The sequence below is a fragment of the Chenopodium album genome, chromosome 26 (genome assembly GCF_948465745.1).
Source record: "Chenopodium album chromosome 26, dcCheAlbu1.1, whole genome shotgun sequence".
Classification (NCBI taxonomy): Eukaryota; Viridiplantae; Streptophyta; class Magnoliopsida; order Caryophyllales; family Amaranthaceae; genus Chenopodium; species Chenopodium album.
This window is the reverse complement of record NC_137859.1, coordinates 12,875,583-12,931,855: the sequence shown is the minus strand read 5'-3', so window position 1 is coordinate 12,931,855 and position 56,273 is coordinate 12,875,583. Positions and strand designations below refer to the sequence as shown.

The 56,273-nt window shown below is 34.9% G+C and overlaps 6 protein-coding genes and 1 non-coding gene across 7 annotated transcripts; 2 read left to right on the top strand and 5 right to left on the bottom strand.

Annotated features, from left to right (window-relative positions):
• Positions 1–15,377: 15,377 nt before the first annotated feature.
• Positions 15,378–15,451, bottom strand: TRNAV-AAC (transfer RNA valine (anticodon AAC)). The gene has a single exon. It is a non-coding gene; the product is annotated as a tRNA-Val (tRNA).
• Positions 15,452–17,946: 2,495 nt separating this feature from the next.
• On the top strand, positions 17,947–18,894 carry LOC145618485 (uncharacterized). The gene has a single exon (XM_081673255.1). The coding sequence runs from the start codon at positions 17,977–17,979 to the stop codon at positions 18,847–18,849; it is 873 nt and encodes a 290-aa protein (XP_081529381.1). The 5' UTR covers positions 17,947–17,976; the 3' UTR covers positions 18,850–18,894.
• A 1,738-nt stretch (positions 18,895–20,632) lies between these two features.
• LOC145618387 (pectinesterase inhibitor 6-like) lies at positions 20,633–21,610 on the bottom strand. The gene has a single exon (XM_081673160.1). It carries the CDS (start codon positions 21,501–21,503, stop codon positions 20,883–20,885), a length of 621 nt encoding a protein of 206 aa, XP_081529286.1. The 5' UTR covers positions 21,504–21,610; the 3' UTR covers positions 20,633–20,882.
• Positions 21,611–23,767: 2,157 nt separating this feature from the next.
• LOC145618268 (mitochondrial zinc maintenance protein 1, mitochondrial-like) lies at positions 23,768–26,837 on the top strand. The gene is made up of 2 exons (XM_081673044.1): positions 23,768–24,123; positions 26,532–26,837. Exons 1-2 carry the CDS (start codon positions 23,883–23,885, stop codon positions 26,606–26,608), a joined length of 318 nt encoding a protein of 105 aa, XP_081529170.1. The 5' UTR covers positions 23,768–23,882; the 3' UTR covers positions 26,609–26,837.
• A 565-nt stretch (positions 26,838–27,402) lies between these two features.
• LOC145617704 (peter Pan-like protein) lies at positions 27,403–33,205 on the bottom strand. The gene is made up of 8 exons (XM_081672445.1): positions 33,090–33,205; positions 32,956–33,009; positions 32,675–32,860; positions 31,701–31,931; positions 29,841–29,933; positions 29,574–29,761; positions 28,741–28,934; positions 27,403–27,918 (listed from the first exon to the last, which is right to left on the bottom strand). The coding sequence occupies exons 2-8, from the start codon at positions 32,971–32,973 to the stop codon at positions 27,698–27,700; spliced, it is 1,131 nt and encodes a 376-aa protein (XP_081528571.1). The 5' UTR covers positions 32,974–33,009; positions 33,090–33,205; the 3' UTR covers positions 27,403–27,697.
• A 3,651-nt stretch (positions 33,206–36,856) lies between these two features.
• Positions 36,857–41,644, bottom strand: LOC145617705 (ubiquitin-conjugating enzyme E2 10-like). Its single transcript, XM_081672446.1, has 5 exons — positions 41,475–41,644; positions 41,018–41,141; positions 39,236–39,363; positions 37,697–37,801; positions 36,857–37,249 (listed from the first exon to the last, which is right to left on the bottom strand). Exons 2-5 carry the CDS (start codon positions 41,085–41,087, stop codon positions 37,106–37,108), a joined length of 447 nt encoding a protein of 148 aa, XP_081528572.1. The 5' UTR covers positions 41,088–41,141; positions 41,475–41,644; the 3' UTR covers positions 36,857–37,105.
• Positions 41,645–49,054: 7,410 nt separating this feature from the next.
• LOC145616555 (26S proteasome regulatory subunit 6B homolog) lies at positions 49,055–55,862 on the bottom strand. Its single transcript, XM_081671302.1, has 6 exons — positions 55,280–55,862; positions 53,537–53,767; positions 52,745–52,903; positions 52,472–52,624; positions 52,153–52,236; positions 49,055–49,407 (listed from the first exon to the last, which is right to left on the bottom strand). The coding sequence occupies exons 1-6, from the start codon at positions 55,769–55,771 to the stop codon at positions 49,273–49,275; spliced, it is 1,254 nt and encodes a 417-aa protein (XP_081527428.1). The 5' UTR covers positions 55,772–55,862; the 3' UTR covers positions 49,055–49,272.
• Between the last annotated feature and the right edge of the window lie 411 nt (positions 55,863–56,273).

Here is a 56,273-nt window from a genome sequence, read left to right as displayed (position 1 = left end):
GGCCTAATGAGTCCATATGTTCATCGTATGTTGTGTTGTGGTTTATGTGTCTATACGACTGATTTCACGTAATTTTTCATGCTTTGATGTGATCGACCATGTTGTACTTTTTAAATGAACTCTTGGGATGAAAGCTAACTTCTTTCAAAAGGAGTGTCATATTTTGGGTGTTTTTGTGAATGATTTCATGATAATCGATGCAAAAGAGATGTCCAAGATTAAATTTACAAATATTGGTCTTGTATCGAAATTCAAGAATTTGCCTTTGATGTGTTCATTTTATATATATATTTATCCCCGTCCCTTGGTCGTAATTAGTAGTATTTTTGGCTCCTACGAGCCACTTTTATTACTAATTTGTGTTTTCCAGTGCTTTGATAGTTTTGCTTGAGTTTTGTAGGAATTTGCGTACTTGGAGCATTTTCCCGGGTTTTTGAGGAGCATCTACAAGTGTTGGAAGACCGCGACCTAGTTCGATAGCCCAAGGCCGATTGGAGGGATCAAATCGGTGATTAAGGGCTCGGTATTGGAAATCCCGAGGCATATGGACCGCGTTCAAGGACCCAAGGAGGAAATCCGATTGGGCCGAAGAATAAAAGCCCAATCGAAGTCCAATTGATTGCCCCAAAGAGAAGAGGCCCGGACCATTGGCCCCGCCCGAAGGCGCGCCCGGCCGGGCGGGGCGAAGCAAGGCTTTGAAGAGCAGCCGCGCCCGGAGACGCGCCCGGCCGGGCGCGAGAAGGTGTTTGAGACGAGGAAGGCGGGCCCGGTCGGGCGAGCCACTGCCCGGCCGGGCGCGAGTGATGCTTAGGGAGATTAGCTTTCCGATTTGTTTTGTTTAGCGGAGATTCTCTTGCTTGGTATTAATGTGTTATTATTAGGCAATATTAGACACTTCTTCTCTACCTCTATTATTCTAAATTTTTATTTCCCTTCTCTCTACTTAGACTTTCTCTCTCTAGATTTTTATTCTCTCTTGTTCCTAAAACTCAATTGTAATTCCGCCGTCTTGGTACGATTTCTCTCTTAATTAATCTCAGTATTTTATTCATTCAATTTCTTCATGTCTTGTTTAATTATTATGTTTTGCTTAGTTTTAATTATGTATGAGTAGTTTTCCTTCTAGGGTTTATGGGGAATCTAATAAATAATATGAAGAGGTAATTTTATGAAGGGGTAATTTTATGATTGTTGATTATTAATGCTTAATTGATTTCCTATTGATTGTTTAAATGCTATGCAATTAGATTTGGCCAGGTTTAATTGTATGAGTTTAGCAATATTGATTCGAGATTCGAAAGATGAGAATTGATGTTTAGGCTTAGTTTCAATAGGCAGATTAATTTATAAATGGTTAGGTCGAGATTCGAGAGATGAGATTTAATACCGGTAAATTAATTCTGTGATTGTAATACGTAGCGAAAGCCTTTTATGATCTGATTAATTAATGCATTGATGATTGATTATTGTGTTTTGCCCTGGAATATTGTTTAATTAGTGAACCTATGCCCTAGGCCTTTTAATATTTGATTTCTTCCTTAATTATTCTCCTTACTCATAATCTTCGTAGTATAGTTTATAATCACAACAAATATTGGTTACTTCAATAATTTAGACTATATTAATTAATTAGGAGTAGAAAGACTTGTTTCCCTGTGGATTCGACCCTACTTCCCTATCTGCATAAGCTAGTGGACTTAGGTAATTATTTTTGATTAGGTGATACGATTTTAGCCTGTCAGCCTTCAATGGCTAAGTACCGATCGCGATTAGTCTGTGAAATGTAGTATACAAAATTATTCCAAAGATGTTGCCGAAATGCCCCTATAAAAAGAAAATTACTCCATAGATTATAAAACTCTCTTGATTTTATCCACTCTCCAACCTTAGTTTCTTCCTCAACCCTATAGCTCATTCTTTCTCATCGATCATCTCTCTCGCTCATTTCAATCCATGTTAGTATACTTACAGACTTACTAAATTAAATCTCATCTCTCACATGATTATAAATTAAATCTCAGAATTTCTAGATTTATTTACTTATTTAGTGATGTATACTAATAAATTGCTTTGAAATTTCGATCATTTACTATAAATCATGCATTGTCGATGAAGCACTAAAAGTAGGTAGTAGTCTACAAGTCTAAAGGAGATCTCAATTACTTCAACAAAGGAAGTTAAAAAAACAGTGTTGCATGATAAACATATGTTAATTATTTATCTTTTATTTAATTCTTGCAAAAAAAAAAAAAAAAAAAAACAAAGTCATAATTATTTATATCAAAGTTACAATGTAAAACTTTAGCTTGCTATATTTGATTCTGTAGCCTATTTACAAAATAGAAAAAAAAAATAGAAAAAATAATTATTTTGTTTTTGGATCGAATCTAATTTTTTTTTTTTTTTTTTTTTCTCTTTTGAAATGTCAAATTAGATTGGATTGATACAATTCGAAATCAATTTAAATTTTATTGAAAAGTTAAAACCCAAAAATTTCATTTTTAATTTGGTTGGGCCATAATCTATCAAAACCAACTCCCAAACTTTCATCTCACCCATACGGCCACACTGGTTATATATATATTAAATTATTTGAGTATCTTTATCCTTGGGCAATATATTACTATTGATAGTTATATTGTTGTTTTAATTCTATTAGTTGTATATATAATTCTTGTTTGGGGAGAAAGAGATTTTAGGCATTGAAGTTGGATATGATGAAGGCAATTGATCAAGTAAAGCGGGTTGTAATTTCTTAGAAGGATTGATAAATAAAATGGGTTTTGATGAAGAAATGCAATTGATGTTTCCATGAGGGGTGATGAATGGAGAAACATTCAGATTTTTTTTGATGACATGGAAGTCCTCTTATAAGTTGATGTCTAAGCAACATGTACACATAACATGCATATTTGATGAACTTGTTTAGATTAACATTAGATTTAGAATAACATAAGGTTTGTGCTATGCATAATTGACATACAATGAAGGAATGTATTGTGGCTCTTTTTGGTGTGGGGGATCGGGTACAAGTGGAAGATGAGTATAAGATTCACTAGAAAGCTTAAGGGCCTGTTCTCTTCAGATACTTTTCAGTTCACTTCAGTTTAATTCCAATAAGTTCATTTCAGTTCTTAATTTCTTCGCCTCTCATAAAATATTCAATTCAGTTAAATTCAACTCCAATAAGTTCAGTTCAGTCAATCAGAACAGGCCCTAATTGGGACAAACTTTACAAGTCCAATGAGGATGGATGGGGTCAAGGCCATATATAAGAGGATTGTTGATTTCGACAAAAGGAATGCTAGCTAGCTAACTTAGCTAGGGTTACGTTGACAATTACCTAAACTCCGGAAATTGATTTTGGCACACCCCTATGCGAGAATAACATCGAAAACTGTGCTTACATATGAGGGTGTGCCAAAATTATATCCCCTAAACTCCTATAGAATACATCAATTGGGGCAGATGAAAATCAAATAACTATGAAGAGCTTCTAACTTCAAAATGCTCCAAAATTATCAGCATCGCTCATACGATCAGATCATTTAAAATGTCAAACGGACGTGTATGATTAATTCACGCTGAGTCTTTTAGTCGATAATCCAAAGGCTACGATTGAATATTTAATTGATTGTTGTAAATGATGATAAATTTATAGAAAAGTGTGTCAACTATATTTTTTTTGAAAACCAAGTGTGTCAACTATATAGGAATGAAGGAAATATGTTCATTTTAAAGAACATGTTTAATGTATTTGTGAAGCTTATGTATGTTTATTATTGACAGATTTTTCTAGGTTAGATTTTATACTCCATCTATATGACTATATCTTAGTATGTTTATTTGCTCCTTAAGAAAGAAAGTCTACCTTAGACTAACGGTGTGTTTAGATTGAAGGAAATGGAGGGAAAAGAAGGGAAGGGAGGGAAAATGGAGAAATTGGATATCTCTCATTTTGATAACAAATGAGGAAGTAAGGGAATTGGAGGGGAGAGAAATGGAGGGATTAAAATGTAGAAAATTAATTCCACCAATAATGGAGAGATTTGGAAGGAAAACTCACCATTCTTCCCTCCCTTTCCTTTCCCTCCCCTCCTCTTCTCCTCCATCCTCTTCTTTTTCTTCCTCTATCTTAATCCAAACACACCTTAAATGTTTGGTTCATCTTAATATGTTTGAAAGTATTTTATATGAACTTATTTTATTTTGTATGAACTTATATATATTTATATGATTATTTTATCTAAACATATTTTATTTTATGTGAGCATGTTTTAATTTATCAGGGATTATCCAAACCTATTTTTTTTTTTTTCTAAACTTTTTTTCTTTGAATTTTAAGAATCATTTGTCTATAAACTATTTTTTTGAACTTTTGACATTTTTTTTCTTTATCTTTATAATATCTAAATTTATGTTTTTGATATAAGATAAAATAAGCTAAAATATGATGAACAAATGGGTCGTTATTAATTGTATTTACTACCCAAATCAGTAACGAATTGTGACAACAAATGGATCCTTCAAAGCAATAATTAGAAATAATACAATTGTGACAACAATCACTCCAAACTCGAAATAAGACTCACCAATCTGAACTCGAAAGGTGTTATAAAAACGACTATTTTCATTAAACAGTTGATAACTTTCGTAAAAGAGAATAAACAATCCTAATTTCCAATACCCGTACAAATAATTTAAATTCATGATTGCACATTTTGCACTACCCTCATAAATCTTACGGAATAATACAATCATACCTTAAAAACTTGGACAAAAGATATTTTCTTTTTGAAATTGAAATTTCAAGCCCTTGGACAATTCAAAGCATTAATTTTCACCGTACTAGAAACGAAAAGCTTTAAAGAGAAGAGTCCAAAAGGGTAAAATTGTAATTTAACCCCCAAAATTTTGGGTATGTTTTCCATGCCTAAAGAAAAGGCCATTTTGGTGGGAAGAAAATAAAAAGGAAAGGAAAGCCCAAATTCCACTTAAAGGCACACAAATTTGGTGGGAAGAATTTTATGGAGTGATATCGACGCTCCATCATTTTCGTTGACTAATCAAAATTTAAATCTGTCATTATTTTATTTTATTTTATTTATTGACGCTTTTATAAGTGTATTTTCTTGATTAACAAGTGTTAAGTAAGTACGAGTAGTCTTCTATCATGGGCTGTTTGTTACCAATCTAATTCCAACGCTTTGAATTTGGTCTTATTTTTGTGATTTTCTTATTCGTTTCATACCACTTCGCCCGCACTATCTTATGTTTGTCCAAACAATTTTGGAGTTATTTAATGTTTAGTCGATTGCTACATACATACATTTTTTTAAATTTTTTTTTTTAAATTTGAGTATTTGCGCGTTAAACGTAACTTCTTTTTACTAAATGCAACTTCATCACCGTCATTAAATAGTACATCGACGTCCCAAAGGGCTTAATTGTATAAAACGTCATTTTGAGCTATAATAACGGATTTGTTTGAATATTTAGTAAAACACCGTCATTAAATAAAATAAAAAATAAATTCTATATTAATGTTGTGTTTACTTTTTGAGAATTGACTTTGGTTAGATAAATTTATTTTGTCCTTACATTTGATTCATATAATAAGGATTAATAAAATCAAGTGAGTGAAGGATTGATTTAGATTTTAACACTCCCTTAGTGTTATTGAAATCATTTATTATGTTGGATATGATTTGATATTTAGTTGATTATTTGAAACATGTAATTACATACTCTTTGTTTATATGGACCAAATTTGCTAGGTCTGCTGTATTACTTGTATATATATCAAAAATATTCTTCTATTGAAACAAATGATTTGATGACACTTAAGACGTGCTTAGATTGAGAGAAATATATTACATTTGAATTCAAGTCCAAAAAATTGAATGTAAATTTATGACAGTGATGGTATGAAGAGAAAAGAATGAGATGGGAAGAATGGAAGATTACTATCTCATAATAGTATAATAATAGTTATCCATCACTATACTAGAATACCAATTACAATCAAAATAAGGGCAATATTTTCCCTCCTTTATCATTACGCTATCACAATCTAATTTTTTTGGCAACTATCTAAATTTTAAATCCACCATTTTGTTAATCTATCTTTTTTTTACTCCTTAATACACTGTCCCCATTCCAAGCATGAGCTTAATAATACTAAACTTTAAATTGGTGTAATTTGCTTTGAAAATGATGAAAATAGTGAGCTCATTTGCTCACACTTAATTTTCATGGTTGGAATGACTAGCACGTGAATTTTGTTTGTGCCTTGTGTCAACAAGCAACATCGATCGATCACCTTTACTTAATTAGTTTCTGATTCTATTTTTATTTTAAAAATAAATATCAAAAAAAAAAAAAAAAAAAAAAACCTTCTCTAACTAATAAATAATAAGTTAGTTATAATGAAAGTAACAAAATTACTCCAATGTTTTAGCCTTTCCGCCCTTTAATAGGGTACTATTGTAGTTGTTACATGATTATTAGTTTTCCATCATTTAGGGTAGGAGGACAAAATGCTTGACAATTACCTAAAACTTGTGATTGACACAACCGAACTAACTAGCAGATGGTGCATCACTGTTTATTAATTTATTTTGTTTTATTAATATTATTATTTTTATAATTTTGTTACTATAAAATAGATTTCATAAGTTAGAAAACTTTAGATTGTACGTGTCGGCATCTTGTAATCTCATTTTAAACAGATTTATGATTAATATAATAATGTAATTAGGTTAAGACTTAAGCACACATGATTAGCGTTTTTGAGGGCGAAATATTGGTCGAAGGTATTATTGTCTAATTAACTAATTAAAGGAACCTTTCCATTAATCTCAAGTATTGTTAGTTAGTTTTACATTTTTCCTTACAATTGTTGTATTACTCTTTCCACTTTACTAAAGTTGTAATTATCTTTTTAAAGAGGTAATCACGAGTCTTCATCCTTAATCTTTCATTTTTAGAGGCCAATTTTACTCACATATCAATTTTTATATAAACTTATCTAAATTTACCTTAGGGCATGTTATCTTCAGCTTATTTTCAGTTCAGTTTAGTTCCTACTTTTCTCCTCTCATAAAATATTCAATTTAGTTCAGTTCAATTTAGCTCAATTTAATTCAATAATTCAGAACATGCCCTTAATCCATGTAATTGAGAATAGATACCATTGGAACTTATATTTCTTTAGCACATTTTCTATGATTTCATTAATCATTGTTTGAAATTTTCAAAATAAGAAGTGAACAAAACAATGCTTATGGAAGAGGAAACTGAAGTCCATATATAAGCCACCCCTAGGTGGCTATTGCTAGGCGTAACTCCAAATATATTTTTTTTTTTTTTTGGTAAATAAGGAAATTTATTACCAAAGAGAAACAGTTACAACTTACAAAGGCTAAGCTATAACTGGAAACAAACACCACTTGACCTAAAACAGGCCAAACACCACCAAATAGCCCGGTTCTAGCCACCTATTAGGAAGGATTCTAGGAAGACCCAAAGGCAACTACTAGACTCAAGTTCGCAGCCACCTTCTAGGAAGGATTCTAGAAACCAGGACTAGACAAAGCACCTAAAGCAAAAGAAGCAGAAACAGATAGGCCTGTAATCTGCTAAAACAGGCTTATTGCAGCCAAAGCAGCCAAACAGCCAAAAATACAAAAATTACAGAATCAGCAGATGCCTGTCATAAACAGGTAATCTACAAGCTACTGAAAACAGGAAATCTCTGAGAACAGTATCAGCAAACTTGCAGCTTCCTGTAAATATCACAGAATTCCTCTGTAACCAAATATGGTAAACAAATTCAGCAAAACACATTCCCAACAGTCTATACTTGGGTCTATACTTTCGGCAGATCTTGGAAACCCAGTTCATTTCAGCTTCAAACTGTATGATAGGTCTCTTATAATCAAGCACCTTAAGCACCTGCATCCACACCTTTTTACTAAAAGAGCTGTCAAAAAATAAGTGTTGCACAGTTTCAAAGCTCTGATTACAAAGAAAATAGACAGGATCACAGTTTATGTTCCAACTTAGCAGCCTGTCCTTAGTCATCAATCTGTTTCTGACAGCAGCCATGTGATAAATGAACTCTTTGGAGAAGTAAAGTTATTGAATAAAATCCTTCTCTAGCCAACTTTAGGAGCCTGCATAATGATGCAATGATAGATCTTCTTGATTTTGATTTTGCCACCTTGCATCACAAAATCCTAATTGCCAATAGTATCAATGATAGTTCTACATTTGATTCTCTTAAGCACCCAAGAGCATTTCTTAGGAGCAGCCACACCCCATCAGGGTTTCTCCTTAAAATAATAAGTGTGGACCCATTAAACCCAAAGACTGTCAGCTTTGTGGGCTAAATCCCAGAGAAGCTTAGTGATAGCAGCAAGATTCAAGAAACTAAGGATTTCTTTGAGGGATTAGCTTTCCCAGTCCAAATAAAGACCCTAAATCTTGATTCAATTTCTCTTAGAATCTTCTTGGGAAGGAAAAAAATTTGTGCCCAATAGGTTTGAACACCAAAAAGGACACTCTTTACTAATTGCAACCTACCAGCATAAGACAGAAGCCTAGCAGCCCACCCATTGATTTTAACAGTCACTTTGTCAACCAAAGGTTTACACTGACCAATAGTGAGTTTCTTTGAAGATATGGGAACTCCAAGGTATCTAAAAGGGATAGACCCAAGAGCAACACTAATTAAAGATCTGAGATTAGCTTGCCCATCTTATGACATACCACCAAAATAGACCTCACTCTTGTCCAGATTTGCAAAAAGACCTGAAGCTTCAGAGAACTTAGTGAAAGCTTGGAAAAGAAGATAAACAGAACCAGAATCTGCCCTAGAAAACATCAGTAGATCATCAGCAAACATGAGATGAGTCAGATTCATTTTTTCACACCTAGGGTGGTAGTTGAAATTAAGATTCTGGTGCAGCTCAAAGAGACATCTAGACAAATACCCCATTCCAATTGCAAATAGGAAGGACATAGGATCACTTTGTCTAAGTCCCTTTCTAGCTGGAAAAGGCTTGGCAGGGGCACTATTGATCAAGATTAAGAAAGTAACAGTAGAAAGACAACCCCTAATCCAACTGATAAACTGAGCAGGGAAGCTAAGCTCAGCCATAACAGTCTCCAAAAAACTCCACTCAACTGAATCATAAGCTTTTTTGAGATCAATCTTAAGCATACACCTTGGAGTGATATACTTATGAATATAACCTTTAATTAATTTAGTTGCAAGCAAGATATTGTCTCCTATATGCTTGCCAGGAATAAACCCAGCCTGAGCACTATTAATAATCTCATGAAGAACAGAAGCAAGTCATGAAGTCAAAATTTTAGAAATCAGCATATACAGGACTGTACAACAAGCAATTGGCCTGTAATCTTTAGCATAAGAAGAATTCTGCACCTTAGGGACTAAGGTTACAGTAGTGCAATTACAATGCCTCAACATTTTGCCAGTATTAAAGAACTCCATAACACTTGCATAAACATCAGATTTCATAATGTTCCAAGTTTTATTGAAGAAAAGAGCATTGAAACCATCAATACTAGGGCCTTGGTGTTGTCAATACCCTTAAGTGCTAAATCAATCTCTTCAATAGTAATAGGGGAAATGAGAGAGCTCTGAGCAGCCCTAGACAACTGTCTTCCCTTTCTCATAGTTTTCAAATCAACCCTAAGAAGGGAAGTGGCCCTAGAATCCAGCAGATTCTTATAGATTCCAGTAAACTCAGCTTCAATGGTAGCAGGAGTCTTCAGCAATTCACCTTGATCAGTGTAAATAGAATAAATTATGTTCCTGCTTTGTCTTTGCTTCATAACAGAAAAGAAGTAATGATTATTCCCATCACCAAGCTGCATCCAATCCACCCTAGATTTCTGTCTATAGACACTCTCTTGGATGCTTAACCAATGTTTCATATTTGCAATAGCTTCTAGCTCCTGAGTATATAGATATGTATTGGTAACATCACTAGAGATTTATTGCTGAATCTCATTAAGACGATTTTGAGCAGAATCAAGCTTTGCATTGATATCACCAAACTTCTCAATGTTCAAAGTCTTTAAAGCAGTCTTCACATGCTTGAGCTTACACCAAACATCATTCCTAGCATTTCTAGAACCAGTGCTTTGCCAAGTAGTTTCCATAATAGATAAGAAACTATCATGATCAGCTAGATAGTTAAGGAACCTGAAAGGTCTCCCTTTCCCAGGATGGGCATGAAAAATTTCATATACAAGAGGATTATGATCAGATAAAGAAGGAGGCAAGTATATAGCTTCAACATGACCATAACAACTGATCCAAACCTGGTTTAAAAAACCTCTATCAATCCTAGAAAAGGTTCTAGGACCAACATGAGCTTTATTACACCAAGAGTAAAAGGACCCCTTGCTTTAATTTTTATTTCAACAAGAGTCAAATCATCAATACATTGTTGAAAGTCCTTGGTCTCATACTCAGAGACAAAAGCTCCATTCAAGTTATCATCAGCAGACAAGATAGAATTAATGTCTCTAGTACATAGCTAAGGAAAGAGAGTACTAGGTAGCCCCTTAAGACTAGCCCATAGATGCATCCTGTCTTGAATAATATGAAGACTATACACAAAAGTAACCATAATCTGAGTCTGTAGATCTTTTGTACTGAGTAAACAGTGAACAAACTGCTCAGTAGACACAAGAATATCCATAGTGAGACACTCAACTTTCCACCCCACCCAAATTCTACCTTTAGGAGATTTGGAATAGTTACAATGCCAAGAACAAGGGATAACAAACTTCCTCTGAACATTTACACTATTTTTTTTGTTTAACTTTACTTTCCACAAGGAACATAACATCTATTTTTAGCTCTGAAAGAAGCTTCTTAACAGAAGCAAGCTATCTTCCCAAGGTCATTAAGACCCCTTATATTCCATGATAAGACTAACATTTCCCCAAAGAGGGATTACCATCACCCCTAATAGGTTCTTCAGCCTCATCCATAATATTAACAACATCATTATCATGATTAACCAAAGGTATATATGTATTTGAGCTAGGAACAGGAAAAGTGATATGTCTGTTAATTTTCTTCTTTGATTTCTTACTAGGAACCTACCATTCATCAGGTTTCTGAACCTGAGGAGTTGGAGTAACTTCCTTAACAGGCTCAGCAGGTTTATCACCGGCAGTAGGATTGGTTTTCTTAGGAACCCATACTTTCTTAACCCCAACTTGATTTTTTAGTGCCACCAGACTATTTCTTTCCTTGAGCAGGCTTTTGAGGAGCAGCACAATCATGCCCACCTTGATGTACACTCATAAGCACAAACTGGATTACCAATTAAACTACCAATTCTACTCAGAGTATAAGCACCCCAACAGTTCAAAGGTAAATTAGGCAGTTTAATCCACAAAGGAATAGTTCTTAAGATTTCAGCATGAAAATCAAATTTGTCAGACCAAGCTTTGACTATGGCAGGTTTACCAAAGAACATATGAGGACTATAACATAGAATAGCATTTTTATCATCTGCAGACTTCAGATTGATTATAAGATATCCCTCATCATGTCAAAATATGTCTGGTTTACTCCAGTTATCAGCAATATACTTATGAACAACAGAAATAATTGGGGAATAACCAACAACATAGAAGATAAGAGCATTACCCCATTTCTTGTTGCCTTCCTGAATTTCTACTGAGCTGAGTTTAGCAATCGACTCCCATCCCTAATTACAGGAGCAATAAAGGACAGAGAAGCCCCTTTTGCATTTAGCTTCCCCTTGAACAAATCCTTCCATTCTTCAGTGGGGACTTCAGGGACTTGATTCGAAGCTTCACGACCCTTAGAAGTATCAGTATTACCAACAGAAGGAATTACAGAGCTCTGATTTTGCCCAGAAATCAATGAAACAGTAACCGTAGAAACCCTAGTTATTGTTCCATTGGATTCACTGATTCAGCTTGATTTTGGGCAATCGAACTTCTTTGAAAGATTTCAAGCATCCTCAAATCACCTCTGGATATCATTCCAGCAGTTGGATGCACCAGGTGAGGAGGAGGAGTCACCAGTTCATCTTCTTCAGTAATCGGGTTAGTTGAAGAGATCCTAAATTTTCTCAGATTATCCAAGATCTTATCAATAGGAGCATGATTAGTGTTTTGCGGGAGTGGAGTTGATGTTTTCTTCTTGCGTGGCATGGTGAAGAAGAAGCTAGATGAAGATCCCGACCTAGCAGCTCAAATCGCCATGAAAATCACCTTAAGAGAAAAATCTACGGTAAGTCAACGCGATTCAAAAAGCTTTTTGAATGCATTTAACTCCAAATATTCTTCATTTGAATGTTTTTCTTTCATTAAAACATTTTTTTAGGTAAAGAAAAAATGTCATATTGGATTGATTTTTATCACATGTCAACTTAATCTTGTTAAGCAGGCAACACTTGCTATTTGTAGACACCCATTTGTGTCTCCCCAAAACCAAACCCAGTGATGAATATCTTTCACGTCGAACCATAATCGAATGAGGTGAAAGTGTTTGAAAGTCAAGAGTTGCGGTTTAGTTTTATTTAAAAATTCTCTTCTCTCTGTTTTCGAAAATAACTTTGTTTATTTAAAACTAGCCAAACCAGTTTAGTTTGGTCCATAATTAAGGTCCAATAATAGTGTAGTTGGATGGGGCTCGAAGAAGAGACCTTTCCAACGATATATTATAAGCCCAATTCCGATGAAAATTGAGGAAGTTATGGCCAAAATACTAAACTGGGCCCGGTTAATTATTTACATACGGCCCAATGATCTAGAGGAGGACCCAATGTTAATTATTATTCCTAAAATTATTAGGATTAATTATAGCTTTCTAGAAGTTTCTAGAAGGTTCCTTTTAATTCTAATATTATTAGATTTAATAATTATTTATTTTAAAGTGGACTTTTATTTGGAATAATAAAATATTATTATTATTATTATTTTAATATCATTATTATTATTATTATCTTTGAAAAATACGTTTCTTTATCTTCTGTACGGATTCTGTAGATCAAGTTGATTAAAGATCGGATTTCGCGTGGAAAAACGCGCTTAAACCAGGTTGTCGCCAAACGACAAGGCTGTCGCCTCGCGACAGAGTGGATTCCTGGCGACAGCGTGTAGTTTTATTCCTTATCAAATTCTATGATTTTCCGGACTATTTCCTTATAAATAGGGTCTCAAACCTCCGTTTTTATTCATTAACTCTCATCAAGAATTACTTAATTCTTAATTTCTCTCTCTCTCTTTCTAAACCAACCTTTTTACAAAATACAATATTCCGCATTCACTAGACTTAGAATCTCTTAGCCAAGTTCGAAGTTGCCTTCGCCCTAGACGTGCAAGAAAGAGGTACGAGGCTTCAAAGTAAGTAGGTTAGCTTACTCTCTATTTCTTTCACAATGTAGAAAGCATGATTATTATTGTTTAAAATTCCTAGTACCATATTAGGATGTTTTTAATGCTTTCTAGTATCATGTTAGGATGTTATTTTATGCTTTCTAGTATCATGTTTTGGATGCCTTTACTCTTTTCTAATATCATGATATCATGTTAGTGCCATGTTAGGTTTAAAGCTTTGATCTTTATTGCTTAGTGACATGCTAGGGTTTGTTATTAATCTTGTTAATATCATGCCTAGGATCTTGCTATTATTATTAAGCTTTATTATGCCTTATCAAGATTATGATTATATTATGATTATTATTATGATTTTGATTATTATTATTTATGTTGCTTTATATATTATTGTTATTGCTTGATCACACCTTTTATGCATGTTTAAAGGGAATTTGTACTTGAAATCACGCTTAATAAGATAATTAATAATTTGGTTTAGGCTAATGTGATTTTAACTCAAGTGATCGCCAATAATAGTTTTATTTGTGCATTAATATTCAACCAACATAAATAAACAGGTTAGGTTCAATATAATGTTTGTATGTTATTTGAAAAGCGCACATGAATACGAGCAGAACAAAGTAGAGGCCTATTTTATAGGGCGGGTCCTTTCTTTTGTAGATTGGATTCGTACCCTCATCCTCGAACCCTGTTTGGTTCAAGACCTTATGGAGTTGATGGTCCTTTTGGATTGTCTTTTGGGTTTACAAGTTCCTAAAACTTGTTGGCGACTCTTTTGCTCTCTTTTCTTTCCCTTTGGAACGCCACCATACTTTAGTGTATGATCACAGTGGGGTTCAAGTTTGGGGTCATAATGCTTGAAATATTCCCTACACTATTGAAAGTTTTAGGGAGGGGGGGGGGGGGAGGGAGAAGATGTTGGCCGTAAGGGAATCCTCAACCCCAACTTACCTCTAGCAGGAATACTTGTGGAATAGATAAGTACTAAAGTATATACAATGTAAACTACAAAATACGAATGTCATCTACAAAAATATATAGGTGTACTCTTGTACATAATACATGACTCTATGTCTCTATCAGACTATCAGTGTCTATGAATTGATAGACATATCTTTTAATTTGTTACGATACTAAAGAAAAAAGGGAAAAAAAATATTAAAAACCTCTTCTCACAAGGGGATCGAAATTCCTAATGTATCAGAAGATAGGGTGATGAGAAAGTATAAAGAGCTATGTAATATAATGTCCATAGTACCACCATTGGTGATGACCAACATTGGTGGGCAAGTCTATTGCTTCCCTATAGACAATTTATGATACAGGTTTTAGGTTGACAAAGATGAGCTCCATAGACAAATTCATCATTATTTAAGGTAAAACAAAAATGAAATTCACATGAGCATTACCTTGTACAATAATGTAAAATATTAGTGTAAATTTATGCTTAAAAGAGCAAGTTAACGTATAGTGAACAAGCTAGACATACATATATAAAAGCTTATTTTACTAATGAAAACACTACTTCTCCAATTCTATCTCCGCGACTGCACTTATCGATTAATTTCTTTCTATCGTGAAGACAATTTATAATACAAGTTTGGGTTGACAAAGATGAGCTCGATAGGCATATTCATCATTATTTAAGGTAAAACAAAATTGAAATTCACATGAGCTGATGAGCATTACCTTGTACAATAATGTAAAATATTTGTGTAAAATTGTGCTTAAAAGAGCAAGTTTACGTATTGCGAACAAGACATACATAAAAGCTTACTTTACCAAAACACTACTCCAATTCTGTCTCCACGATTGCACTTACCGATTAATTTCTTTCTACCGTGAAAAGTTTTACAATCACACGATTACATTTTTTTCCTTCACTAGACAAAATTATAAAGTAAATAAATAAATAAATAAATACTTCGTATATATTAATAAAAAAAAAACAGAAATGGCTTCGCCCAGGCTCGAACTGGAGACCTTCAGTGTGTTAGACTGACGTGATAACCAACTACACCACGAAACCAACTTGTTGTTCATCGTACATGATAATTTAATATAGATTTGAAATAAGCCATGCATGCATGTATATTCTTTGGTCCCACTAGGCCCACTACAATGCCTTGTTAATATAGTCATCACTCGCCAATCATATTCATCCATGTTTTTTGTCATTAAACATGTTTGTATGTTCATGTATGTTTTGAATTATTGATTAATGTGAGGACCATAAACATTAAAATAGCATTCTTTAAGATTATTGTCTCACATCTTAGAACTTATATTATATCTAAGAATATATTGTAGAATGTAATAATTGGATCTCCATGCCTTAATTTCTATATACTCTGCATGATCTCATTCAATCACAATATAGGGATTTTTTACTCCTATAAACAAACCATTATTTCTGACCAAGATCAAGGGTAGGTGCGGCTTAATTAACTATTTGTGAGCTATGCTTTTTGCCTTTTTGGTCATGTATGTTGGGAAGTTTAAATACCCTCCCTTTAATCACGTTACTCAAATAGATGTAGCTTACAGTAGCTTTTTAATCCATGTAATCTGATTGGTAGATCAATTCTCGGGTTTTGTAACTGTTAGAGATATGAGATCAAATTATATTGAAAAATATATATCTCTAATAGTAACTCTTATTGGAAATAAAATACTCTTCATTTCTTGATATTCTTGAGTAGATACAGCGTTTAACAAGTGTATTCACGTATTGAAAACATAGGCACACATTAGATAATCTCAATATCAACTTTTTTTTTAAGACAAAAGAAAGTATACACCAAGGTTAGATAATTCCTTTTTCAAAATTAAACTCTACCTTATCGATCAAAATTCAATGAAGCAAGCACAAACTAAAACATATGAACTCAGTAATTGAAGTATTTCATGACAAAATTTTCCTCCAAACATGCACTAAAGTGTATACAGTAATAGGTTAGGTAGATTATGAATATCAAATCAAATACCCTTATCGCCGGTAATTTGTCTGTATGTTATTTGACCTTAAGCATAGCCTATTTTCATATTAGGACCTTATGGTTAGTGGGCCTATTCTGTATCAATAATTTATGTATTAGAGCCCAAATTTTTTAAAATGTATGTAGAACATAACAAACTTGGTCATTTAACTCAACTAGGTTAAATCCCGTGCAATGCACGGTAGTTAAATATTTTTTGACAATTTTATTACAAATTTTTTAATAGAAAAAATTGCAAAAAACCACCTTTTATACCAACTTTTTTGTAAAAAAACACCTTATAAATGGTGATAGTGTTTCCCTGGGTTTTTAAAACAAACAGCATAGATAATTTTGGGTAATTTCATTCCATTCTCTCCCATTCCCTTTGTTCATTCCATTCCGTTTACCCCGTATAAACCAAACGGCCCCTTACAATATACAATGGATTAGTGGTGAGATTAAATTTATCTATCTATCTATATATATATATATATATAATTTTTTATTTTTTTATTTTATTTTATTTTATTTATTTTTTTATTTTTTTTTGAAAGAAGAGATTAAATAGATATTTAAATGTATAGGTAACTAGGTAATTTCTCAAAAAAAAAAAAAAAAAAAAAGAAAAAAGAAAAAAAAAAGGTAACTAGGTAAGATTTTTCAATAGAGTATTTTTCTCAAGATAGATCGAGCACAAATTATGAAATGATTAACGAGGGTGCACTAATGAACGCGTTTCTCAATGCCAAAAATTCATATACTTTGTATTTTCTCCGTTTTTATTTACTTACAATATATTCTTGTGGTACAAATTTTGAAGTCGAGATTAACAATGTGATAAACGGACAAATTTATCAAAATAATTTTAACACATGGTACTAATCCTTCCCTACGATAAATCATTCGTTTACCTTCACTAATCACCTCCTAAAAGTGTATGTCTATAGGTTGTGTTGTAAATAAGGAAACGGAAAAACTATAAAAATTTAACCAATCTACACTGGAGTTTACTTAACTTGATTTTGACCTAACCAAATTTGACTCAACTTAACTCGACATGAATTGTCATTGTCAGCCCATAATTAATTAAATAAATGACCAACTAATCCTCCTTCTTTGGTTTAGTATTCTGTACTTCTTATTTAATAATTTAACTCAATATAAATAAATAAATAAATCTTATTGACACGATGAACACAATTAAAATAGACCCAACTCACCTCAAAACTAAATATAACCGCTATTTACCCAAATACGACCCAAAAAAATCCAATCTGAATGACCCGATAGCCAACTTTACTATTCTACTAGTCGACACTAAAGAGATCAATTCCTTTATTTGCCCCTGCATTAACGGCAGAGTGTGCTAAAACTTGTGAAGCTACATTGCCTCCACTTCAATCATGTGATTCTCATTTAATCTCCCTTTCACCCCTTAATACATCACCGCTCCCTATTCAATCCATTCACACAACTCCTAAATCTTACAATATCTCTTTTATAATGTCCCTTTCTTTTTGCAATTTCTAACCATTTTCTTCTTTTACTTCCTAAGCTAGTCCACAAAAATCTCATGAAAGACCTCTCTTTCTTCTTCCGTAAGAGCTTAATGGGTTCTAAAATGGGTAGAGGCATTCGCAACGTATGCAACGACGACAATTCGACTTCAACTCTCAACCAAAAACAACCAAACTCCCAAGAAGCATCCTCTTCTACGTCGTACATAATGGAAGCTGATCATGTGCCCCCTAGGAAGAGCGTGACCTTAGAAGAAATGATACTTCAACTCGAAATAGAGGAGGAGATTGCAAGAAAAGAAAAGGCAGGGTACTATAAATACAAAGAAGAAATGATCAACTTCCCTCGTAGGATGTCGTGTGTGAACAACTCCGACATCCTACGATCAGCTAGGAATGCATTGAATCAATACCCGCGATTCTCCCTAGATGGGAGAGACGCGATGTATAGGTCTTCCTTTCGCAAAAGTAGTCCATCCCCTCGTGTAATCGACGGGGTTAAGCTAGGGAGGATGTTGCATTTGCCAAATAGTGTAGGAGGGGAGAATGTTATATGGTGTAAGCCAGGGGTGGTGCCGAAGTTGATGGGGTTAGAGGCCATGCCTTTGCCTATTAGTAGTCTTTATAAAAGTAAGAATAAATCAAAAAATGATACGAAACAAAAGTTGTGTAACGCTATTAGGAATCAAAATTTGAAAAGAAGGGAGAAAAATGAGGCAGAGAGACGACAACAAATGAGGAATGTAAGGAATTCGGATGTATGTTGTGGGGATATTAAGAGATTAGGGCGCGGTAGTAGTGGTGGTGGTGGTAGTCGTTGTTCTTCCTCGAACGAGTATTGTGTTATGAACCCCATTGCTTTGGAGCCTGTATATGGTCTAGGAGGACCAGTATCATGGCCAAATCCTTATAAATACACTTCACATTAGTTTTTGTAACCTTGTAATCGATCTCATAGTGAATGACAATTTTGGTTGTCAATATTTTGCTATATATGCTTACATGAAAGTTGCTGTTATTTACTTATTTATCTAGCCATAATTATATTGTCAATACGTTCAACTTGGTGTACAAAATTTCTAAACATCAAATCACACATTAGAATTTAGAAAGCTTAGCATGTCATCCCTATAGAAGTGGCATTTAGCTTAAATTTTAAAGGTTAGTTCTAAAATTTATTCAGTGGATAAATTAAAGGATTTTTTTACATTTGCTACCACCTAAAAGACCTTGCTTCAGATTCGCTACCGTTTTAAATTTTTTTTTTTACTTTGCTACCACCCTAAACCAAGTTTGTTAGAAATCACTACCACTTATTGGAATCCGTTAGGATTTCCGTTAAGTTTATTTAAAAAAAAAATAATAAACAAAAAAAAAAGAAAAAATTAAAAAAACCCCAGCCACCCCACTGCCACCACCTCCCTTCAACTGCTACCCCTCCCCCTCCCCCTCCCCCCCCTGCCGGCGACCGGCGCCAAAAGATTCGGCCGGCGCCGGCGACCTCACCCCCCTCCCTTTTCCCCACCCACGACGCCAAACCCCCCTCCCTTTCCCTCACCCACGAAGCCAACCCCACCACCCACGAAGCCAAACCCTCCACCCACGAAGCCAATCCTCATCAAAATCAACCCTCTCCCCGTTTACCCCACCGGAAGCGACCCCCCTCCCCTTCCCCCACCCAAAAATCGACACTCCTAACCCTAAACCACAATTAACGAATTTTAGGGTTTCGCTCATGGTGGTTTTTGGGTGGTGGTTTAGGGTTAGGGGTGGTCGAAAAGGGTAGAAAAAGGGGAGGGGGGTCGATTCCGGTGGAGGCAACGGGGAGGGGGGCTGAATTTAGTGGGGGTTGGCTTCGGTGGGTGGGGGAAAGGGAGGTGGGGGTTGGGTTTGTGGTGGGGGAAAGGGAGGGGGTTGGGTTCGTGGGTGGGGGAAAGGGAGGGGGGTGGGGTCGCCGGCGTCGGCCGTTGTTTTGGGCGTCGGCCGCCAGCAGGGGGAGGAGGAAGGGTGGCAGTTGAGGGGAAGGGGTGGTAGTGGGGTGGCTGGACGGTGGTTCGGGGCATGCTGACGGAAATTTGTAACGGTGTAAGGCATGGGTAGTAATTTCTAACAAACTTTGTTTAGAGTGGTAGCAAAGTAAATTTTTTTTTTAAATGGGTAGCGAATCTGAAGTGAGGTGTTTTAGGTGGTAGCAAATGTGAAAAAATCCTAAATTAAATCATCAAAAAATATTAGGTTGGTTTAAGTTGTTTGTATCGAGTCATCAAATAAGCTACTGTAGCTTTTAAGTAATAAATAATCTATCAATTCAATGTAATAGATACTATAATTTAGATTTGGATAAAGTAGTACAAATCAAGCAATCAAGTATGACCTATTTTATTTAAAAAAAAATACAAGGCCGACAACAATTATTACTTGTGTCATGAGCTTATGACGTTCCTTGTTAATTGTTACTACTTGTTTGTTGTATTCTATAGGAGTATCACTATATGTATGTCAAACAACTTAACTTCTTTCTATTATTTTTTTATGAAACAACTTAACTATGCAATTTTGGTAAGTGATAATATGAATCTTGTTCAGCAATTAGAAATCTAGAATCTTCTTTTGCTTAAGAGCGCAATTCAAGTTTTACCAACTACTAGTACTTACCTCTAAGAAAAACAATGGCAATTGACAGTTTATTTATCAACTTTGGATTTTAGAAAACTCCATCAATTTTAGTACTTGATTTGTTCACTTGTAACAACAAATTAAATTTGCCACCATATGTTATACACGCATTTATGCATAAATATCTAAACTGAAAGCAATTATCAAAGCTTTATTATAACAGTATTACACACTATAGTACATACATATGTGGTACCATTATCACTCTGAAAGTGATCTTTTATCTACCTTCATAACATCTTCATCAACTAATCCACAATAAACACCGCGAATTATACCAAGAAACTTAATAATCACCACCTAAATCATGCAATCCAGTAGTAGCAAGCTTATTAACAAGAGCAAGAGCATTACTAGTAATATAACTAGCATTTTGAACCTTGTCACATAACCTAGTAATCTGCTTGTTTTTCCGGCCTCTTCGAACACCCTCGAAACCATTAATACAAGTGTCTTGATCAGTCAATGCAGCACTTAACCATGTCAAAACATCACCCATTTGTTCCTTAAACACACCACTACTTAACCTTCTTAACACTCCTAGTGATTTATGAAGATCGTCTAGGGCACCTTGGATGCACTCCACACAATCAGCCAGAGCAGCCCTGTTTCGTGTCCCTCGAATATGACCGTGTTTCCTAGTCGTGTCAAGGTATTGTGATACTACCTTGACCTCGGAAATGGTTACCGACACTCCTGCTCGTGCCCACCGGCTAGGACTACGTTTCGCGTTGTTTGAGTACGAAGCCAAGGACTTAACACAAAGGTCTTGGTACCTTGTAACGCTACATGCTTCACGAACATAATTCGTACCATCAACAAAGGCGATGAATAATATTGATGTGAAAAATAAACAAAGAATGTAGAAATTATTGAATGGTTTTGTAGTAGATGTAGATTGGATCATTTTTTTTTTTTTAGTTAGTTTTAATTTGAGTATAATTACCAAAAATGTTTTTAACACAAAATTAAATAAGGGTAGAGTTTAGGTTATTTTTAAGGGGTGTGTTTAAAAGGGCAAGAGAGTGGTGAGTGTAATAAATTAGTGGAAAAGGAAGGGAGATGTATTAACATGTGAATGGGTGGAAGCAAGGATCTCATGAACTTAAAAAGAGTATGTTAGGTATATCCATCAATGCAAATGCAGTTTCTGTCTATTCATTAAAAAGATTACAGTGATATCTAATAATGTAGAGGTGTACTATTGTACTGTCAATAACTAAATATAGGATGTAAGGGCGCCACAAGTCCACAACAACAAGTAACGAGAACTTCAACTGAAGGGTTCGGTTGGGTTTGGTTTCAAGTCGAGTTCACGTGGGTCGGTTTGATATTGGGTATGGTTCTTATACAGGTCAATAATATAGAGTTTTGGATCGGATCAGTTTGAGTCGAATAAAATTCGTTTGGGCTGATTTTGAATTCCAAATGTTGGAATTCTTAGAGGTTGGGTTTCAGCAGGGTCGTGTCTGTAGCAAATTGTTTCATGGTTCGATTTGGAAATTGACAATGTTACTAATGTTTGGCATGGGCTTAATTTCCAAAAAGTAGAGTGAATAATCTTTGGGTTGTTTTCTAAAGTATCACCATATACATGAATTTTATGTATTTATTTTCTTGGTAAGGAGAAGAGTCTTACTAAGGGTCTGTGCTCTTCAGCTTAATTTCAGTTCAGTTCAGTCCCTAATTTCCTTCTCCCATAATAGTTCAGTTCAGTTTAGCTCGGTTTTTCATTTCATTTCAGCTTAGTTCAGTAAATCAAAACAAGCCATAATTTTTTTTTTTATTATATTTTTTTTTTTTTTAGAAAAAAGACCCTAAATGTAGCAAAAGTTCATCAAAAAAAAAAAAAAAACTTATGTTGAACAACAAGTTAAAATTTAAAAAATTTCTTCTTGGAGCCCTTTTAGTATTTTTGTGATAAGTACATTTTTTTTTGAATCGTTGTGATAAAGTTGATATTACAAAGTTTTATATTAATACGTATTTTATAACTAAGGATTCCAACGAATACCTATTTTACAATTAGGGATTCTAACTCGCACGACGTGTGCGGTATAGCTTGTCCTTTGAGAAGAACTGTTATCGTTGTTCTTTATGCCCTATGCCTATTTGTGTAATATTTTATTAAAACTATTTGCATATAAACGATAAATGTGTTGGATATTGTGTAGTTGTGCAACGTCAAAACATTAGTTAAGCTACTTTGAATTGATTTAGTGATTAAATGGTAAGAAGATATTGAGTTCAATGTAGAAATACAAATGTCTAATTAATTTTGAATTGGAAAATTAAAACAATAAGATAATAGAGAGAGTTTAATCAGGAATTAAATATTTAAATAAACATAACTTTTTCAATCAATAGAGAATTCAAGAGATAATTATAAGACTTTTGAAATCAAATGGAGGCAAATATGTAAAAGAGCATTTTTAGGGATATAAATGTCCATGCAATATTCATAAGAGTTTTCTTAAACTTTATATAAGGTAGAGATATATTAAAAATAAAATATATATTTTGTATGTCGCTAGAAACGAAGTTTAATTTAGAGTATATAAATAGTTTTTTTTAAAAAAAAGTCAAACATGTCAATTATTTAAGTACAATGGGAGTAGTTGCAACGTTAGGGTTTTGAAACTATTTATATTCTTTCTAATCTCCTATTAGTCGTATTGTAATTTATTAATAAGTATTACAATTATGTAGGACTTTGTTGGATTCTTCCAAAAGCAATCAAAGTTAAGTGGAGTAATAGTTTACATTTTGCATTAACAAGTGTTAAACTCTAGTGTTGCAAGTATATGGAGCAAATGAACAAGTGTAAAACTCTAGTGTTGCATGTAAAATGGAGCAAGATGAAATATAAAAAAGTAAAAAACTCAAAATGTTACATAGTACTCCGTACCAAAAATATTGTCAAATTAGTATTAATAAATATTTGCTTAATACAGTATATTTATTTATTTTTTATTAAGGTATACGGAGTATTTTCATATATTAACCGTCTAGCTTATAATTTGTACAAACCATATGTTGACATGTGTAACGTGTCTGATCAAAATGTGTCAATTATTAATGGGTCATATTTCGAGCCTTAAATCAAACTGTGTCAATTATTAACGGGTCACACTTCGAACCTTAACCCGTTAACCAGATCATTCGATTCGACTTAATTTTGCCGAACCTCCAAATCTCCAATCCTCCACCTTCTAACACTGCTCGTCTCCTTCAATTGCAAAACCAAGAAATCAACGATCAAAGTTTCAGAGAAAAACTGGGAGAGATGATGAGAACGGAGGTGCTTAAAGTCTACAGAGAAGTTTTGAAGGCAACTCGTAAATCATTTGCAGGCGATACCCAGATGCTTAAAGCTTCTGCCATGGAAGTTCGCTCCAAATTTGAAGAGAACAAAAGCGTGAATTCCAAAGAAGATATTCAGAGACTCATTGATGAAGCTCATGAAGCTTCCCATTTCATCTCCACCATGATCGTCCAAGCCAAGCTCAATGAACGTGGTGGCTATGGTAATTCCTTTTCTTTCCTATTTTGTTCTTATTTTTTTGGGATTTTGTGTTGTTGGGAGAAATTATGCCATTTTTCAGATGTTTTTGGGGTTTTATGCTTTGTTGGAATGATGGGTTTATGCCTGAAGTTTGAAATTGAGAGGGGTGAAGGTGATTTATTGAGTTTTGTGATGAGATTAGATTGCCTGCCAACTGTTTGTTGAATTGTCTGAATGAGGATGGTGGAAAAATCGTGGATAATACTGCTAGTGTTAGTTGAATGCCTACTTTTAGAATGCTATCTAATTGGAAAGTATTTTGATTTGCTCTATTGAATGTGTATTGAGTATAGGGTTTAGTTGAAACTATGTATAACGCAATTTAGAAGTAGAAAGCTTAGTCAAACACAATTTAATTTATTGATCTACTAAGATCTCTGGCAATTTGCTGGGTTGCAAAACTTTCATGTAATCATCTCTTTGGTTTTAATTTGTGTTTGATATAGATGCACAGTTGACTCTTGATAAGTTAACTCTACTCATTTAGAATTTCTAGTTCGGCACTTAGATGCTAAACCGAACCGGAATCTAGCAGATGTGGCGTTTTCTGGCCATCTAGTTAGAAATGATGGAATATAGGGACTGTTTAGAGTATTTACTTGATTAGTAACTTAGGTAAATTGTTGCCCTGAGTAGCCAATTTGGAAAATATTTCCGCAACGTCGAAGCTGTTTGCTAAGTTTTGGGAGCTGCATATTGAACACAGATGTTTTGAATGATTCGGAGTTGAAGGTAGAAAACTGATAACTGACAGCCTGTCAGGTGCTCCAATGAAAGGAGATAAGAGCAACTGTCAGCCTCTCTCCTAAAAGGCCTTGATCTCTCACACCTGGATTCAGTGGTTTTGATGCTAAATTCAAACTAGTGTACTATTAGGGTTGGTTATTAAACATGTGTTTTTTTTTTTCCCCTTTCAATTTCTCTCCCTGACTCAAATTTAGGCTTCTGTCAGATTGAGGAGAGTAAAGCCAACTTTAATTTCAGTTACATGAGTTTGAATTTCATGAATGTCTTTATTCTGAATTAGGACTTCTAAAGCTTCAAGCCTGCTGAAACAGATATGCCCTCGGAGCAATTAAGGACTGAATTTAGACTATCAGTAGCAGGATGACATAGGTTAGGTGCATAAAGTTGAGGAACTAGGAAGTAATGTGGATTTTTTTTTTTTAAATCTGATTTCTGGAACTCCCTCTTTGGAGACGCCTCTCAAGAGTCTCAACTAGCATTCACAATGTGTAGTTAACTAAGCCTCATCATTCTATCAACATTTGTTTATGCTTCTTTTAGTGAAATGGAATAATATTTTTGCTTCTTTGGCAAATATAACTATCTAATGTGGTCCTGTAGGATAAAGTCCGTAATTTAGCAAGGATACGACCAATTGAGTGAAATGGCTGATATGGTACTGGGGAATAATCTCTGAAATTTAGCATAATGGATTGTTTACTGTACCCATGCCTCTAGCAAACTTTGATCGGAGGCAGGATTAGGGACCCTTGTGTGCTGACTCCTGCTGTTTCTGTTGGAGCCTTGAGTTTATAGATGATTGACCGCTGCTATCTCACAGAGGAAAAGCAAAGGACTGAGTGAAGAAAGTTATTATTCAGTTCTAAACGGATTGCCCTAAAACTTCATCAAATGAGTATTACTACTCCCTCCCTCTGTCCAGTGACTATCTTCTGTTCTTTGCTGAAGTCTTGAAGCTACTTACTGTGTTTGGCTGCAAAGGATTGAAAGAATTTATGCTAATAGTCTAAAACCAGTGATCTCTTGATTAGTGAAGTTGTTTTCAAGAGTGTCTTCGAGGTAAGAGCTCTATGAGAGATTAACGCTGGTAGTGGTGACATGCTCCTTAAGCTAAGGCCCAGATTGATTCTTTCTCCAAATTATGTGGTTGTTTTGTCATACTAATAGTGAGTTTTGTTTCCATGTATTTTCACTAATTTGGTGAACGACCTTTCAGAAGAGGTTGTTGCACCTACATGAGGAATCTTGGGATTGCCTTTTAGAGGATTTGGTAAGGGTAAGGAGAGGAAGTGTAATTAGAGCATAACTTCCAGGATCTTCTCATGAGTTTTTTTGTCTTCTAAATTATTTTAGGATAAGGTACTCATTGGGCTTTTTCAGGAATTACTCTTGATTAGGTTCGAAGGAATTGATTAGATTGTATTCTTTGTTTTAATATTCAGAAGACAGTATGTCCTGATTGTTTGTTATCCTTTTTTGCAGCCGTTGATATAATCTGTCTTTTTCCCTCGCTTAGTCAGAAAAATGGCCATGTCATTCTTTTTTTATTTTTCTTTGAAGAATTTCAATCCTTTTGTTTTACGCCTCTTTGATCATTTAACATGGTATACTTATGTGGTGCAGAAATGAAACCAATGAAAGATCACGCTGGGGCAACCTTGGAAGTTCCATCAGAGGAGATTCTGAAGAATTCAGCATAACAGACCAATAGGCCCTCAAATTTTTGTTCATTATTTGTTTTGGGAAGTTGATAATCTCTGGCTGTGGAAGCTTACCACATTACCATTCCATTTTATGGGAATCAGCAGTCGGCTTCAAAAGCCTCTTGTTTCTTGCTTGTCTGGTTCAAGAACATTAACTAGCAAACATGTACTGATTTTTATGAGCAATTTTTTGGTTGGTTTGCAGTCTTAAACTCTTCTCAAGCCATTTCTGACCTTCGAGAATAGTATGCTGGGACTAAGACTTTGTTGTTGTTTACTATGTATTATAGGAACTAGGAAGAGACCTGTTGCTGACAGTTGTTTAATTAATTTCATGGGTTCCTCCCAACTCATTGACTCAGTGACTAATGTATAAGGACAAAGGAGACTTGAAAATAGTAATAACAATTAGGTTTAAACATCATGGATATTTTTCTTTTATCATAACTCTTAAAATTCATCTGGAACACGTTTCTTCTTTTGAACTTCAAATATATAGAAACACGATCATCAAATCCTAAGTACACATGAGATCGCAAATAGCTTTCCATTATTTGAACAGATAAGCAAAAGCATACGAAGTACGAAGTAGTATTTTGTAATAAATAGTCATACCAAAGAAGATTTGGTCTAGTCTAATTCTAACAATATGAAGAGGACATAGATCAGTAATTCAGTTGTCAATTGAATCATCGGAGGAGAGGAAGCGATAAAGATATAGAAATGTAGAAAAAATGAAGGGTATATGGAGTACTCCTAAGTTGCAGAGAAATGGTAGATTTAAATGAAAATGAACTTGCATTCATGCAAAAATAGAGATGATTTTACACTTAAATACTTGAACACTTTCATGCTATATGGCCCCTGACCCCTGTAGTCCAATGACATAGTAGCAGCAAAAACAGGGGTAAGCGCAAAAATTTTTAACAACTATTTGTCATTTATAAAAGTAATACCTAATTCCTGTCAACAATATGCAAAATTTAGCTGCAGGCAAACTTAAAATGCCAGGTTTCCAAATTTAGCCATTCCCTTTTCGAGTTGAGTTTGAATCTTCAAGCCTACTCAGCGATAGTTACCAACAACCTATTCTTCATCACCTTCTTCTTCTTCTTCTTCTTCTTCGTCTTCCCCTTTTTCTCCGTCTTCCTCTTCGTCTTCTTCTTCTTCTTCTTCTTCTTCTTCTTCTTCTTCTTCTTCTTCTTCTTCTTCTTCATCTTCACCTTCATCTTCACCTTCATCTTCATCTTCATCTTCATCTTCATCATCATTTTCATCTTCTGGAGAACTCTTCTTACCAACATTTCCTATTTTAAATCCAAAGAAGAAAGAATAACTAATAAGATGATGAACTAGAAATTTGAAGTTAGCAGAGTACAAGCCCAGCAAATACATATAACCATAACTGAAATGAATTAAAACGAAAGAACTAGACACCGATGCCATGACACGCAATAAAACCAATATGATTGAAAAAAAAAAAAAAGTAATCCCCTAGGGACTTTGAAAAAATACTGATTTCACCTGTAATGAACATGCCTTAATGATGGTGAAAAAAAAAAAAAAGAAGCAGATTAGCATGCCTCAATGATGGTGAAGCACTGAAGCATGGGCTCTAAACAAAAACAGATTAGCAGGCAAGGCACACTAGTTAGACTCCTACAACATTAAAATCCTTTTGTACAACCTCTTGGATAGCGCATTTATAGAGGGTGAATTTATAAATAAAATAAAATAAAATAATAAAAATAAAAAAACTCCAAAAGTCGTTTGAGAAAAAAGGGAGCTCCGGAAGGGGGGAAGGAGTCAAAATCTGGAAATCCATTGTAAATTAGCTTTGCAAATGCCTTGGTCAGAAATATTTTGAACAATTTATTCATTAACATTTTCAATCATACTTCGCATATAAATAATCAGAGCACAGAATGTGCATTTACCTTAGCACACTAACTTCTGATTGGTTTATTCACTAAGACATTCAGCTAAGCTTCACCAAATTTGATGAGCAATACTACTTTATTCAAGAAATTCATTATAATCATATCCAATGCCTCACCTTAAATATATTTATGTATTTATTTTTTAATATATAACGAAGTAGGTTAGAAGGAGATACAAGATGTATTTACCATCACTACTGAAAAGCAATTGACCAGAACACATTCCATCCTCAATTTTAACTAGTTCAAGAGTCATCCTTGGTCCAATCTCTTGAAGTTTGACAGCACTTTTTGTAGATGCACGGTTGACTCTACCAAGATCGTTCACAAGGCTAACATGTGCAGCTTCATCTTCAGCTTCACTTTCAGATCCATAACCAGCCCTACAATAATGAAACAGAATACATTAAAGCAGAACTGGATGAACAAAATGTACAAAGGACAATTAACTTCTCAGGAAGTTCAAGACTATCAAGGATTTCTGAACTCATACTCCCTCTGTTTCATTTGTTCCTACTTTGACCAATTTTCTCTCACAAAAAGATTTTAAGTCGAAATAACAATATGTAAAGGAGGGAGTATCATATTTATGGACCAGTAAACATTATTATCATCCATCGGGATGGAACAGCAGCCAGTGTTTGTGGGAATTACAACCAAGAATTTTTAATGTACACACAAATTTTAACATCAACATCCACCAAAAGAAAATATTCACCTTGTTTCAATAGTAAACTCTTTTTTTCCCTTTTCGGAAAAGAAATTTTATGAACACAGATACTACTAACCAAATAACCATTCAAAGTAGCCAAAATCCAGGAACAAGACAAATAAAACAAAGACTACAATTAAATTACAATACTGGAGGAAAAAAAAAAAAAAAAATCAAACAAACAAACAAAGTGCGTAAGACTTAGGTAAAAGTAATCAATCAAATCACAACTTACCTAGAATTAGTAATACCCCTACCACAGAAAGAAGTCAAGTGCAAGGAGGGGAAGATAGTTGAAGACTATTATTACCTTGTTACAAAATCACTCACATCCTGCAGGTTTCTTAAATCAGGGACCTGATGGTTCTGCACAAATTTTCTGAGTCTACGTGACACACCAACAGGTTGTAATCTGATAGAATAATGCCGAAAATCTATATGTTTAGTATCTTTATTATAGTGAATCAACACTATTCTCTGACATAAAGAAAGTTTGACCTGTAAGAGGAAACAACAAAATGAGTCCAAAATAGCATTAACCAACAAGATAATTACAGCTAGTGATCAAGTCACTTACTGTGTTAACATCAATAGATGGAAACATGTGCTGAAACAATCTAGTTGTCAGCGTCAAATGCTCCTCTCCCGTGCCAAAACCAGACAAAACAAGCTGCCAACATTATACAAACAAGGTGATAAAGATTAGTTACACATCAATCAAGACACAATTGAAGTACTGAACACAGAAGACTGCTTAATAAAACCCTAACATTCAAAACTCATAAAGAAGCAACAGAAGTTACTCCATTTACAACATAACAACGGTTCTTGCACCTGAAAATTTAAACTAGCTAATATCTCAACTTAGTGCTGTAGTGGACTTGTAAGCTCATTAGCCCTTAGCTGAACTTGAATGAATCTGATTCTGGACATGAGCGAACCTTTTCGGAACTGGTTAGGAATGGGCGCCACTATCCCAGCCCAGATCCAGCCAAAATATAACTTACTAACCATTGTCAGAACTTTTAAATATTACCACTACCACAATATATCTTGACTTATAAGCCTGAAGCTTAACTTCAAAGAACAAAGGTGCAGAGCTTAAGTTATGTGTAGAAAGGAAGTCGGGGGGGAAAATGAAAAGAAAGAAAAACACACATAGAGCATAGAATCACCACGTCACAACTTCTCGCAACATAAAAAAAGGGGCTGACCCACAACTCCCTAATCAAAAGAAAAAACGTCCTCCAATGAATATAAACATCCTGATACATGACAAAGAAGGAATGTGAACAAGTCTCGTATCTCCATCACATCTCCTCTCCCCTCTACTTGCAATGGTTTCCACTTTTCCAGTTCCCAATACTCACACAAATGCCAGCGAGTCTACATGATGATTAGCTACCTTTCTTGGATTTTTTGGCTTGAAAAAGCAACAAATTTAATGATACGGTTCCAAAGGAGGATACCAGCCATACACTAAAGTGATCCACCAAACTCTGCTAATCCAAACATTTAAAAATACAGATATTGGAAATCCACAAAGTGAACATCAATATCGCTGGAGACATTTTAATATACCCATCACCAGACCTGTCGACAGATTCTGTCCCAGGCGCAGGTGCAGGCACTGTTGGTCCACTGCAGCTCCAGTACAGGCCCTTGCTTTTGTAAACTCTCCCTAGCCAAGAGACCCTTGTTCTAAAGACCCTAAGAGACCAGAGTGGACAGCAGATAGCTCCCATTTTCTTTCGAAACCACCAGGTTCCAACACCAGTAGAACAGGCAGCTCCACCATAAAAAGTCATGATCCAATTTTAACTTCTAAATGTTGTAAACAAAGGGAAAAACAAATTTTAGAAGCTATGGTGATATGATGGATTCAGGAAAGGGGCATTAATGGACCTCCACTGAGGTTACCTCTCCGATCTTTATCTCTAACGTGCACCATCTATCCATCCTTGACATTTATGAGATGGCAGTCAGTTTGAGAGTTTGTCCTAAGGTCTATCCATTCTCATTATTATTCTAATGAGCCTTATTAGCAACTCAAGGAACATTTTTTAAGGAAGAACCTCTAATCAATAGACTGTACCGTCCTGACATATATTCATGGTAACACATTGTCTGCAAATCTTATTGCATGCTTTTAGAGTTTTAGCAACTATACAGTTGTGCTTACTACCTATCTTGATCCTACTCAACTTTTTACAAGAGAACTGAAAAATAACCCTTTCATATATAACAGTCGTTCAAGAAAAATATCATAAGATATCCAATAATCAAAAGCTAATGTAGTTACTTTACACGTATCATACAAGAGCAAGAGAACCCTACAGGATTATATTTTCATTCTAACAATCATGGTAATAATACTTCTGTGCAGTAAATGGAAGCAACAAGGCATAAACTCTAAATAGATATTGCAGAGACCTACCAAAGGGGAGTTTTTGAATAGATCCTGAGGACATCGAGGTCGCAACTGAGCTCGAGCTACATCAATAGCCAAAGAGTATTCATGGATCTTAAATGTAAGAGTTGGGCCCTGTGGGGTCTTTGCAATTCTCAAAAATGGTCCAGAATGGGTTTTTGATAATATAAGGAAATGAGTAACACCCATAGGTCCAGCAACATTCAAAAAGTCCTTGAGACTGTTCCTCTTCTTTTCCTGATCACAGAACAAATCATTAAGAACCCATCATTACCTCATCATATAATTCGCATTCGCTTTAACATATTTAGTCTTTGCAGAATTTCTAACAATAAAACATCTCAGCCACAAGCACGGCCCCAATCAAGTTGTCAAAAACCAAAGGTCTTAATAACATTTTTAATTTCAGAAACAATTATTCTATTCAAGGGTACTCTTCAGCATTGAGATAATGTCACTTCCAAGCATAACTAGCAAAATCCCACAAATGTAAACCCACAGCACAAGCTTTTAGTCTCAAAGAGGATCATGCAAGAGTAAGTGTAAACAAATGAAGAATTAAAAAGAAAGTTTCTGTTCAACTGAGGAAGGGCGGCAACTATCGAATGAACGAAACAATATACTCTTACTCAGTAATAAAGACCCTAGAAAGTCTTAAATAACATTAGCAGGAATTTTCTAATCTCAAACCATCAAATTCTAACTAGTACATTAAATCAAGGGAAAGCTCTAAACTTAACTCGATTGACTATATGCAACATTAGCTTTGATAAAAGATCAAAGAAAATTTAAACAAGACTTCCCATTATAATTTTGCCACATACATCTTACTTGGCAATCAATTGCCGATATCATTCATTTGAATAATTTCTATCCAACAATTCTAAATTAACAAAAAGGGTATTAAAACCAAAGAACATTACATAACATGTACGATTCCAGCAACAAAATTAAAGAAAAACAGGCCAAAAATATCAAACCTTGAGCTTAAGGGCAGTGTAAGGAAGCATCAACTTCCTCAAATCCATTTCGAGTTGTCGTAAAACCGTAGGAAGCTTAGTTCTAGAAAAAACGAAACTTTGGGGTATCTTCTTCCCAGTAACATGATCAACAGTGGGTAGTTGTTGGTTCTTCACATTTGGCTTTACAACTACCTTCTTCTTCCTCTATTAATCCAACAATCCCAATTCAGAAAAATACATAAACAACAGAAAAATCATAGTACTAAAACAATTAATTTAGGATAGTGAGAAATTCTTACATGACGAAATCGACCCATTGTAATTCTTTAGTTTTCTTAACAATTAATTGTTCCCTGTAGCAAAAATACGCAAATTTCAGCAACAATTTAACAATTAATCAAGGGTAATCAAACAGAAGAACAGAAATTATTACCAATGAATTAAAATTCTGGAAAAAATAGTTTGAATTTTGGGCAATTTAATAACAGTTCTTCTGTCAATTTGGGGGAAGGAGGTCGTATTTAGTTGGAAAGCCAAAAATTGGAAGAATTATGAGCAAATTAGGGTTTAGGGTTTTTCAATGTGCTTTGACGTTTTTGCCCTCTCATTTTTGTTTGCCCTTTTGCTGCTTCATATTCTATTTCCAATTTTCCATTTCCATCTTTTTAATTACGATGTACTTAGTGCCTGTTCTCATACGATTATTTTCAGTTCAGCTCTAATAAGTTTAGTTCAGTTCAGCTTCTAATTTCCTTCTCTTATAAAATATTTAGTTCAGTTCAGTTCCATTCAGTTCAATTCAGTTCTAATATGTTCAGTTCAATCTAACTCATTTCAGTCAATGAGAACAGGCCCTTATTATACTCCTGTACTCCATGTTACTTGGATGTGTCCAAGCGTCAAACTCGGCTATTTTGTGAAAAAATTCCATGATTTTGAACTAAAAGTGAAATGTCCAGGTGTCATTCCCATGTCCAAATGTCGAGGGTCCGACAAGAGTACGTGAGGTGAAATGAAGAGTCCAAGTAACATACTCTTAATAATTTACAAAAGTTTGGCAATTTCTTCATTTTTTTGGGTTAAAGTTGTAATCTTGTTGGATATTAATCAAGGTTCATTTTGTTCCTATCAATAACTTCAATAACTTTCCTATAAAAAAAAAAAAAAACAAACTTTAATACTAAAAGAGATATCGGGAGTGACACATGTCACATCCTGGTGCTGTTTTTTCCCTCCAAAACTCCCCTATCCTTTCTAACTTATACCTTCTTCTTCTTTTTTTTTTTTTTTTTTAATATTTGATTCTATAATAATATCATTCTCAATCTTTTTATATTATCTTTATGACATTCCTTTTTACCTGGTGTTCATAATTTTTCTACACACATTTACCCGAATAATTATTCTAACTCCTTTTTAATTGGATGTTAAGGAAATTACTTTAAAACATCACTTAACTTTTTTTGTAAATTACGTAATTAAAAAAAAAACCAATATCTTAGTAAAAAAAAAAATTATTATCTTTTGCCGATACACTTGATTGAGATGCTAAATTTATAACATCTGACATTCATAAATAATCTGCATACTAAAAGACACGTTAAACTTAGTGATAATTGACATCTCCTTTTGTTTTTCCTATTATCTACAATTAAACTTTTAAGACAAGAAACAAAAATGATTGAACTACAATTATTGGATAACTTCAAACATATTTTTTTATAACAAAAAAAGAACGACGATATTGTATATGCAGAGCATCAATCCATAAACTGAATATGTAATAATTAGATTAGTGTTGCCCAATGATTGATTAGAGTAGTATTTATTTCCATTGAAATGATTTTTAATATAAAATGTTGATATATTATTGGAAAATTTCCTGTTTCTCATGTTGAGAAACGAAACTTGTTTCTCATGGGGGTATTTTCGTGAATAAATCAACAACTTTTTCATTATTGTAAGAAACTAGTTATTTGCCCGAGCAACACGGTATTGTGTCAGCCTGGACTGACAAAATGCGGATTTTTGATATCCTTAATTAGCGGGATGATATCCTCTATTGGAAAGATGATATCCTCTATTGGCTAAATAATATCCTCTACTAACTAGATGATATCCTTTATTGACAGGATGATATTTCTACTGGCTAGATGAAATCCACTATTAGGTTGATGATATCCTGTACTAACTGGATGATATCTTTTATTGGCTATATGATATCCTTTATCGGCTAGATGATATCCTTTATTGGCTGGATGATATCCTCTATTAGGTGGATATCATCCAACAAACTAATAAAGGTTATCATCCAGCCTAAAAATATATCATATAGCTATTAGAGGATATATATGATCCAGCCTATAAATGATATCATCTAAGCAATGGATGATATCGTCCAGCTTATAGATGATATCATAGAACCAATCGAGAATATCATCCAAACTATAAATGATATTATGAAACCTATATAATAGATGATATCATTGAACTAATAGAGGATATCATGGAACTAATACAGGATATCATCTAGACAATGGATGATACATCCAACTTATGGAGAATATCATCCAACTTATTATATATGATATAATCAAGAAAATAGAATTTATTTTATAAAAATAATTAAAAGGTCAACAATGGTGGAATCACCATTGAAGGTCCCAGCTCATGGGTACAACATAAAATGCTCATTTCTCAACCAAAATACACGCATTTGTTATCAAAACGCTCATAATTCAACATACAATCATATAGAACAATGAATTTCAACAATTATACATCACACAAGAAAACCCCAAATCGATTTTTTGGAGTATTATCGAAAAATTCGAGAATCTCAATCAATTATCAGGCCAATTTAAGTATAAATCATGGACAAATATAATCAACAATATTTATTTTCACTACTCTTACCATCCTCTTCAATTCAAGCATGAATTATGAACAAATAAAATAGAGTAATTTAGCAGAAAGTTGAAGAGAGAGAAAATAGGGGTCGGTTAAAGGTGATGGAGGAGAGAAAGTGAAGTAGTATTGAGTGAGAGTATTGTTGGTGGACCGGTGGTGGTGAGTGGAAATGAGGGTGTGAGAAATTTGTAATGTTGTATAAAAATAATAGCTGGACTGACAAATTATTTGGTCAGGTTGGATTGACCCAATAGTTTGTGTTTTATAAATTATTACTTCCTCCGTTTTTTAATACTTGCGACATTTCCCTAAAATGGAAATGTCACAATACTTATAATACCCTATAATTGGAAAGTTATTTTGAGAAAAAGTTGCACTATTTCCCTTATTTAAAGTACATGACCCATTAAATTACATTTTTAACAGCCTCTCACCCCATTTTAAAGTATATTAAATCATGTGAACCCCACTTTTATTTAATACCGTGAAAAAAGGGTGTGTTGCAAATATTAAAAACGGAGAAATTATAAGTTTGTATTTGTATATAGATTGTGCACAAAGTCTTATGTGTGGCTAACCATACCGTGTGGCAGGGGTTACTTCATTAGTGTAATAGGGGGAACTTGATTAGTGTTAAAGGGATTACTTCGTTAGTGTTATAGGGTTATTCAGTTAGTGTTATAGGGGTTACTCAATCAGTATTATGTGGGTTACTTTGTTATTTTATAAGTGACTACACGGTGTAGCTAGCCACACACAAGATGGGCTGTTAGATTGTGTATACTATTTAAATAATATTTTATTTATTTAAAGTAGTTTTATATTGTTCTAATTTTTAGGCGGCATATTCTCTTTTATTTTTTTAAAAAATCAATTATTATTTTTTTTAAGGAAAAAAAAAATTGCCGGGAAAATTTTTAAATGTGAACGCGACACATGTATTTTTAGGATATATATTGATTGATAGAAGGCTTTAAGACAAGTTTATGGCTTCTAGCTTTTGTCAAAATTTGAGTGAACTTAGGATATGTTCTATTCAGCTTAATTTCAGTTGCGGCTTTGTAACTTACTTTAGACGTTGGGTGTTTGTTGTCTAACGATATGATATTTCATTTGCTTTGTGTGATCATTGATCGGTGATGAGGAATACTTTGGTGTGTTAAGGTGAGGGTACAAAGAGTTCAATTATCATACTCAAGTAGGCACCATTTAACCATTCAGGTGATGACATCGAGCCATCGAGGGCACCAGGCACGGTTAGTTTGCCAGAATTTCACAATTTACCTCAAATTATCAGCAAATGAAAAGATCAATAGGCTGCCATTAAATTGCGACTAATGACACCTACATAATCCAGTCAATCACAAACATCTTTGGACATAACATTTAACACATACATATTTCACGAAAGCAACTAGGTAGTAGTTATAATGCAGTAAATCTTATATAGTATTCACAAAGACAACTCCAAATGCTTTTCACCCCAAATTCAGGCTTGGAAATGAAAAGGATAGAGATAGCTTTTTTTTATGCCACAATTTAACCCATTGCATATTTCTGAGTCCAACTGCGGGAGGTGGCCTCGTATTTTGGTCGATCTGTCTTGTACATATGCGCAATCTCTGGAACGAGGGGATCATCTGGGTTTGGATCAGTCAAAAGTGAACAGATAGACAGAAGAACCTGGTAAATTTTCAGCTTAAAATTAGTCTCACAAATGAAAAAACCCAACTAATAATATACATTTATTAATTAGGTTCCTAAATTAATGTTTAGGAAAGATGTCTCAATGCTTGATGATAGCAAAAAATTTGGGGTAACAAGGAGACGAAAGATGGTTGAGCATCAATTGGAGCAAGATTGGAAAACTTAAAACTCTTCATTCTAGGTCAGCCATAATATCATAGAAAGGAACTAAAATAAACCCAGGTTTCTGATCAGTTTCCTTAAAAATTAATCCCAAGTTCGAGTTCGAGTTACCTCTCCAAATCCACTTCCGATTATCCAATTTATCAGTATATACTTTTTACATTTGCTTCATTTTAGACTCAATAAGTAACATATACCTCCCAACACCAATCATTATTTAAGTTCAGCACAAATAGCACCTAAAGCAGAGATCAATCAGACCTTGGAAATTGTAAGTGCTGGGCTCCATTGTTCTTTAAGGATATCGAGACATATACTCCCATTACTGTTGATGTTGGGATGAAAAACCTTCGTCTTGAATGCAACCTACATTATTAACAAAAGAATCATATACATATACTGAAGGAAAATCAAAATTAAACAATAATATCAGTAAGTTAGGTTTCAAAGTTTCATACAAGTATAACAGTGAACATCATAGCAGCAGCAAGATTAATTTTTGAAAGACAAGTCTACACTGATGTTTAAGCAATGGATGCTTCACACTTTAGACAGTCCTTCAGACCAATAATGGTTAATTTGAACTGCATTTCTATTAATGATACATGTAAACAAACCAAGTACATAACAAGGTCACTGGTGTAGTAGGTGAAAGTTCCAACTTCCAATACTTCCTTCTAAACCTTGATTTACTAGCAAAGCTTCTTATCATTCACTGACTTGGGCATAAAATTCGCGTTAGTCCAAAATACCAAGAGAAATCATTCTCATTTAATGTTACTGATCATCATTTCTTTCAATATTTCAAGAAAGCCTCCAGATCATTCAGCACAAGAACATCGGTACAAAATAAGCATAGCAAGGACAAAAGCCGATGTACAAGCGTACAGCAGAGCCAGGAAGATCAGTTTGACTCTAGGTTTCTTCTGACTCCTCACTTTAAAATGCTGAGCATAACAAATTCCACTGCAACTAAATTTACATGGTACAGCTGAGACCAATAAAAGTCTAACTTCTGACCATCTTTCAGTAACAAGATGGGATTAAATCCTTAACCACAGGGAAAGTGGGAAAACAGCACATGTATGATGTATGCAGTATAAATCACAATTCTCGCTGCCAACCACAGAGAATGTGGGAAGACAGCACATGTATGCAGTATAATCCACTCAGGAGGACTAAGGGGAAGAAACAGAAATTGCTATAGGTAACAGATTCACCTAGTGCACAAGAGATTATCATTATGAAACCAGAGTAACACTCAATTTACACTCCAACAAGGTTGGCATTTGGAAGCACCTAAACCTATCAAGGATGCATTTATTTAGCTTCAAATGCTAAGGCTACACTGCACAGAGCTTTCCAAACAACTTACAAACCACCTTCTCCAATCCTGTCATACATCATGTAAAAAACTGAACCTCTTAACAGCAAGAAAGAAAAAAAAAACAGCTCCATACTGTCTATCTTCTCAACAGGTCATGTATGTAGATCCACCATCAGATTCGCTGCCCTCAGGTGATAAGATAAACATTATTTTCACCCTTTTCATCAATAATAGGTTTATCAATGCCTCTAAGCAGACTCCAGCCAAAGGCAGGGAAAAATGAAAGTATATTAAGAGAGGCCATAACAGAATATCATTGAGATTCAGCATATTACGGAGTATATTTTAGCAAGAAAAATAGAGCTACGCTCCACTGCATACTTACATTACAGAAAGTGAGCATGCAACCCAGATATAAAGTACAACAGAGCAAACACTACGACATAGGTAATAAATTGGAAGCCCAAATTTACCTTAGGTGGCTTGAATGGATAATCTGGAGGAAAATGAATAGAAACAAGGAATACACCTCCGGCATATGGGCTCTCAGAAGGCCCCATTATTGTTGCTTGCCAATGGAACATGTCTTCACCAACTGGCCCTGTAACATTATAAAAATAATAATATTAATAAAATAAAAAGTGAGTCAGTGAAAGAGTAAAAAAAAACTCACAAGTAATCCATAAACATGTGGTATTGCATTTGGAGGCACCTCATGAGATCAGGTAGCTTAGTGAGAGGTGGAAACCAAAAACAGAATCAGAGGTCCACAGCCACCAATAAATATTTAAGCATAGAATAGTTGCATACTTTCTGAACAAAAAGATTTACAATAAGGGCATCTCCTATATTGGATACAGAAGCCCATACGGCACTGGAGATTTTTCCTAGTACTGGAACAAGAAGTAAAATTGACTTTATTTAATTTTAAAAAAAAAATTATATAAAAAAAGATTAAATTTTTAATTTTTTTAAAAAAGTCCATGCAATTCCTCACTCCATCTTCAAGCATCGTAGTAAAAAGAAATGTTGATTCGCACAACACAAGCTACACTTGATTCCATTAGGCTAATCATGAATTCACAAGAACATCTAAAGCAACAGAAGATAAGTGACGAAATGAAATCCGATCCTATATACTTCCTCCGTTAAATGTTAATTGCAACAAAGAAATATTTTATATCTCACAAATAATACCCCTTTGTTGCAATTATCATTTAACGGAGGAAGTACTCCGTGTATATGTTAAACCCCGAATTATTTCATAGTAAGAAGTCAAAGTACCCTAAACTAGCACCTCACTAAAATTGAAGCTCAAGATACAACAATTCAAATCTCCATAGGAAAATTTAAGCTGATGCTGTCTATTAAAGTAGCACAATTGTAAGAAACCAAAACAAAATCTTTGATTGGACATAACCACAGAATCAAGGAGTTCTAAGAGCTCTCTTCAAGCACATCCCAGATTAATTCTCTTCCTCTGCAACTCTCTCATTGAAACCAGCAACACAATAAACTAGACAAAAGTTCAGCGATCCAATCCATAACACTCCATGTACATTAAAGTGCAATAGCCATACCCAAACTAGACCTCCATCCTTCAAAAGTTCAACTCTTTCAGCTTCTATCCTCAACGATAAGTTCTATATGTTCCCAATACTTCATCCTCTTTAAAGGTGATACATAGAAAAATAAATTCTATGGTACTATGATGTTAATCAGAACATAGTTTTCACAACAGCCGAAAGAAGCCAAATATAGGCAGGCAATAGGGAGCCAAAAACATCTAACTTTACCATCCACAGAAGCTAACATCATAGATCCCAATCTCGAAAGATATTATGTACACAGGCTACAGGCTCCCACACACAATTAAGGTATCTGGAGCAACCAAAAACAGTACCCTGATTCTAGCGCAGAGCGCGACAAGGAAAAAACAAGCAAACAACAATAAATCAAATCATTGGCACCTTCCCATCAAATAACAGAGCTCGCAAGAACAATAGATACAGGTCAAAAATTTTCAGAAGGAATCATTCTCTTCTTTTTATTTTACTAGTACAAAATAATCTAGAACTCCAATTATATTGTCAGAAAACTCACTAACACCACCATCAACACGACAAAACCAATAACGAAAATTAAAAGATAAAATAATAGTTTTTATTTTTTTTAAAAAAGCCCAGATTTTTACAATCAATCCAATTCAAATAGTACAGTATTAAATTTTCTGAGATCATCAAAATTATCTTCACCTGCACTGCATGAAGTAGGTGGATCCTTCTGCAGATCCTTAAGCTCCTTCAAGATTCTCTTTGACGCCATTAAAACAGACTTCTATAAACAAAACACAATATATATCTCCACAAAATATTCAACCTGTAAAACGAATTGAAGATAAAAATCAATTCTTTACTTGTTCAATTGCAAGAATAAAAACCCTAATTAACAGATACCCAAGTAAAAGCTACGCCCAATAAAAGTATAATCTTAACGATCAAGGATTCAATTGAAAATCCCTGATCCAATTATGCTGGCAAAAAATATCAATTGCAAAAAACCCCAATTACAAATTACCCCCGACAAATTCAATTTTTAACTGAACAGGGCTTCAATTGAAAATCAATTGAATTGAATTGAAAACCCCAAAATCAGATTTTTATGACAAAATCAATAAAGTGAACAAAAGGAGAAAGAAGATTGAAATTAAACCTTGAAAAGATGATGAAAGTGAAGTTGAGATCTGAAGATTTTGTGGGTTGATAGGCAGAAACAAAAGGGGTTGACTAGAATTAAAGAGTGAAGATTGCAACCCCAGATGAATTTGGTTATGGAGGATCCGAGTTGAGTTGTAATGCAAATTCGATTTCTCGAGAAAAGGTGGGTGAATTTTAGGCCCAACTTATATGACCAACAAGTAGCTTAAATCACACGTGAAAACTTTTTTTTTTTTTTTTTTTTTTTTTTTTTTTACCATAGACAAAAGAGAAGAACTTTATCGTTTGACTTTTACATTACTCCCTCCGTTTTTAAATACTTGCTCCATTTCTCCATGCGCGGAGTTTTAGGAGAAACTAGTTTAGTCCCCGTGCGTTGCCCGAATTAGGTAGCTGTTATTTGTTTAGATAATTTTCAATTTTATATTCGAAAAAAGTATAATCATAATCCATTAATTATTTTGAAAGAGTACTGTTTTATTTAGTTTTGGAATAGATAAGGAAAAAATTAGAGGAAAAAAAATTATGTCAAAAATAGTTTAGGCGGGAAATTTTTTAATAAGAATTTGACGTGTGTCCTTTAATGATGTCAGCATGTTTTGTTTTAGTAATAGTTACGGAGTAATAGATTGGAGAAAGTAATAAATTATGGAGGTAGTGGGGTAGTTGAGAAAATAAAAAATTGTAAAAAGCTAAAGTAGGGGAAGAATAGGAGGAGAGAGAGTATTATGTTGGGTCCACTAAGTATGAGAAATTAATTAAATATTATAAAGGCTTTCCAAAAAAGGAAATAGCAAGTATTTAAAAATGGAGAGAGTATTCACATATTTTCATTATATCAAATTTTTATACTTACCTACAACTTATTTAAAATTATACTCCGTATAATTTTAAATTTTTACTGAGTAAATACTTCGTATATTTCGTTCGTTTTTTTAAATTTTTTACTTTTACTTATACATTTTTCGCATATTTTGACTTAATTTTTTACAATTATAAAATAAATAAATGTTATTGTACTCCTTGTAATATATCATTAGACTAGTCACAATGTTTATTTTCATAACTTCATTTCGTTATAATGGATTAATGGTCAAAGTTATACATTGACGCATGTATAAAAACAAAAGAAGAGAAAGGAAAAAAAAAAAGTAAAGATAAAGCAAAAGTGTAAAGAATTTGAAAGCATGACCCTACACAAAAAGTAAAAGAATTTAAGCAACGGAGGTTATGCAACATAATAAGGGCATGTTCTCATTGCCTGAACTGAACTGAACTTAACTTAACTTAACTGAAATGAATATTTTATAAGAGAAGGAAATTAGGAGCTGAACTGAAATGAACTAAACTGAACTGAATTTCAACGTATGAGAACAGGCCCTAAGGCCGATATCAAGCTTGCTTAGTATAGTTGGTTGGAGATTCAACTAATACTTAGGGGGTGAGCCGGTGAGGATCTCTTACCATTCTCCTTCCCCTCAATTCCAAGTTCCAAGTGCATGGCTAGGCCTACAATTATTAGACAAAATAAGAGTTGAAATCTATTTGGGGTTATTCTCCATTACCAAAAAAAAATAATAATAATAAAATAAATAAATAAATAAATAAATACATCTTATAAGTTATTAGACATTACTTTGAATATCTCATCTTAGAAATTCTTATATAAATTTTTGGACATTTCATAAAAGCTTTTGGTCATATGTATTATTTTGTGCATGGACTCGCAATGAAACGAACTCTCCTAATACTATGTGTTTACACTTTGTTATGTTCTTATTAGGACCTATATATTGTGTATATTGTATAGCTAACGGGCTTATCTCATGAGCCTTATTATCTTATTAGGTTGTATAAATATACTTCTCATACTCTGATAGGAACTTCGGAAAATTATTTCATGACATGGTATTAGAGCCAATCAAATTCTAAATCCCTAAATTTCTAAATTCTACATTATAAATCCCTAAACTCAATTTCTGCAATTTTTTTTTAATTTCTGGTTCGAATTTTCAGTTCGGATTTCTGTTTCGAATTTCTTCCGGTTTAAATTAATTTTTTTTGTGGTTGCCTCGTGTTGGTGTTGTTGTGTCGTAGTGTGTTCTTTGGTCCCTATATTCTGTTCTACAGCTTCTACTGCTTCGAATTTCTAGTTCGCATTTCTTTACACTCTCATTGATCAATAATGAAGAATGACACTACTACTATGTTTTCTTCTATTACTTCCACACGCAAGTCGAATCTCTATTACACTTATTGTAATCGTACGGGTCACGATTACAATGGTTTTTTTCTTGTTCATGGCCTACCCGAATGATGGCTGAACAAATATGGTAACTAAGGGCGCTCGGTTGCCGTTTCCATTGCTCAATCTGCCGCTACTACTGCTCTACCTATTGCTCTGCCTGCTGCTGTTAATCTTCCCTACTACCGCAACTCTCTACCCTCCTCTAATTATGTGTCGCAAGGTCTGTCAGGTCGCGGGGACATCCTGTGACCCTATCCCGTGGCTGTTGCCTCCTTCTCGCAGCTTCTGCCAAGGCGCGGGAATATCCGGCGCCCCTGCCCCGCGGCTGCTGCCTCCTCTATCGCCACTACTCCTATTACCACCACTACTCCTATTACCACACTCCTATTACCGCCACTATTCCTATTTTGGGTGGTGTGTTCGGTCCTCCTCCAGATTATATTGATGATGATTATTTATCATTGTCATAGATTATTGACACCGGTGCATCCCATCATGTTACCGGCAATGAGAAATTTCTACAAGATGCTCATTCAATTATTTCTTGTCATGTTGGTTTTCCCGATGGTGCTAAGGCCATGGCTACTGATGGTAAGGCCATGGCTACCGAGGGTCGTGTTGTCTTGGCGGATGGCATTACTCTTGAACATGTTCTATTTGTTCCGAAATTGAATGGCAATTTGATTTTGGCGTCTAAGTTGATTGATGATTCTAATTGCTTTCTCCGATGCACTAATTCTCTTTGTGCTATACAGGATCAATCCTCGGGGAGCTCAATTGGATCGGAGGCAGTGAACGAATAGATGGACTATATTATTTCCGGCGTATCCCAAAAGTATGTGCAATCACGGGTCCGAAGATATCTACATTTGAGTTGTGGCATCGTCGTATGGGGCATCCGTCGGAGAAAATTGTCAAATTGCTTCCTGCTATTCGAGGTAGTACTGCTACTAAATGTTTACATAAAGCATGTGAAAATTGTACTCTAGCTAAACAAACCCGAGACAGTTTTCCTGATAGTGATAGTCGTGCTAGTTGTATTCTTGAAATGATACATTGTGATTTGTGGGGACCGTATAAGACGGCTTCTACTTGTAATACTCATTATTTTTTAACTAGTGGATGATTTTTCAAGAGGTGTTTGGGTTTATTTGCTGAATAATAAAACTGAAGTTTATTCTTCTTTCCGTTCTTTCTTTGCTATGGTCAAAAATCAATTTGATGTTACAGTTAAGTGTGTACGGAGTGATAATGGAACCGAATTCAGACACATGCTTCCCTATTTTGATGAACATGGCATTCTCTTTCAAACCTCTTGTGTCGGTACCCCTCAACAAAATGGTCTGGTAGAGCGTAAACACCAACATATATTGAATGTCGGAAGTAAAGCATTGATGTTTCAAGGCAATTTGCCAATTGATTTATGGGGAAAGTGTATTCTTGGGGCGGTTTACGTTATTTATCGCACTCCTTCTGTCTTACTTGATAAGAAAACTCCATATGAAATGCTTTTTGTCAAACAACCTGATTTTGATGCATTGCGTGTGTTTGGGTGTCTTTGCTTTGCTCATAACCAAAAAGCTAAGGGTGACAAATTTGCTCGTAGGAGTAGAAAATGTGTGTTTATGGGTTATCCTCATGGCAATAAGGGTTGGAAGTTATATGATTTTGAAACCGGTAAAATCTTTGTCTCACGTGATGTCAAGTTCCACGAGAATGAATTCCCCTTTGTGCCTACTAGTGACTCGATTAATGCTAATGTGGGAACCGAGGGTGTGTCACAAGAAAATGTGGTAGTTGACCATGATTTTTTGGACGACCTAAAGCATGTGCTAGAGGTCAGGGAGGGCTCCCTTGACCTTAATCTTGTCCACGTCCCAAGCAGCCCTACTGCCGCAACTTTTGATGTTGTTGCTGCTTTGCCATCTATTGCTACGCCTGCTGTTGCTATTGATGCTGCTGCTACAACTGATGGCAAGCCAGCCCGTGGCACCTTCTGCCAGCCACGGCCACGAGCAGCCCGTGGTGCCTGCTGCCAACAACACTCAACCTTCGTCAAGTTCTTCTTCTTCTTATCCTATTGACATGGGTCGTGGTCAAAGACCACAACATCTTCCAGGGTGGCATCTGTCAGAGTTTATAGGTACTAATTGCGGAAAAACATGAATCATATTCATATAGTACCTAATCCCAAGATCTAATGCATAACACATAAAGAACATATGATTGTACCTTTGAAGCGTGATTCCACGTGCGATCGAGCAAGAACAATGGGAGATAAAGAACCCCAAGCGTGATTTCCCTACTTGGTCCACAGGCACAAGTTGAACCTCCACTAATGCTAGTTAGTTGTGATTGAACGCTTTAATCAACCTTCAACGGAGAAGAGAGACACGAACAAACCATGAACCACCACGATGAACACCACGAGCCCCCACGAGGGGGCGCCGGACGTACAGACGTGAGGGGAGAGGGGAGAACCGTTAGGTGAGGAGATTGTTTAGAGTTTTGGAACTTGGTTGCCTTGATGTCAAATTCACTGTAAGTTAATTATGACTTACTGCAACCCTAGGCATGAATCTTATTTATCGATCATATCTCTAAATAAGAGTCCATGTCAAGCCTAAACACCTTATCCTAAACAAACTACTCTAGCCCAACATTCAACATGGTATGTCATAATCTCATGAAGCCCATTACTTGTTTAACCCAATACCCTTGTTGTGTGACCTCATAGGATTCATTCTATTGAGCTTTGGACTATTTAACTAGCCCAAAGATCATTTGTCATATCTAGCACCAAACAATGACGACCCAAAAGAACGAACTTATTATTTCCATAGTGATCCTTGACATATCTAGTAATTGCACTTATCGAAGACATAATTCCTTCAGCATCGTGATTACGTTGCACATACTATATCTCTCTTGAGTCCATCTATTCCTAGTTCACCATCTTCTCCGAGCTCTTCAGGTACTCCTTATCCTTTAGCACATTTTGTGAATTGTGATAAATTTTCTATGCGGCATCGTGTATTTATTGCAGCTATAGATACGACAGTTGAGCCCCTCAACTTCAAGGAGGCAATGCAAGATGCAGGTTGGAGAGAGGCGATGCAAAAAGAAATATCTGCATTGGAAAATAATGAAACGTGGGTCATGGAACAATTACCTCCAGGCAAGAAAGTTTTTTGGTGTAGATGGGTGTACAAGATCAAGCTTAGTTCCGATGGTACACTTGAAAGATTGCAGGCTCATCTTGTTATATTCGGTAATTATCAGGTTGAGGGTATTGATTATAACAAGACTTTTGCTCCCGTTGCTAAAATGGTAACTGTTTGTGCTTTTCTTGCTATTGCTGTTGTTAAAAATTGGGAATTGCATCAAATGGATGTCCACCATGCATTCCTTCATAGTGATCTTGATGAGGAGCTTTATAGAAGCCTCCCCCTGGGTTTCATGACACTTAAGCCTGGTATGGTGTGTCGTTTTCAGAAGTCATTGTATGGTCTTCGACAAGCCCCTCCTTGTTGGTTTTCTAAATTGGCCACATCTTTGAAATGGTACAGATTTTTGCAATCGTACTTTGATTACTCTCTCTTTACTCTGCAAACTGGGTCTATTCAACTTAGTGTTCTGGTGTATGTTGATGACTTAGTAATATCTGGTAATGATTCTTCTGCGATTACATAATTCAAATCATATTTGAGTGATTGTCTTCATATGAAAGATTTGGGTTTATTGAAGTACTCTCTTGGTATTGAGGTCGCACGGAGTCCGAAAGGCATATATTTATGTTAACGGAAATATACACTTGATATTATTGCAGAGTCTGGTTTGCTAGGGGCCCGTCCTGCAGGTACTCCTATTGAGCAGAATCATACTCTAGCTAAATCAAAGTCACCTCTTTTTTCTGATCTTGAAATGTATCGGCCACTTGTGGGTCGTTTGATCTATTTGTCTTTTACTAGACCTAATTTGGCTTATGTGGTGCATATTTTATCTCAATTTATGCAACAACCACGACAGGATCATTGGGAGGCCGCCCTCCGTACAGTACGTTATTTGAAAGGTTGTCCAGGTCAAGGTATCCTATTGAGTTCAGATTGTGATTTACACATTGCAGGTTGGTGTGACTCGGATTGGGCTAGTTGTCCTTTGACGAGGCAATCGAATTCTGGTTGGTTGGTATTTCTTGGTGGTTCTCTTATTTCTTGGAATACTAAGAAGCAAGACACTGTGGCTAAATCTTCTGCAGAGGCAGAGTATCGTTCGATGTCTAAAATCACTGACAAGTTAAACTGGTTGAAGGCTCTACTTCTTAGCTTGGGAGTCTTACATCCCCGTGCGATGAGCTTGTTTTGTGATAGTCAGTCCGCATTATATATTGTGCAGAACCCGGTCTTCCACGAACGTACTAAACATATTGAGGTTGATTGTCATTATGTTCGAGATGCAATCCAGGAAGGTGTTATTAGTCCATCTTATGTGAAGACAACTGATCAACTAGCAGATATATTCACTAAGGCACTACGTAAAAATCAATTTGTGTATTTACTTGGCAAGTTGGGCATTTGTAATTTGCATGCTCCAACTCGAGGGGTGGAGGAGGGTATTAGGGCCTATATATTGTGTATATTGTATAGCTAACGGGCCTATCTTATGAGCCCTATTCTCTTGTTAGGTTGTATAAATATATTTCTCATACTCTAATAGAAGCTAAGGAAAATTATTTCGTGACAATTTTAATCATAAAAAGTTCAAATATTTGTGAAAATAAAGGAAAAATATATAAATGTGATATTATAAGACCATTTTGGATTCAATACAGTATGAAAATAGAAAAGGGAAAAATAGCCTTTACAGAGTAGTTGATGATCTTTTGTCATAACTCATAAGCATCTAATCCATCTTTGGATGTTGCATATAGGCCAGAAACTGGTTTGTTTTACATAGCAAAGCATTGGGATTTGCTCACTTTAGTACTTTCCAATCAATGCAATTTCTTCACTTTCATTCTATCTCCTTTTCTTAGATATATCAACAAAATTTAGAAGACAAAATATGGCAACTTCAATCAAGTACGAATAATCACAAAACAGAAAACAGTTGAACACAATCCACAGCTCCATGAAAGGAACAACAAATTCTCAGAACATTAGTATTGTGAAGTTTATGTTGGAATGAGATAGAAAATCACAAATTCAGAGGATAAGTCTGTCACAGTGGATACCAGAGAGACTGCTTTCAGTTGGAGCATATAGTTCATACAAGAAGTTGGGAATCGTTGGTGTGCAGGGAAGGAGGATAAAGAGAGAAAACACATAAAAGAATGAAACTTAAAGATTACAAGTCACAACATACAAGTAAAAAGAGGATAAACAAAAGTGAGTGAAAGTTTAACATTGTTTCAAGTCATTACTCTAAATAAAATGTTAACTGTAGGTCCCAATTAATAAATAACTCTTAGAACCATATCGTACATGTCTCTTAACAATATAAAACCATGAAATTAGATGATCGATCTTGGCTACACTTGGGATTATCACTTGTAGAAGTCGAAGTCTGTATCAGGCTTCTTCACATTGGATCGATAACCCTTTTCGAAATCCTTTGGCAAAATAACATATCTGTTTTTGCGGACTGCATGCATTCCAGCTTCTTGGCAAATAGCAGTGATCTGCAAGAATTCATAAGGTAAACTTTAGACAGTCTTTTACATGCATTATTAGGTAGGAGACAGGGCGACCAAATTTTTGTATAGGAGATCAAGTAAAATCATTGAATTAAAACATAGACTAGATTGTATTGAATTACATTAAAGCTGTTATAGAGCTTATCTATCTAACTTCCCAAAATGATTGTTTCATCCATGTCAAACCAAATGTCAGCAACTTAATGTTAGCAATTTCTATTGTATCCTTCCGAAATTGGCATCAATATCCAGCCTTATAATCTCAGAGCAATTTTGCTTCAATCGTCCAGTACCTCTCACTATTTTTTCAAAGATACCTGTTCTTTCTACCCTATCAACCAGATGTCCAGAATTAAGCAAAATTCACACAAACTTACTGACTTTTGCCCATTTCAAAGCTAGAAAGTCATAAAAGAGTTGCCATGAAAGTGTCAGGATGAGAAGGAAAGTCTCAATGAGGATAAAGATATCACAAACATAAATGATACTTCCATCTTTCAAAATGCAAGTTTGCTAAAAACAGAGTGACACACCATTTTAACTTTAAATATCTTTTTCTGCTCCATATTTGTTGGCAAATTTGTAGATTATAAGGATGAGAAATATGTTTAAGTCAAATTATAAGTAGCCAGTTGTTATCATTATACACCAATTACACAAGGTAAATAGACCCAAAGCTTTAGAAGTAGTTTGGCCTCTGCTTTAAAGATCAGAGATAGTAAAGAATTTCTCAAATTTCTGTTGTAAATTAACTGGACAAAAGCCATTACCTTCACCAAGAAGAAGATAAACAGCAAACACGGAGATCTGAACTATAATTCCTAAGTTTCATAACCAAAATAGATCTAGTAGCCATTTCCCTAGACCAACAAGCAGCCTCAAAACATCAGTCTGACATCCACTAGCTACTAGTCCACACTACACATCCTACTTATCTTTACAAAGAAAACCAAGTGAGCGCTCAAACCCAATTTCCAAAAGGCCAACAAGTGCTGTGTGAGAGGATACATAGGCTGTAAAATCTACAGGGGAAACTGCCTCCAGAGAAAAAAATTGAAAGGCCTTATAGTCCTCTTCTTCTTTAAGCCAGAGGTCTATGGACGAAGGCCAATTGGTGCTGGATAGCAATATCAAGTGACACAAAGCCCTTTTTTTGGCCTAAAACAAGCTAGCTACACAGAAAGATTGACCTTAAGCTTCTTCCTGCTACAGCCTCAGCCTCAATCCAGCACCAACACCAGTCTGACAGCCACCAGCTACTGTCAGACATTAGACCACACACACATGCAACTTCCACATGACTAAACCAGTCAACAAGTAAACTCTAGTTTTGAATCCTTACAAGGAAAGCCAAGTGGCAGGGCTAAAAAAGTAAAAAAATAACAGGATAAAGATATAGTCAGAAAACCCAATTTCCAAAAGGCCAATAACTAGTGTGTGAGAGGAAGTATAGGCTGCAAAATTCACAGGGGCAACTGCACCCAGAGAAAAAAGTTAAACTTTGGGCAAGGGAGAGGAGAGGGGTGGATCAAGAAACCTTGTCCCCTTCATCTGTGAGCCAAGTCTATGATTAAGACTAATTGGTGGCTTGGTACTAGATAGCAAGATCGAGTGAATCGATACCCCATTTCAAACTTAAACATCAGGCCTGATTTATTTTTTTGTGAGCAGCTCAATAACCCAAATGTGAGCAACCTTATGCATCATTAAGTACAGCACAATCAATTTACAGGGGCTAATGAGTGTTGCAGTTACTGTAAAAAAGATATCAACGATGAAGCCAAGAACGAGTTTCTTGGCTGGCAGAAATTGTGCTTAGATTTCCATCCCAATAAGATCTACAATAATTGAAGATCCAGAATTTATATTACACATGATTGCATAATACTACGTCTGTTTTAGTTGTTCTTCTCACTTTACATTGAAATTTTTTTAAACACACATAATTTTATATCATTTTTGTCATACTATATTTACCATCATAGCCCTTCCAGATTTACACCTTTTTCTCTGTATTCTCTCATACTTTATTACACCTACCCGACTTTTTACACTCTCTCTTAATTCATCTTACACCCACCATCTTTTAAAACATTTCTAACACCCACTCATCTATTCAAAGTTTTTTTATATTATGAATTTATATCAAGTAAGTCAAACAAAGGTAATAGATAAATTTGAATGATCACGGTTCCATAAAGAAAATCAATGGACCAGATTTCTAGCCAGTGATGATTACCATGTCCCAGTGAGTTTCTTTTCAGGAATATATGGAGATATGGATCTAATAATATGAAACACACTGCATCACTTTCCTCCCTCACCCAATACTAAATGATGCTGCTCTATAAGCGTGGACCAAAAAGCAATTTTCCAGGACAGAAAATATTGGCATCTTTGTCCGACTTTTAGCTATATTGAACAAGCAACCATGAGGACAACAGCAATTTCTAACTGGAGTCAACACAATAGACAGTAGAACATTTAGGTCCACGCAAGTGTGTCTTCCAAAAAATCAAGCCAGGAACGAGAACCCACAACAAGACATAAATTCAACAACTGGGGAAGTTAAGACTGATACAATAAGGATTAAAATCTTACCTTCGACACAATCAAGAGAATAAATTCAGATATAATCTTATTCTCAACTAATACATACTGATGAAATATGCAAAGTGGTCATAGAACAGACAAATCAAACACAGGCACAAAATACATCATACTACTAACCTCAGCAGCACTAATCTTGTCTGGGCGTGAGACGTAATCCTCCAAGTCAACTTCATCACTCAAGTTCATCTTGGCAGTACAAACCTGGAAGAAAATGTGGGCAGATAATAAATTTATGCATATAGAGTAATAGACCACTGGAACATGAAAGAAGCAACGCAGCCCTTAATGTCAATATAAAAAATTTTACAGGAGAGAAAAATTAATAAATAAAGGTTTTAAGCATCCCCATAACTCCCCCCCCCCCCCCCCCCCCCACAAAAGAAAAAAAAAAGGGGAATAAGGAAATGGTAGCTGGAAAGATAGGATCATAGTGCACCTGAAAAACAAGCCTCTTTTGTCGTCTATCAGGCAAAGGAAACTCAATTTTCCTGTCCAGTCTTCCAGGACGTAGCAATGCAGGGTCAAGAGTGTCAGCTCGATTAGTTGCCATGATAACCTTGACGTTCACGGTTTGGTCAAACCCATCCATCTACAGGAGCAGCAAAAATTTAACATATATACAATACAGGGGATGGCAACATAGAATTATACATTCCATCTTTATAGGAGCAGACACATCTGTATAGCTTATATGCTCTTTGAATAATACCTGATTCAAAAGTTCCATAAGGATACGCTGAACCTCCCTATCAGCACCAGTCTGAGCATCAAATCTAGCAGTAGCAATAGCATCTACCTCGTCAATGAAAATAATTGCAGGTGCATTCTCTTTAGCAAGGCGAAATACATCACGGACCATTCTAGGACCCTACATTAAACAAAACAGAACAATTCAGTAAAAAAATTCAACATGATTCAATTAAAAAAATATTAATTAAAACATTCTGCTTAAATATAAGATTTTTTTTAAAATAAGAAAAAAGTTAAAGAAACAGATATAGGTCCTGAAGGTCTAGCAAGAAAAAAATGCAAAGTTGAATGTGAGTGTCCAACGATATGATTAGACAGGGGATACAAGGATACTTTCTTATGTTATACATGTATCAATATATGTATAGGTGAAAAGCATTAATTTCCTCCTCTTTAGACAATAGTGAAGTGTCCAAACCTTACGCTTGGCAAACATCAAAGATGGACCATTGAGCTGAAATGAAAAGCCTAAGTTTTGTAGTTTATGTTAATAATAATGTATCTTCTTCTAATAGTCAATATCTCTAAAGAAAAGGCTGCATATATTATGTCTCTTACCCAGCGTAATTAACAGTCTCTTTAGAGAATTTGGGATGATGCTAAGGTTAGTATAAAGTAGAAGATGCTAATTACAACACATGAAAATAAAATATGATACATGGAAAGAAAATAAAATTATAGAGTATATAAATACCCACCTACAAAATTTTAGAGAGAGCGAAAAAGGGAATAAAAGTTGGGAAAGACATACCTCACCCAGATACTTCTGAACAAACTCAGAACCAACAACTCTAATGAAGGCAGCAGTAGTATGATTGGCAACAGCCTTTGCAAGCATTGTCTTTCCAGTACCAGGAGGGCCATAGAGCAAAACTCCCCTGGGAGGATCAATACCAATTTGCTTGTACAAATCATGATGAGTCAAAGGCAGCTCAACTGCTTCACGAATTTCCTGCTTTTGAATGTCACATCCTCCAATGTCCTGACAAAGTTATTGCCAGAAGAGCATTAAGAAACATAGATTCACAAGAGACTCAAAGATCGATGAACATAGTTGTGTAAAATAACAATCTGATATATGTTGAAGTGAGCTTTGAACAATGACCAACAAATGATGCACTACAACACAACTATTTCAAAACCCTTACAACCAAATAATCCCCAAACACATAAAAGAAAAAAAGGATAAGTCAGCAATGAACCATCTAACGAACATCAGGAAAAGTAAATTCACAGAACACAAGCAAAAATAGATGCACACTGTAATAAACACAATGCAGCTTCAACATTATAATTGTCCTTGCTACCAAGATAGAAAGAAGTGCAGGCAATCCAATAAGAAAGCTTAAATAAACACTTTGAGTTACCAAACAAGCTGTATACGAAAATATTTTATGCATTCTTTAATTTAATTTTCGATTCATTACAAAACTAATATCAAACAGCTAGTGAAATCTCAAATCCAAAACTAAATGCTAAATGCCGTAAATTAATTACTCAAGAGTATGGGACTGAAAAATTCATATCTATACAACACCTTTGAGATGAACTACAGAATAGATAGAAGTAAAGAGTTGCCAACATGGAATGAAACATAACAACAGACATTGTAACACACTAATGCACCCTAGCCAGAGGTTATGACCTTTCTAGGTATTTGTTAAAGCACTAACTATGCATACAAGGAACAATAGATAGTAATAGGATAGAGCATTACTAAACAATTGTATGATGCTATCAGGTACAAATCTACCATGTATGCAAAACAAATCTTCCAATATAACAAAATTCGTGGGCATGTCCTCATGGCAGATCAATCGATACAGGTTTAACAGCATTATTCCCTAAAGATAGTACTTTTCAAGATATCGGACATGTCCCACACACTAAAAAGTATGGGAATACTGTCAGGCATTACAATACAGTAGATGAATCTTTATTGCTTCAGATAATCATTTTATCACCTATTACTACCATTTATACTAGTACTAATCATTCACCAACCTTAAAAGTTACAACTAAATATGCAGCTATGGCGCTATGCTCCCAAAAGTTCACCTTTCTCACATTAAACTTCAAAACTAACAACCCATTTCAGTTCTCATACATAATATACCATCAAAATACAGAAAACAAAACCCTTAATTTTAAAGACCCTCGTTTTCTTTACTAAATTCACAATTTATCACCAACAAAAAGTCCCCTTCATACATGCATCAAGAAGCACAAAATCAAACTCCAATTACAGAATAAAATTCTTTCAAAGTAAAAAAAAAAAAAAAAAACAAATATTTCAAAATCAACAATTACCAAACCCCTAATTTAAATTACCAAATTCACAATTTTACTCCAAGAGCACAATTCAACCAAAACAAATCACCAAATCAATAACCCACAATCCCAAATCTTGAACAAAACACATCAAATTCAAAAAACCCTAAAATTCAATAACCCAAAAACCTAGAATCAAAACCCTAACAGAGAGAAAACTCACATTATAACTAACATCAGGCTTCTCAGACTGACTCAAAAGCGAGATACTCGAATCGGCTTCAGGAGGAAGAACATCAACAAGCGCATTCGAATGTCGGTGAAGCGCAACCGAAGCAGAAGGCTTAAGCAACTCACGATTAATCGTACTAAGAATCCTGACATAGTAATTACTCCCAGTAGTAGACCCAACAATCCCATTATTCTGATCAACCATCTCCATAAACTGCCCAATAACAAGAGGCACAGATTGAATCCGTTTGACCTCTTCTTGAGCTCGAAGATGCTCTCGTTTGAGGTTTTTGAGTTCGTCTTTGACGTATTCTTCTTGGATTTCCTTGAATTCGATTTGGCGTGCTAGGGATTTCAATCGGCCGTAAAGATCTTCTTCTTCTGGGGAGGAAGAATCTTCCGATGATGTCCATGAGATTGTTGCTGGTGGTTCGGATGGTGGTGGGGTGGGTTTGGGGTCGAGCACCATGGTTGATGCCGCCATTGTTGAGTTGTTTGAATGATTTGCAGGAGAGAGAAAATGCAGTGAGGGTTTGGAGTATTGCCGAAGAAATTGTTCTGGTTAGAGGAGAGACCGAGAGAGATGTAGAGTTTATATACTCTGTATAAGACGGTAAACAAGGAATATTTAACTAAGTGTTTCAAAAAAAAAAAAGGAATATTTAACTAAGTGTTTCAAAAAAAAAAAGGAATATTTAACTAAGGGTATAATCATCAAAATATATACCAGTAGATGAAACCCGTGCATCCGGCTATGTATAGCATTTTCCATTAATTAAATGGGGAGTTTTTTCCCGAGTTTTTAGAGAGCCACGTAGGATTTAATCTTCTCAGTGCGCCATGTAGGATTATAAATCTTAGTAGTAGCCAATTAGATAAGAGATTATTAATTTTTTTAGAATTAAATAATTCAAATGCCACGTAAGCAAAATTGGCGAATGAGATTTTTAAATTTAAATTAATTAAATATTAAATATTATCTTTTG

Bases quoted from the DNA above. Each gene is read 5' to 3' on its own strand.
- LOC145618268 (XM_081673044.1), top strand. From the start codon at position 23,883: ATGATGAGAACGGAGGTGCTTAAAGTCTACAGAGAAGTTTTGAAGGCA. The intron at 24,124-26,531 runs GTAATTCCTTTT...TATGTGGTGCAG, and splicing joins CAATGAACGTGGTGGCTATG to AAATGAAACCAATGAAAGAT.
- LOC145617704 (XM_081672445.1), bottom strand. The intron at 31,932-32,674 runs GTTTGATATTTT...TTCTGTGATCAG, and splicing joins ACACTGCCCTTAAGCTCAAG to GAAAAGAAGAGGAACAGTCT. The intron at 28,935-29,573 runs GTAATAATAGTC...TCATTATTGTAG, and splicing joins GTGAGTGATTTTGTAACAAG to GGCTGGTTATGGATCTGAAA.
- LOC145617705 (XM_081672446.1), bottom strand. From the start codon at position 41,087: ATGGCGTCAAAGAGAATCTTGAAGGAGCTTAAGGATCTGCAGAAGGAT. The intron at 39,364-41,017 runs GTGAAGATAATT...ATAATGTTACAG, and splicing joins ACCTACTTCATGCAGTGCAG to GGCCAGTTGGTGAAGACATG. The intron at 37,250-37,696 runs GTCTGATTGATC...AAAATTTACCAG, and splicing joins CAGCACTTACAATTTCCAAG to GTTCTTCTGTCTATCTGTTC.
- LOC145618387 (XM_081673160.1), bottom strand. From the start codon at position 21,503: ATGATCCAATCTACATCTACTACAAAACCATTCAATAATTTCTACATT.
- LOC145616555 (XM_081671302.1), bottom strand. From the start codon at position 55,771: ATGGCGGCATCAACCATGGTGCTCGACCCCAAACCCACCCCACCACCA. The intron at 52,904-53,536 runs GTATGTCTTTCC...TGTTTAATGTAG, and splicing joins TTCAGAAGTATCTGGGTGAG to GGTCCTAGAATGGTCCGTGA. The intron at 52,237-52,471 runs GTGCACTATGAT...ATTTTCTTCCAG, and splicing joins AAAAGAGGCTTGTTTTTCAG to GTTTGTACTGCCAAGATGAA.
- LOC145618485 (XM_081673255.1), top strand. From the start codon at position 17,977: ATGAAAGACCTCTCTTTCTTCTTCCGTAAGAGCTTAATGGGTTCTAAA.